Source organism: Benincasa hispida, chromosome 10 (genome assembly GCF_027475165.1).
Source record: "Benincasa hispida cultivar pf3 chromosome 10, pf3_genome.v1.1, whole genome shotgun sequence".
Taxonomy (NCBI): domain Eukaryota; kingdom Viridiplantae; phylum Streptophyta; class Magnoliopsida; order Cucurbitales; family Cucurbitaceae; genus Benincasa; species Benincasa hispida.
In genome coordinates, this window is record NC_143487.1 from 19,201,631 (window position 1) to 19,270,881 (window position 69,251).

The 69,251-nt window shown below is 38.3% G+C and overlaps 1 protein-coding gene and 1 pseudogene across 2 annotated transcripts; one reads left to right on the top strand and one right to left on the bottom strand.

Annotated features, from left to right (window-relative positions):
* Window positions 1–951: 951 nt before the first annotated feature.
* LOC120088131 (mitogen-activated protein kinase 20-like) lies at window positions 952–6,625 on the top strand. Of its 2 annotated transcripts, none has more exons than XM_039045217.2 (10): window positions 952–1,823; window positions 2,357–2,765; window positions 3,059–3,186; window positions 3,289–3,348; window positions 3,924–4,073; window positions 4,217–4,372; window positions 4,546–4,757; window positions 4,863–4,964; window positions 5,469–5,638; window positions 5,726–6,625. In XM_039045217.2, exons 1-10 carry the CDS (start codon window positions 1,800–1,802, stop codon window positions 6,175–6,177), a joined length of 1,863 nt encoding a protein of 620 aa, XP_038901145.1. In that variant the 5' UTR covers window positions 952–1,799; the 3' UTR covers window positions 6,178–6,625. The 2 variants fall into 2 exon arrangements, with proteins under 2 accessions (XP_038901145.1, XP_038901146.1); XM_039045218.2 differs by having other exon boundaries at window positions 1,167–1,823; window positions 5,729–6,625.
* Window positions 6,626–29,269: 22,644 nt separating this feature from the next.
* LOC120088962 (secreted RxLR effector protein 161 pseudogene) lies at window positions 29,270–29,785 on the bottom strand (annotated as a pseudogene).
* Window positions 29,786–69,251: the final 39,466 nt, after the last annotated feature.

The window sequence follows — 69,251 nt, forward strand, 5'->3', positions numbered from 1 at the left end:
TAACTGCCATATTTATCGTCACTATTATCGTTTTGACCCTTAAATGTAACAGTACGATAATGACAACAGTAAATATGATAGATTCACAATTCTCATGTTTTGTAATAGTACAATAATGGTAACGCTGACGATATCGACTAGTAAATCTCACATATTTTTTAAATTTAATTGAATTGATCATCTCCCACGCTTAAATTGAATTGCATTTTTTGATTATAAATTTGGAAGTGTGCTCCACATTTTATTTCGTCATCAACACAAGTAAACAAATCAAATGACTTCTTGAAATTTATTACATTTTTCACAAATAAATGTGACTTTATTTTAAAATAATTGATAATTATTCTCTTACATTTGTGGATAATTCTTTTAATTTAATTAATTGCAAGACGTTATTGTTATTGGCATTGTTGATGAAATTAATTAGAGAATATGAAGAAATAATATATAGTTTTTTGTTGGTTAACAAAATATTTTGCTAGGAGTTGGGAGTAGAGAAAGTGTATGACAGCTGAACGTTCAAAGTGGGCCCAGAATGAAGGACTGAGCAACGACTATTATTTAGAAATAGAACACGTGTCACAATGACGTGGCAATAACGCGGGCCCACTTCCCCAACCCCATCTGCACCTAAATCTGGGAACATCCACAGGTACCTCAATGGAATCGCACTATAGAATCTCCCTTCTCACTCAAAAATTAAAAAGAAAAATAAATAATAAAAAGAAAAGAAAAGAAAAGAAAACACCCATTCTTCCCAAATAACCCCACTTTCTCCTCATATTACTATCATGCCCTCCCATTTCCTTTTCCCCTTTCAACATGCATGGTGCGTGCCTTTCGTAATATTGAAATTAACGGGAACAAAATAATAATAATAATAAAAGATTACTTACAAAATACTCTATTTTTAAATATATTTATAATACATAACATTTCAAAATTATCATTAAAAATGTGTGATACATTTAGAAAAAAAAATCGAGAACTAAAATGGTGTGATAATAATATGAAACATAAAGGTTTAAGTGTAGTTTTAATTTTTTTTAAAAAAAATTTTCTGAAAAAAGTGTAATTTTTTAAAATTAAATTTAGTCCTTACAAAATTAATTATTTTTTTTCGAAATTGAAAAATTTAAAATTAAAGAGGAAAAAAGAAAAAAATCGGCCAGCCTCCATATATCCTCCATTACTGCTAGATTTATTCCTCTCTACACCTCCGGATTTTCCTCCTCCCATTTCCTTTCTGGATTTCCTCTCTCTTTCTTCTTTCTCTCTTCCCATTTTTTTTGTCGGTGCGGTGCAGATCTTGGAGCTTCCATTTCATCGGTCGATTCCGAGTTATTTCGCCGCTATAAGTTTTAAGGGAATTTGAGATTGAGGGGATTGAGTTTTTTTCTTTGGATTCAGATAGATTTGGGTATACGAGGTGGTGGAATTTGGAAGATAATTTTTGTTTTTCTAGATCTGTATTGACTATTTTCCGTCGACTGTTACAGGAGGTGTAGATTTCTAGGTGTCATTGGTATTCTGTGTGTAAAAATAGAAGGGGGGTCGTCGATTTGCTTTAGGTTTATTGGGTTTTGGTTTGATGGAGGATTGGGGAAGGTTGATGGAAAACTGGGCTTCTGGACTTGTGATCCGGTAGGTAGACGGGCAACAGCAGCACAAATGTGGCTGAGTTTTTGAGAACCAATCGGTTTCTGCTTGGTCCGTTAGTGACTGTATTTCCTTTTTCAAAATCTTTTGAAACTGTTCTTGCTTCAGAAATTTGGACTTCCCCCACCATTTTGCCCAGAATGCAGCAAGATCAAGGCAAAAAGGTGATTCTCTCTCTGGACTAGCTGATTGATGAAACTTGAAACCCCTTTTGTTTCTTGTTACGAGAAGGCTTTTGGTGTTTCAGTTTGTGGGTTTTTGCAAGATTTGTAGATTCTGAGAGAAGGATGAACTTTAGTTAGTTGTTTATTCATCTCTATGATTTCTGTTAAATCACATTTAGATGAAGTCATGATGTTTGTCCGAATTCAGATGTGCAATTGACATGTTAACTGGGTAAATATGATCTGTTTTAGCTGCTTTAATTGGGAATGTAATTGAACTTCTCATAATATCTTTAATTTCGTTGATTGATCACGGTCAAAATGAGCGAATTCGTTAATTGATTTGTACCATTCTGGATTCTGGCTTGGGGTTTGGTGTTTCATGGTGGAAAGTAACCGTTACAAATGTCCTGTTGTAGAAAACATGAGCTTTTCCCTTCTTTTCTGTGACTTTATTCATCATGGCTAGACTATAGTGTATATTGCATTTTCCAAACAGTGGGGTATTCTTATCTAATCAGTTTATGCAACAGAATTCAACCGAAGTGGAGTTCTTTTCTGATTATGGCGATGCCAGTAGATACAAAATTCAGGAAGTAATCGGGAAAGGAAGCTATGGGGTTGTCTGTTCTGCAATTGACACGCGCACCGGTGACAAGGTTGCAATAAAGAAGATACATAATATTTTTGAGCATATATCTGACGCGGTTAGAATTCTTCGTGAGATAAAGCTGCTTAGACTTCTTCGCCATCCTGATATTGTTGAAATTAAACACATTATGCTGCCACCTTCAAGGAGGGATTTCAAAGACATCTACGTTGTTTTTGAGCTGATGGAATCGGATCTCCACCAAGTTATTAAAGCAAACGACGATCTGACTCGAGAACATTATCAGTTTTTCCTTTACCAACTTCTTCGTGCATTAAAATATATCCATACAGGTGCTTGTCATGCTTTGATTTGTTTGGTACTTTACTATATGGGTTGACTTTCTAAAATCTTAGCATAACTGAAAATGGGCGGGCTTACTGTATGTAAGATACCATTATAATGTTGTTTTGATCTTACTGTCTTAAGCTAATTGCTTTCATCTTCTTTATATGTTTCTTTACTTCGTTTCCTTCCATGATTGACCTTTTTTTTCTTTTTACCATGACACTCGAGAACTGTGACTGTTTTAAGGTTTCATAAGATCTTATGGTGGTCACATCTGACTCAAAGCTTCATTTTGCAGCTAATGTCTACCATCGTGATTTAAAACCAAAGAATATATTAGCAAATGCAAATTGTAAACTTAAAATTTGTGATTTTGGATTGGCAAGAGTTGCGTTCAGTGACACACCAACAACAATTTTCTGGACGGTATGTCATTTTATCAAAGATTTACCACACTTTTAATATAATTTATTTTGTCCTGGTTTGAATAATAAAACTAAAAGGCTTTTGTATTTGATTGAAACATAGGATTATGTTGCTACAAGATGGTATCGAGCTCCAGAGTTATGTGGTTCATTTTTCTCCAAGGTATGCTTCATCTAAAGTTTCTTTTCTGTAATTGACTAGACAAGACTGCCAAGACTGCCACTTGCCTAGTGGATATTTTGCATGTGTGAATGTTGCTTGATTTACTTCATTTGTGTATGGTCATTGCTATGGAAGAGTTTGTATGAAAGTCCGTAACATGCTATGCTAATATAATCGTGTAATATCCTTTGGGAGTGGAAATTAACATTTTTGTAGCTTCTTTGATGAAATATATATACCAAGACAGCTGTGGGTTGGAACTCTGTATTGTAATTAGTATGTGGGTTATTTCTTAGAAGACGGCCGTGGGATTGGTAATGTTTGGATATTCTCCTTTTGAGTACAGGTGTTGTACATAGAATTGCAGTTCATTTATGAAAAGTGAGACCACTATTCAATGTTTTTCTTGTTAAATGTTCAAATATTTATTAATTTATTACTGGCGACTTGGTTTCTGTCTTTAAACTCTTTTATTCTTCTTCCTGAGGATTAGCATCACTTCTATCATTTTTATTTTTGGAGTTAATTTGACGTTTATTCTTCTTTAGAACTCATCATTTGTTATTTATTTACAGTATACACCTGCAATTGATATATGGAGTATTGGCTGCATATTTGCTGAAGTATTAATGGGGAAGCCACTTTTTCCTGGTAAAAATGTTGTTCATCAGCTCGATTTGATGACGGATCTCCTTGGAACTCCTTCATTAGATACAATCTCCAGGGTAGGCAAAATATTCAATTCTCAGCACTATATTGTCAAAGATTCCTTGGTTTTTATCCAAAATATCTTTTCTTCCATATCCATTCACGATTATAGTTGTGCAATGATGTTCTGTAGTTAACAATGTTCTTCTATTGAATTTAGGTACGTAATGACAAGGCCAGAAGATATTTAACTACTATGAGGAAAAAGCAGCCGGTGCCATTTTCTCAAAAGTTCCCAAATGCAGATCCTTTAGCGCTGAGGCTATTAGAAAGATTGCTTGCTTTCGATCCAAAAGATAGACCAACTGCGGAAGAGGTATTGCATTTTCCTATAAAGTTCATCATCGTTTTACTTCTATTGTACTTTCTCTCATAATGCCAACGCATGAGCTTTTACCTTGCTGGACGTTCTTGAATACGCTTATTTGGAAAGTGATTTTTATGGTTATATTGGGGAAAGTTGAAACATTAGCCCGGTTTTCCTGTCAGGCACTGGCTGATCCATACTTCAAGGGATTGGCAAAAATTGAGAGGGAACCTTCCTGTCAGCCAATCACAAAGATGGAATTTGAATTTGAGAGGCGTAGGGTCACGAAAGAAGACATTCAAGAGCTAATCTTCCGGGAGATACTAGAATATCATCCTCAACTACTAAAAGACTACATGAATGGGACTGAGAGAACAAATTTTCTATATCCAAGGTTCAAATGATCATAATAATTATTTTTTCTTTGGGGGGGTTCCCTCTAAAGTACTTCTTACTTAGTATTCACGCAACTAATGATTTATTGCAAATGTATGTGCAGTGCTGTGGACCAATTTAGAAAGCAGTTTGCACATCTGGAGGAAAATGGTGGTAAAAGTGCGCCAGTAATTCCTCTTGATAGAAAGCATGTATCGCTTCCAAGGTAAAATATGATCTCAAGAGAATTTTTTGCACGCCCCCTTAGTGAAAAAAAAACAAAGCATTTCATCAACATAGCACAATACCTTTGATGCTGTTGGGAATATCTATATCGATTAGCTAGTATTAAAAATTCAGGATGTGTGGTTTTGTATGGATCATGTGTTCTATAAATGCAAACATAAAACGAAATGCTGAATGGACGTTATACCCTGGTGGGTGATGGATCTCAACAAGTACCATCCTAAACACGTGCCATCACAATTCATTTGAATACCCTTCACTAATGTATTAGTCTTATTCCAACCACACCGTGCTAAACACATGCCATCCCTTTTTGTACCGTGATTTGGTTGATGTTTTATTTCTGGAAAGAGTGTGCTTTTGCTGCTCAGACTTCATTGACTTCTGGATTATTGTTTTGTAACAATTATAATGTACAACATGGTTGTTTGTGTTTCCTTTGTTTGATCATTGATGTACATACATGGACGTTTGATAAAACCAGGTCAACAGTTGTACACTCGAACCCAGTCTATTCTAAGGACCAAGTAAACAATATACCCCTCCAAGATGGGAAGATCTCCGAAGAGGCATACGGCAAGAATTCTCGAGATAGTGAAGGCCGGCTAACAAATATATCGAGGAACATGCAGGCTCAACAAAAAATCCCTTTTGGTACGTGTGCAACTTTTCTTGTCTTTATATGTTTGACATTACCAACATCAGATTTGATTTACTGATTCCTCGACCGTTTCACTTCAGCAGCTAAGCCTGGAAGAGTGGTTGGACCAGTTATAGCAGACGAGAATGGGAGGCTAGTGAAGGAACCATATGATCCAAGAACGTTGATCAGAGGTGCCATTCTTCCTCCCGCATATCACTACCACCAAAAACCCATTGCTGGAAATCAAGAAAGATCTGCAGCAGAAACGAAACTTGATATTTCTTTAAGGGCTGCTAAGCAATCATCCCAATGTGGCATGGCTTCCAAATTAGGATCAGATATAGCCATCAGCATCGACTCAAACCCCTTTTACATGACCCGTGCTGGAGTGAACAAGGTCGAACTCAAGGACCAAATATCCATCGATGCAAACTTTCTACAGGCCAAAGCCGCCCAATATGGTGGACTTAGTGCAACAACAGCCACCGCTACATCGGTTGCTCACAGAAAGGTGGTTGCCGGTCAATTTAGCATGACGAAGATGTACTAATAAAATGTATAAGTTGATCAGTGACGGATGCTTTGGCAAGTAATCCTTCCTCAATACAGATGCAAAAGCCATGGATGGATGAAACAAGAACTCAGAGGAAGGTGGCCGTCGGCTCGGCTGCTTTGTGTGTAATAGAGATGGAAGAGAGAGGTTAGTGGCCTCACTCATGAAATTAGATTTATCAGGTTATATTAAATGCACAGTTAGCCTGTAATAAGAAAAAACTGTATCTTAGAAACAAAAAAAGATTATAAAAAAAATGTACACAGTACATGGAAACTGTGAGTAGTAAGCCCCCAGTCTCTTGCTTTGTCTATAGCCTCCCCCTTCAAAGCAGGAAGTGACACCTTATCTAAATCCCAATACAGAAACAAAGTTATTGATGTCTGATTTTATGAATTCATGTTCTATTTCTGATTCAGCAATAAGAAATTATCTCATTCTAGTATCTTGGTTGATTGTGATTGCATCAGCAAGTGCAAGTTCTAAATGTTTGTTCGTTCCATGAGATGGAGATGAGATTTTTATGGGATCTCTATTTTCATGGTTTACAAAAGTAAAGTGGATGAAATTACTTGATTAATCAATGAATTAAAATTACTTATTGGGCCTGTTTGTTCAAGTTGAGCTGAAGCCTTTCTTGACTGATTTGTGAAGGGTACGAGTGTTGGCAATACGGAGTTGTGTTTACCCTAAGGGAATCGTACTAAATCAATGGTTATCTAAAAGGTGGATTCCATTTGATTATTATGTTTGATGTTGTTTATTTGTATTCTGACCGACACTTAAGAGATGATCTTATCATTGATGAGTAAAGGATATTTTATCCAATTACATTAAAAAATTATGTTGATGTTACTGTTATGATTACTGTTAGGAGCCGTTTGAATTGAAGTTTTTTCAATGTTCAGGAATTAAAGTACTGAAAATCAAGGATGACTGTTTGGTTGTGCATGAGAAAACAATGTCTGGAAATAGCATGTGTGGGAATTAAAGATAACTAAGGGAAAATGGTGGTAGGAAGGGGAAGAAGTGAAAACCCATACTTCTCAATGGGTATGTAATTCCTTCACTTTGTGGTTAAAAGATGCCTAGGAAATGTCTTTTTCAAGATAAATAAACAAAGTCTACCAACCAAACATAGACTTTGTAGACTTTGTAAGCCCATTTCCATTCCCACCCTCTTTTCCCTCCAACCAAACAATCCCTTATAGTATGAGAATTATGACATTGTCATATTTATGGTAACCGTTTGAAGTGTAGTGGTAACAAATTTATAGTTCTAAATAAACATAATAAAAAACAATCCAATTACCTTTAAGATTGTGATCCATTATGATAACATCAATTTTTATTAAGAATTGATAAACGGGACCTTACAAATAATTTACATGTGGTAAGAGAGACTCATTGCATATATCTGAACTACCATGCTTTGGTCATATGGGTGAAAAACGTTCTATTGAATTTCGTGAATTTACTGGTGGACGAGGAGTCTAATTCTAAATAATAAGACTGAAATGGTCCCAACTTATTAATGGTAATGATTTTGGCAGGCTTAATTAGAAAAGTAAAGACTGTCTTATTCACTAAATTATATTCAATGTTTGGTTCACCTTTGATTTTTAGTTAATTTCCAATCACGTCCTTAATTTTCTTTTACCAATGCTTAAAATTTATATTAAGGGCCTATTTTGATTCACTTGAGATTTTTTTTTCAAAAAACTAATTTTTATCTAAATACTTTTGATAAAAACTGATTAAATACATTTGAAAAACTATTTCGAATGGTTGTCAAACACTCTAATTTCTTCTAAAATAACTTATTTTTTAAATTGAACACTTAAAAATATATATTTCCACACACACCCTAAATTATTATATGAGATTTAGAAGAAATGGATTTTGTTGATTTGCAGGTTGGATTCTCTTTATGAAGTCATCATATTGTATATCATATATCACATCTCAAAATTCATTAATAAAAAAAAATTCATGAATTATCTGAACTTGACAAAGGCATATCAATTTTTACCTAAAACTTAGATAACTGTTGCAATTTCTAACTTCAACTTCAAAAAATGTTATACATACTATATTATGGTAGGTTTTCGTTTGAGAAATTACTAAACAAAAGTAATTTTATGTGCATCTAATTAATTATAATGCATATATTTGGTAATAGTTATTTTTGTCCATTAATCATTTTAATTTTGTACAAAACTTGATTGAGAAAATTAAAAGGATATTGTCCTTTTAGAAACTATTTAGGAAAATATTGTTGTTGGTTTTTTTAAATAGGTTGAATTTTGAATGCTCGACCTTTTCGTTATTTTTGTACGTCGAACTTTAAACCCTCGACTTTGCCCTAACATTATTATTGAGTCTGTTTAATATTCCGGAGACCTTCATCATAATTATTTGATGTGGAGAGAACGAAAGACCTTCCTCATAACACTCATAATTATTTGATGTGTTAAAAATAATTTTGTATTAGGAGAGAACGAAAGAGGGAAGAGTAAGAAAGAGAGCGAGATCAGAGAGAACGAGATATTGAGAGAGAGTGAGAGCGGGAGCGGAGAGAACGAAAGAGGGAAGAGTAAGAGAGAGAATGGGATATTGAGAGAGAGCGAGAGCGGAGAGAGTGAGAAATTGAGAGAGAGTGAGAACGGAGAGAGCGAAATCTAAGAGAGCGAGAAATCGAGAGAGAGCGAGAGCGGAGAGAGCGAGATTTTGAGAGAGAGCGAGAGTTTCCAATTTTTTTCTTTTTAACTTGGGAGTTTCCAGCTTGATATGTTATCTTATTCTTTCTAACCCATTTAGAAACACACTCATTTGGATAAATCTTTTAGAATTTAACTGCTATTGCTCGTAGATGAGGCCATTTCATCTTTTTGGTTCATCATATTCTTATGCTTTTTGATTGTTGCTTGACATCATAAAGATATTATTATTATTTATAATTAAAAAAAAAAAACTCCATCAAAATCTTGACCTCACTACTGTGATTAAAATTTCTGTTCTTTATATCAATAATACAGTCTTATTTATAGACTTGCATGTGAAGGTTTTGAGTGTTGATTTGATTTATTATGTCCCCAAATTATTATCTAAAATATGTAAATTTGAATATTGAAGTTTTTTTTACCTAACTTTTTAGATTTAGACTATCTGATGTTACTATTTATGTCAATGACATTTAAAAGCTTCTATATCAAAATAATTACTATTCATAATATATAAAAGAATAAATTAAAAAAATAATATCTCATAAAAATAAAAAAAATTAAAATTAAATATCTCATTTATATAAAAATAATAACAAAAATCAATGTGTCCTACAAGGTGGACGTCGCTGATTTCGAGCTGGTTGTCGTCATCGATTTCGAACTTGAGGTTGCTCGGGTTCTTTTTGATGTTGCTCTGGTACCTTTGCAGGCGCTTCATAATATAAATATTCATTATGCTCTCCACGACCCCGACCATGTCCATGCACGTATGAAGACGAAGGACCAGCCTCTGAGTCATAATGTCTTGAACCAAATGCTGGCATCATCGAACTAGCATAATCAGTTTGACTCTACGTCTGCATCATAGGGGGTAACTCTTCCACATCATGTACAACCTCATCAAACTTATCCTCTTCCCGAATAGGTCCTCTACGTTTAGGAACTGGTAGAGGCACAATAGGTATATCGTACATATAATGAATTTCCTCCATATAGCTTTGGTTGTCACTACATATAGCAAGAACCTGGTTCGGATCATTCACAATCTCATGGAGTCTATAGTTGTTCGATCTCTGTGAATTATAAAATAATTAGACAATATTTAGTGTTCAATCTCTGCCCTTCTAGGGGGAAGTGAAGTTGGTAAGTTGAATACATCTTGGTTCTACTCTAATAGTGCTTGAATCAAGACAGGTAATGCAGGTTGGTCTTCTTTCTTTCTCCCTTCCTCCGTGCCATCAAGGTCTTCAAACTCAAGATGCTGGTAATCTACCAAGAAGCAAATATCTTCCTCATTCCACTTTTTACTTAGCATTTTAAAGGAAATTTCAGCCTTAGTGAGGGAGGGATCCCCTTTTAACATGATAGGTGCTCCATTCGACCAAAAAGCTATTGTTAATGAAGGCCAGTGGATTCCCATGAACTCAGTGGTACATAGCCAGGGCATTCCAAGAACTAAATTCATCCTTCCTAACTCTATAGCCAAGAAATCAGCCTTCACCATTAAATTTGGAAGTGTGAGCTCTACCCCCTTGCAAATACCCTTTCCCTTAATTTCACTTCCATTTCCTATCACCACCCGAAACCTCTTCTGTTGTTCCAATGGTAATTCCAGCTCCCTAACCGTTTCTTGATGGATAAAGTTGTGAGTAGCTCCCGAATCAATGAGGACTACCACTTCCTTGTCCCTGTTTTTTCCCTTGAGTTTCATTGTTCCCTTTGCTGAAAAACCAAGTAGGGAGTTCAACGATAGTTCCACCTTTTCTTGTACTTCACCATACTTCAATTCCACCGGTCCTTCTCCTTTGATTAACTTCTTTTCCTCCATTTCCTCCTCTTCATTGGCTATAAATAGCATGAGTTGTCTATTTTCTTTGAACTTACAGCAGTGTTCCGGGGCATACTTTTCATTACAATGGAAACAAAGTCTTTTATCAAGTCGTTCTTTGAATTCGAGGCCACTTAGTCTCTTCATTAGGACCTCCTTCTTGATGGGAAGATTCTATTTTGCAGGAATGGGAACTAACGGCTTCATGGGTAATGCGATTTGTTTCATGGTTGATTTGTCCATAGGCTTTCCCTGACTTTTATTACTAGATTCCCCTCTGTTCATTTGGCCCATCTTCTGGTTTTAGCCCATTGCGGTCCAACTCTTTCAAGGCCAGCTTGAGTGCGATGTTCTGGTCATTCACCAATTGGGCTTCCTTCATAAATTCGTCAAGATTTTTGGGATTCCAGCTAACCACTTCAGCTTGCAGCTCTGATTCTAACCCGTTCAAGAATGCATCCTTCAGTACTTCCTCTGATAAGTCCGGCAATGTAGCAGAATAGTTGACGAATTTTTTTACATATTCTTGGTATGAACCCTCTTGTCGAATTTTCAATAACCTCGCACATAAGCTTCCTTCTCCAACCCTCCGGTAGTGTTCAAATAACCTATGCTTCAGCTCTTCCCATGTAGTAATGGCCCTCCGGTTGTTACTCCATCGGAACCAATCAACTTCATCATGGGCAAAGCTAATCACAACCACCTTCACCTTCTCAGCATCAGAGAGCTCATGAATTTCAAAGAAATGCTCTGCTCGATAGACCCACGATTCCGGGTTGTCACCTGCAAACAAGGGCATTTCCAAACGTTTATACTTACCTCTGTCCAAGCTGCCTCTGCTGGGAATATGAGAAGATTCGACTTCCTCTGTCTTTCCTTTCGACTTGAGATTGCTTCCTTCAGTTCGCATTGATTCTTCGTTCTTTCGAGCCATGTTATTCTCTCTAACCTCCTTGGTCAGCTTCTCCAAGTTCTTGCACAGGCCGACAAAGAGATCCTTCAGCCCTACCATTTCCTTCTCCGTAGCCTCCATCCTCTCTTCTAATTATTTTTGGGCCATGGTGCGCGTTTTCCTCAGGGTTGCGGCTCTGATACCAAATTGTTAAGCCCAGATTCTTCCTACCCTTCTCCCAGATCGAAAGAACAAGTAAATAAAATCAAAGAAAGAAATAATGGCAATCAACACTTCTTCCAATCTTTATTTATTTACCGAAAATCAATCCTCTCAACCCAGAATTACAGATGAAAAGAAATATAACCAAACCGGAGAGAAAACTAAAATACTCAGTGGGAAAAATTCGAAAACTAAGAACAGTAGCTTCCAACCTTCAATTCGAGAGGTGCTGGATCCATTCCTGGAAAGACGAACTTCTTTGCACACAAAATATTTTCTCTGTCTTCTTTCTCTTTCTCTTCCAATTTATTTAATCCCCTTGTAGTCCCACCCCCCAACGGATCCTCAACAGAATTGCCCTTTTTTCCCATATTCTCATACTTCACTATCTCTCTAACTAACTCTTGTGGTGTTTTTACCTTTTTGTCCCTCCTTTTGTATGTGAATATAATGGGAGGCTTTAAACAAGCATGCTCCATCCCACGAATACCGCCCTGTATCATGGAGGTTAGTTAACAGTGGCAGGAACATCAAGTGAACAAAATGAATTGATTTATCTGAAAACAGACTTCCACCCATCATTATGCTCGCGCATATCTTATGACGGTTTCCTCGTCTGCATCATCTGTGAGCTCACAAAATTGTGTTCCTAACCATATTAAACTTAACCTCGATCCTTTAATCTTGTCGGCAGGTGGGGTCGCACCGAGGTACAGTTGACAAACTTCTAACCAGTCATCGTACATCACTTTGGTGACCGACTCACCGTCAACAGGTAACCCCAACAACACTTCTATGTCTTATAGAGTGATAGTGCACTCTCCAACAGAAATATGGAATGTATGCATCTCGGGCCTCCATCTCTCGACCAAGGCTGTGATCAGATGCCAGTCCAACTGAATAAATCCTAATATGGCAACCTCATAGAATCCAGATGTGCGCAGTAGCGGTAGTATTCGAGGGTGGAGCGGGATAGTGCACTAGAGAACTACCTCTCGACGCCTGCAAGATATTTCTCCAGTAGTATGATCTCGCCATACAACAAACGATCAATGAATGGACTGGTTGTACAAAACATCGGGATCAACAGGTCTTGGGTTTAAAGCCATGATCTGAAAAAAAAAATGTTTATTTCTCAATTAAGAAAATGTACAACTTAATTAGAAGAATAATGTACAACTTAATTAAACGAATAATGTAAAAGTTAATTAAAAGAATAATGTAAAAGTTAATTAAAAGAATAATGTACAACTTAATTAAAAGAATAATGTACAAGTTAATTTTTAATGTACAAGTTAATTAAAAGAATAATGTACAAATTAATTATTAATGTACAAGTTAATTAAAAGAATAATGTACAACTTAATTAAAATAAAAGAATAATGTACAAGTTAATTAAAATAATAATGTACAAGTTAAATAAAAGAAAAATGTACAACTTTATAATAAAAAAAATTGAATATACAATAAATTTATTTACTTTCCATAGATAGAGTGAGATTGTAATCATTACTTTCCATATATACATGACCAATGAGAAAAAAAGCTAGTAATCATTAATGGAAAAATAACAACAATAACAGAGAGAGCGAGATATTGAGAGAGAGCGAGATCTTAGGAGAGAGCGAGATTGAGAGAGTGAAATCTTAGGAGAGAGCGATAGTCTTCACTTTATTTGAACTTTCCATAGAAATATATATAAAAAAAGAGATAGTCTTCACTAATGAGAAAAAAGAGCTAATAATCATACTATAATTGAATAATCATTAGACTATAATTGAATATATTAGATTATTATACTATATTACATTCTCGCTCTCTAAATCTCGCTCTCTCCAACATTCTCGCTCTGAATCTCGCTTCCTCCTAAAATCTCGCTCAACATCTCGCTCTTTCCTACTATCTCGCTTTGAATCTCGCTCTCTCCTTAATATGCTTCAGCCTACTTATGTTCCTTGTCGAGGTTGAAGTTTCGACATGTGTCTTCAACCTTCGGCAACTTAATATACAAAATTAGTGAGATTTCTGTCCCTTGTCGAGGGTGGATGTGTGTCGAAACTTCAACCTTCGACAATCTAAGCGAGATTCGCGAGATTTCCCTTGTCGAGGGTTGAAGTTTCAGCCTATGTATTGTTTCCAAGTTTTTCTTTGTTTGTCGAGTTCTCAACGTTTGACCTCCACATTAGTCGGGTTCTCAACGTTCGACCTCTAGCCTCGAACTCCCAAAATAACAATATTTCTCTAATAAGTTTTGAAAACAACAATATTAATATTAAAAGTCCGGTTTTTGTTTCATATCTAAATACTAAAATTTACACATAAAAAGAGAGAGAGAGAAATCCACGTCATATTTAATGAAAATTTAATTATATTACTAATTAAGATAAAGAATTTAGGCTGAATACATATTTGATAGAATTTGAACTTATATTCCAATTAGTTACTAATTAAGGTTATAATTTGATTTACTTATGAAAAATTATAATTTAAATTGATACATTCTAAAAAGTAATTTAAATTAAACAATTATTAGTTTGATGTTTTAATTGAAATAACTCCCAAACTCACTAGTATGAATTAGTCTTTTTTTCAATATTTTTTAAAATTTAAAATTGAATTATTTCAAAATATTGTAAATTTGAGGAACACAATGGATATAGAGAAAATATAATATAATAATAAATATAATATAATATAATATAATAATTAAAATTATGAAAATTTAGTTAAAATTTGAAGTGGATTTCTCACCAATGTATGTGCTTTTAAGATCCATCAAATGTCATTATTTACAGGCAAAGTGACAATTAGAATGTGGTCTTATATGGACACCGAGCATGAATAACTACAAGGCACATGAGCAACAAGAAGATTGACACATGACTTTTAGGACACTAAGCAATGGGCATCTATTTATTTATATAATATTTATAATACATTTAAAATACTCCTTCTTAGATGCCAATATACATATGAAATATGCCTTGTTAAAACCTTACTAGGAAAAATTCAATGGAAAAAAAACCCTAATGAAGGAAAAAGAGTACATATTTCATATAATATATACTCCTAAAAGAATACAATATATTTACTCCCGCTCGTGAAAACATCACTTAAGATCTCTGAGTCGTTGCATTCCAATGTTGTGCACCAATTTTTCAAAAGTTGCGGTTGATAATGCCTTTATAAATAAGTCTACCAGGTTATCCTTCGAACAAATTTGTTGTATAGTAATGTCGTCATTTTCTTCAAGATTATGAGTGTAGAAAAGCTTCAGTGAGATATACTTTGTTCTACCTCCTTTAATATATCATTCTTTGAGTTGGGTTATGCAAGTTATGTTGTCTTTGTAAAATATTGGAAGATTTTTATTAGAAGACAAGCCACATGTTTCAAGAATGTGTTGAGTCATTGATCTTAGCCATACACATTCTCGACTAGCCTCATGTATTGCAAGAATTTCAGCATGATTTAAGGAAGTAGTTGTTATGGTCTGTCCCATCGATTACCATGATATAGCAATTCTTCTACAAGATAACCTGTTTGAGATCTAGCTTTGTGTGGATTAGATAAATATCCAGAATATGCATAACTAGGTAAAAATTTGATTTATTTGAATAAAACAAACTCATATAGATTGTTTCTCGGAGATAATGAAGTATATGCTTAATTATGTTCCAATGTTTTTTGTAGGAGAAGAACTATATCTATCTAATAAATTTACTGAAAATGCAATATATGGTCTTGTATTATTAGCTAATAAATATTTGACTCATGACCATAAGCTAATTGTAATGGTGAGTATTTATAATAAGCTACTGGCGTAATGCGTATAAGTGATGTTGCATGCAAAATAGCATATCCCCATACAGATAAAGGAAGCTTAGCTTTCATAAGTAGTGGTCTTGCAATTAATTGCAAACATCTTATGAATGATTTTGTTAAACCATTTTGTAAATAAACATGAGCTACAGAATGTTCAACATTTATCCTATATACAATAATTATAAAAAACTTGGGATGTAAATTCACTAACATTATCAAGATGAATGGTCTTAATTGTATAATCAGGAAATTGTGCTCTTAACTTAATTATTTGAACAAGTAATCTTGCAAATGCAAGATTTCGATTTGATAATAAGCACATGTGTGACTATCTACTTGATGAATTTATTAATACTATAAAATATCTAAACGGTCCACATTGTGGGTTAATAGATCCATATATATCACCATGAATTCGTTCTAAAAATGAAAGTGATTCAGTTCCCACTTTAGCTGGTGATCATTTAATTATTAATTTGCCTTGAGAGCAAACATCACATGATAATTCATTAGATTGAAGAATCTTCTTGCTCTTCAATGAGTGTTCACTTGAGTTCTCAATAATTCTTCTCATTATTATAGACCCTGGTTGGCCCAATCATCATGCCAAATAGCAAATATATCTGGATTTATGAACTTCGGGTTCATTGTTGTATATGTTTCAATTACTCGTATGTAAGTATAAAACAGTCAAGAAGATAAAGCATGAAACTTTTCCAATATACGTTTTTCATTTGAGACAATAGAGGTAATATATAGATATTCCATATTATTTTTATTATCGGTCTCAATATGATAACCACTTCGACGTATATCTTTAAAACTTAGAAGATTTCTCTTTGATTGACTAAGAACAATGCATTATCAAATATAAGTTTTGTTCCTCTAGGCAAAGTAATGTTTATTTCTCCAAAACCTTTGATCAAGTTTGCAGAACCTGATATTGTATTTACTTTTGCTTTCAGCATTATCATTTTGGAAAAGTATTTTCTATTTGTAAGTATTGTGTGTGTAGTTACACTGTCTGCTAGATATAGATCTTCTTTGCTCATTTTTTAATCACCCAACAAATGAGAATGATTCATGTTTCTTCATTAAAAGAAAATAATTATAATAAGAAAAACAACACTTAAAATATACAAAAGTTATTAAGAAAAACCATGTTGATAGATAAAAGAAAACAAAAACATTAAGTTTAGATATTCTCAAAGTCAAAAGAAACACTTGAAGTTCCATCAACTATGCCAATCTTCTCTTCAGGAGATCTAAAGAAGTTTTCCAAATCCAAATTTATCCTGGTATGCAAAATTTGCTTCCACATTTTTCTGTTTTTTCTTCAGAGAGGCTTGATAGAGTAAACTAAGTTTTTTGACGTACGATAGGTATGTGACCAATGCCCAGTCATTCCGATGGGAAGCATTTATTTCCAACACTCTTTGACTCTTATCTTGTGGAGCTTTTCCTTTGTGATCATCATTTTGTGTGGTTATTTTGAAATTTGAATGATCAGAACGACCACCACAAAAATAATAATCATTTCTTCCTCTGCCACGACCTCAACCTCGACCATGATTATTAACATTGACAGCATCCACTTCAGGAAATGGTGTTGTTTCAGTTGGTAGAGATTCGTGGTTCTTCATCAATAACTCGTTATTTTTTTCGGCCACAAGAAGTCATAATTTTAGTTCAGAATATTGTTTAAAACCTTTTTAGTTCAGAATATTGTTTAAAACCTTTCTCTCGGTATTGTTGCTGCAAGAGCATATTCGAGACATGAAATGTAGAAAATGTCTTCTCTAACATACCAACATCAATAATTTTCTCTCCGTATAACAAAAATTTTGAATTGATTTTAAATAATTCGGAATTGTAATCACTTACTGATTTAAAATCTTGTAGCCTCAAATGCATCAACTCATAACGAGCTTTAGGAAGAATAACTATTTTTTTATGATCATACTGTTGAATGAGAAATTTTGGATCAATCACAAATTTCCAAGTCATTTACTAAATTAATGATAAAATTCCAAAATATTAAATTTTGGAACAATTAGGAATTGACATGTGTCCCGAATTGAAGTTGAAGATAAATTTCGATGACGCCATGTGGTTTCATCATGGTCTTTGAATCGAATAAGATTAATGTGACCCAATTTGATATACTTATTTGGGTTAAATCCAGTCGAGCCCAAAAATAGGCTTAATTTGGCCAAAAAGCCAAAGTAGGTCTAAGACTAACTATTTGGGCTTAGGGGCCAGGCCCGTGGACCAGCCAAGCCCAAGCCCACGAAGCCCACTAAAGAACTCTATAAGTAGAGGAGAAATCCCAGAGAGAAGGGGAAACAATTGGAAGACTCCTAGACTCTTGAAGCTGCACACTCTTTGAAGATACAAGTCTCCTGAAGATACAAAGACTCTTCCAAGACTTCGACTTCAAGAACGTCATGTACTCTGCTCCTTTAAGTCAAGCACACACATTCAACTGAGAGAGAATCAGAGGATCAAGTACTAGAGATCAAACCACATCGCATCAAATCAACATCAACACCAACTCAAGTTCACTCCACGAAATAAGTTTCTCCAGAAACCTCGTGCGTACAAATTGGCATGCCCAGTGAGACCTCCCTACCTCTCATATATCTCTCAACATCCAAACAAATCAATGACACCAAAGAAAGATGCATCTAAGGTAACTGCTGCAAATGACTCCTACACGAGACCTATCACCTATAGTCGTTCAAAGGAGTGATGCAGAAGCAAAAACAAGGTTCTGTCATCGAGCACAACATCTTGAGGTAGATGATAGAATCTTCTAAAGGCGGGATTTTCATCAAGGAGAATCCACTGTTTGATGCCTTTACTTATACCCCCAATAAGTCAAAAAAGGAATCATACCTAGATGTGATTTCTGTCATGATGACGGACGTAACAGCTTAAGCGGCCATGGCAGAATGGAAAGAAAGATAAGTTTTCTGATGAAGACCGTTGAGGAGAGAGATCATGAGATCACTGCCTTGAGAGAACATATGCAGTCTCGAGAAGTTATTAAATTATGTCAAGCTTCTATTGTCAAAGCAAATGATAAAGGGAAGATCGTGTTGCAAGAGAATCAATCGCAACAATCAGCTTTTGTTGCTTCTCTGCCAATTCAACAGCTACAGGATATGATCATGACCTTCATAAGGGCTTAGTATAGAGGCCCATCTCAGACCTCTTTTATGTATTCCAAGTCGTACACCCAGAGAATCGATAGCTTGCGAATTCCTGTTGGATATCAACCCTCGAAGTTGTTGGGATTGGTATCTTAAATCTCCTTGTAATCTCATAGTTTGTAAACTTTGTATAAACATATTTTTGTTAATAAAATAAGTGTTGTTTTATAAGCATATACTCAATCTAATAAACTAAGATCCTATATTGTTTTATATAATTTAAACAAGTATGTAGAGACATACAAGTGGATCTTATTTAAATAATAACCTAAACAGATGTAGTAGATGGATAAGGCTGGGTACCTTATCCTGGTGACACTATGGATACGGCTCGCTTTGTAGGTGTTACAAGTCTTCTAAAGTGCTACAAATGATCTGATCCTGATCATTTATTTAAAGACATGTGAGCGAGAGTATCCTATACAAAGAGTTTGAATAAGATCGGACTACGAAATGATTAATCTCTTTATATAACGTCATTAATAATAGAGACTTACATTTCACTAGGATGACCATAGGTGACATGACCTGAATCCAAGGTGAGTTGTGAACTCATGATCATGAAGGCGGTCCTTTGATCTGTATGGGTGAGAGTGACCAGATTGCCAATTCAATAAGCCTATAATTTTGGGGATTCGTTTGACTGGGGAGCTGGGAACACAGCTATCTTTGCTCTTAAGTTAGAACAATTAGGGTTTCATCCTTTCCCGATGCAGGGGCAAGTAGATAAATTGCTCATGATAGCTTGTAAAAATACAAGTTATCTTTGCTCTTAAGTTAGAACAATTAGGGTTTTTAATGATAATCTCTCCTCTTTTTTAATATAAACGCATGGATTTACCTAAACAATAGCAATTTCATGTAAAAGAAGTTTATCACTGAATATCGCGGCGCTAACGCACTGTTTTGCAGGATTTCAATGCAAGAACTGACATTAACGCATTAGACAAGTGTCGCAGGAAAGACGCTAACGCATGAGCCATGCATCGGAGGGAGTTTAACGCATAGAAGATTCATTGCTCTGGACTGATTGTGTCACATCACCACTTGCAAGCATGGGCACCTGTAACAGGCGGTGTCTGAAAAACTTCCAGCAACAGGTGGCATCTGAAAAGCTTCCAGTGGTCAGGCGGCCAACCAGGACATGGAGTTTAATGCTGACCAGGGCATGGACTTAAATGCTGCCCATCCTCCAAGTGGACGAGACCAACGCCTATAAATACTTGAAGACCCTCCAGAGTTAAAAAGTTCAGACATTAGAAGCTTCCTACTCTCTGTAAAATTGTCGACTTAGTTTAGTTTGTAGAAGGTGTGCCGAGGTGTAAGACGATCGAAGGAGCTTAGAACCATCACCACCGCCAGCCAGGGAGTGGAGAAAGTTATTCTTGAAGAAGATACTTTGTCCACTGCTCATACAAGTGATTGTACAAAACAAGATTGAGCCAAAGAACTACTAAGAGATTGTATTCTTTGGCTTGACTCAGTTTCCCTCTTAATATCATTTTCATTTCATTTCGATTGAATATAGTTCTTTGTAAAGACTCATTGATCCTTTATAAAATTCATATATTTGATCCATCACTTTTGCTATTGTTCATCTCCTGTTATGTTGAACGCATTAGTACTTCATGCATAATTCTGTTCCAACGCCTAAACCAACTTGACAACTTGGTGAAATCTTCTTAAACTTAGTTGTTCGAAAGAATAGCTAAGCTGCATTAAGTAGAATGCCTAGTACAACTAGAGATAGACTTACTGGTGTTTCTTGCATTCTAAGTTAGACGCATGCACCCTAGAGATAGGCTTGTATGTTATTCGCATTGAGAAGTGTTGAATAAGGTCTAACGCATGAATAGAAAGATAAGCAAACTATCCCGTTTCATCCACATTACATAAGTTGTGTGCAATTATCTTTAACCGGCGTGCCCACTTACTTAAACTCCATTTTCACATGATCCATCGTTTTTCACTCAACTCTTTTGTATTGTCTTGCACAGGCATAGCATGTTAGTGTAAATAATATATCTTTCGCATTTATTTAGGAAAAACCTCCTACTGCAAGTATGACGCATAATCTGTGTTTAGTGAAACTGAATCCTTGTGATCGACCCTAGACTTGCCAGGAACCTAGATTAGATTTATACTCGGGTTTAATCTAGGAAAACTTGAACGTCATTATAAGGAGTTGTGTGCTCTCTGTGCATAATACTAACGCCCTAACGCGTTGCATTTATTTAAACGCATCAAGGCATAACGCAACACTTATACTAAGACTTTATTCTTCCAATCTGTTTTACTCTATACACTCCTAACGCACCTCACGTTAGCGAACGAACAGCTCCCTTAAGGACTGATTTTGGGGCTTGAACATAGTGGCCATACCCTCTTCTGGCTTGAGGGACTTGGTCATAGTTGGACTATGACTTATTGTTCATTAGAAGGATTAGTGGTACTTAAGGAGTTAGATGTAACTGCAGGGACAAAACGATAATTTTGACCCAGCTGTACTTACGAGCAATTTGTGAAGGGCCATCGCATTGTTGATTGGTTATATCCAATGGAAAAAAAATTTATCTATAGTGCGAATAGTGCAGTTGTCGATCTTTAGTGGAATGACCGAAAATTAACGGATGTTGAGTAATTTAATTAAAGAGTTTAATTAATTATCCAAGTACCGTTGGAGCTTCAATCTACAGGTCCATAAGGTCCCCTCTATAGTTCAACAGAGATTTAATTGAAAATTATTTTTGGATTAATTTGAAGTGTTCAAATTAATTGAGGGAATTAATTATATATGATATAATTAATTATATATGTGATATAATTAATATATTGTATTTGATGCATTATAATAGAAGGTAATATGAGAGGAATTTGAATATGATTCAAATACTAATTATATAAATGAGATTCATATAATTAAATTTAATATAAATATGATTTATATTAAATACCGTAAATAAGTTGAAAGGAATTAAATATTTGGACATGATCCAAATATCAATTATATGAATGATATTCATATAAGTGAATTTACTATAAATGTGATTTATATTAAATGCCATGTATAGTTAAGAGAAAATGCATCTATAGGTTCTATTGTATTTTATATAATATGTAACTATAGATTATGTGTTATATGGGATATAACATATAATTTATATACATATAATAAGGTTGTCATTATATGTATAATTATTATTAAATTAATATTAATTAATTAATAACTCCCTCCCTCTATTTTCTCTCAACCAAATACATGACGAAAAGGGTCAGAGAGAGAATGATAATGATAATTCATCTTCCTCCATGAAACACCGAGAGAAGAGTTCTCTCTGGAACAAATGAAAAGAGAAGAAAAATTTCTTTTCCTCCCTCTCTTCCTCTTCATCTCATTCCCTTTTCCAAAATCCTAAGGTAGAGCACACACCTCCTGCCATTCTCAATCCTAAGGAGAATACAAGAGGCTCCGTTTTGTGATGTCTCTTTTGGATTCTTGAAGAATAGTCTTCAAAGGTAAGGGTTTCTAAAACCCTAAGTTTTCCTTTATTAATGCTTGCTATAGTTTATGTAAATGCATATCTTATTCTTGATTTACTGTAAAACTTATATTCAATAGAAAATGGATTTGGGACAATCTTGCTTCTGCTCAAGGTTCTCTCCTCAATAGAGTTCCTTTAGAAGTTCCAGCAATTCAACGGAGAGTGCAACCCAAAATAACATATTGCCCACTTTGTGGAAACATGCAAGAATGTAGGAATAAGGGGAGACCTGTTAATTAAGCACTTTGTCAGAACCCTCAAAGGAAACACTTTCGATTGGTACATTGACTTGGAGCCTAAGACAATTGAAAACTGAGAGCAACTTGAAAGGGAATTCCCGAACCGCTTCTATAGCACTAGACACACTGTCAGCATGATGGAGTTTACGAACGCCAAGCAATAGAAAGGGGATCTAGTCATCGACTACATCAATCGATGGAGAGTTCTGAGTCTGGATTGCAAAGACCGACTAACCAAACTATCTACTATAGAAATGTGCACCCAAGGTATGCATTGGGGACTTCTCTATATTCTACAGGGAATAAAGCCCCGTACTTTTGAAGAATTGGCGACACACGCCCATGACATGGAACTGAGCATCGCTAATAGGGGAACAAAGGATTTCTTGATCCCTGAGGTGAAGAAGGATAAGAAAGAGATAAAGAGCGTTGAGAAGATTGTGAAAGGCGCCAGAAAGGAATCGATGCTCATTAATGCAATCCTGCTGAAGTTTTCCTCGAAAGGGAAGGAGAAAAATATTGAAAAGAAGGACGATGGAGGTGAAAGACTTCGTCTAACTTTGAAGAGAGGTAGGAAAAAGTTTATCCATTTTGACTCTGATGTTGCGGATATGTTTGAGCAACTACTGGAAAAGCAGCTTATCCTTTAACATCCTGATTTTATTTTGTAAATAAGTTTTTTTTTTTTTTTTTTTTTTTTTTTTTTTTTTTATGTTGGCTACTTAAATAAATTAATGAGATTTATATTTTTGGGCTAAGCTAAAATATGATTTAATTATTTGGAATTAATTGAGTTTTATTTTGGCTTATATTTTGGGAGATTTGATTATATGTGGAGATAATTAAATGTGTATATTAGATTCTTTTTTTAAAAGAAAAAGGAATATATATATATAAGTATATATATTTTTTGGGAGATAATTAAGGAATTTGTTTTTTTTAAGGGAAAAGGAAGAGTTTAAATTGGTTATATATATTTATGGAAAGGGTTAAAGGAATGAAAAAAAAAAGGAAAAAGAAAAGAAAAGAAAAAGTTAATTCTCTCTCTCTCCTCAACCCACAAGCACGCCAAACCCTTCTTTCTCTCTTCTTCTTTTTCTTTTCCTTCCAGCCACCGTCGTCCGCCTTCCAGTCGCCAACCTTGCCGTTTCAGTGCTGCCGCAAGCAACGTCGCTGTGATCCCCTAGCCAGCGCCGCTGCAAGCAGCCTCACCTCGCCGGATCTCCTCGCTAGCGCCGCCGCCGTGATCTCCTTCCCGCGAGTAGCGCCGCCTCCTTACCGTTTCATTTGCCGCCACTTTTTTTTTTTTTTTAGATTGGGTAAGAATTGGATTATTTTGGGCAAGTTTGGTGTTTTTTTTTTTTTAAATGCCTCTTGGTGTTGGAAACAATTTTAGTTGTTACCCATTGTGTTTACTTTCAGAATTAGGATTTTTGGAGATTTCGAGGCGTTGCTAACAAAGAAAAGACCATTCTCTTCATCGGAGAGTTTTAGTTTGGGTAAGTTTTGTGTAAGTTGGTTGGTTATTCTTTTGGATTGAGAGTAATAGTGGAAAAAGTAAGTTATTGATTTTGGATTTAATTCTTGATCAGATTGGCTAATTGAATCAAGTTTTGGAATTTGTCTTGGATCAAGCCACAACTTTGGATTGATTCAAGTTTTCCAAAGGTTTTAAGGAATTATTTGCATGGACTTTTGTGACCAAGTTGAGGTAAATGATACTATTACCTATGCTTTCGTGCCAGGCGATCTAGATTAGACCTATCAAGTTACTTGGTGAACTCTAGAGCATGATTTTGTTTGGCATTATGTTTTGCTAGTTGCATGGTATTTACAAGTATTATGAGCATGTTAAAATTCCAAATCAGTACTGATATTATGTATATGATGCATGGATAGACCAGTAGAGCGAGTTATTGTCTTGCCTTGACTTGTGTTATTATTATATTTGACGGGTGTGCCTATGGGCCGCTAGACATGCGTGAGCCGACAGGTTTACGTTCATGTTACTTTTATTTTCATGTTTCATGTTTTTACAGTGTGCCTACAGGCTGCTAGACATGCGTAAACCGATAGGTTAACGTTCATGTTATTATCATGTTTGACGGTGTACCTACGGATCGTTAGACATGTATGAGTCGATTGGTTCACATTTATGTTATTATTATGTTTGACGGTGTGCCTACGAGCCGCTAGACATGCGTGGGTCGATGGGTTCACGTTCATATTATTATCATGTTTGACGGTGTGCCTACGGAATGCTAGACATCAGGAGATAGACTTTGCTATCGAGTTGGAGCCAGGCACAACTCCTATCTTGAAAGCATACGGAATGACCCCGGTAGAATTGAAGAAACTCAAAGTTTAACTGCAAGAGTTGTTGGATAAGGGTTTCATACACCCTAATGTGTCCCCTTCGGGTGCGCCAGTGCTGTTTATGAAAAAGAAAGATGGTTCATTACGACTCTACATTGACTACAAGGAACTAAACATGGTGACTATAAAAACCAAGTATCCGCTTCTCAGGATTGATGACTTGTTTGACTAGTTGCAAGGAGCTACAGTGTTTTCTAAGATTGATCTTCGGTCGGGGTATCATCAGTTGAGGATAAAGGACAGTGATATTTCCAAGACAACTTTTTGTTCGAGGTATGGGCATTATGAGTTCGTCGTGATGTCATTTGGGTTGACAAACACTCTTGTAGTATTCATGGACCTGATGAACAGGGTGTTTAAGGAATTTCTTGACACCTTCGTGATAGTCTTCATAGATGACATTTTGATTTACTCCAAGACAGAGGCAGATCACGAGGAACATTTACGAAAGGTTCTAGAGACCTTGAGGGCGCAACGGTTATATGCTAAGTTTTCCAAATGTGAGTTCTGGTTAAAGCAGGTGTCCTTTCTAGAGCATGTGGTGTCCAAGGAAGGTGTATCTGTTGATCCTGCAAAGATCGAGGCAGTCACAAGTTGGTCTCGTCCTACCACAGTTGGAGAGGTATGTAGTTTCTTGAGGTTGGCGGGCTATTACCGTCGTTTTGTGAAGGACTTTTCCCATATAGCCACCCCTCTGACCCGGATGACCAGAAAAGGAGCTTCCTTTATTTGGATTAAGGCTTGTGAGGATAGTTTCTAAGGTCTCAAGATAAGGTTGGTTACTACCCTAGTTCTCACCGTACCAGATGGAACGGGTGGTTTTGTTATCTACAGTGACGCCTCCAAGAGAGGGTTAGGTGCGTGTTGATGTAGCAAGGTAAGGTAGTTGTTTATGCCTCTCGCCAGTTAAAGAACCATAAACTGAATTATCCTACACATGATTTGGAGTTGGCAGCTGTTGTTTTTGCTTTAAAAATCTGGAGGCACTACTTGTATGGCGAGAAGATATAGATCTTCACCAACCACGAGAGTTTAGAATACTTCTTCACTCAGAAGGAGCTAAACATGAGGCAGCGTAGATGGTTGAAGCCAGTGAAGGATTATGATTGCGAGATTTTGTACCACCCAGGAAAGGCAAATGTAGTGGCAGATGCTTTAAGTAGGAAGGTAGCCCATTCAACAACGCTTATCACTAGATAGAGTCTTTTTTGTAAGGACCTTGAGCGGGCCGAGATAGCAGTGGTGGTAGGAGAGGTATCTGCGCAGTTAGCCCAATTGTTGGTACAACCAAGTTTAAGGCAAAGGATCATTGTTGCTCAATGCAGTGATCCTTACTTAGTTGAAGTAGCACAAAAGGTGAAGACAGGACAGGGTGGTGAGTTCTCCTTGTCAGCAGATAATGGTCTTACTTTTCGAAGACATTTATGTGTACCAGCAGATAGTGACCTCAAGAACGATCTGTTATGGGAAGCTCATAACTCCCCATTTTCAATACATCTTAGCAATACCAAAATGTACCAGGACCTAAAACGTTGCTACTGGTGGAATAACATGAAAATGGAGATAGTAGAGTTTGTTAGTAAGTGCTTGGTGTGCCAGCAGGTAAAGGCCCCAAGACAAAAGCCAGCAGGCTTGTTGCAACCTTTGAACGTACCAGAATGGAAGTGGGAGCATGTCTCGATGGACTTCATTGTAGGTTTTCCGCGAACAGCGAAGGGTGGGCCCAGTTGTATATGAAAGAAGTGGTAAGATTGCACAGGGTACTAGTGTCCATCGTGTCTAATAGGAACCCTCGATTTACCTCCAGCTTTTGGAAGAGCCTTCAGGAAATATTGGGTACACGTTTGGATTTTAGTACGGCTTTTTACCCACAAACTGATGGTCAAACTGAGCGTTTAAACCAGACACTGAAGGATATGTTACGTGCTTGTGCACTAGAGTTTGTAGGGAGTTGGGACTCTCACCTGCATTTGCTAGAGTTTGCCTATAATAATAGTTATCAGGTAACCATTGGCATGTCACCGTTTGAGGCCCTTTATGGGAAGAGTTGTAGGTCACCCGTATGCTGGGATGAGGTTGGTAAGTGGAAATTACTAGGACCTGAGTTAGTGTAAACCACGAACAAGGCAATATAGAAGATTAGGGCCCGAACATTGACGGCTCAAAGCAGGCAGAAGAGTTACGCTGATGTTATGCGTAAGGACCTGAAGTTTGAGGTAGGTGGAAAGGTGTTGAGGTTTGGCAAGAGGGGTAAGTTGAACCCTCGTTCCATTGGGCCATTTGAGATCTTGGAGCGGGTTGGCCCTGTAGCATACCGGCTGGCCTTGCCCCCATTTCTTTCTGCAGTCCACAATGTTTTTCATGTTTCCATGTTAAGGAAGTACGTAGCAAACTCATCTCATGTTGTAGATTATGAGCCTTTGCATTTAAATGAGAACCTGAGCTACGAAGAAGAGCCTATTCGAATCCTGGCCAGAGAAGTGAAAGTTTTGCGCAACAAAGAGATAGCTTTGGTGAAGGTTCTTTGGCAGAATCACCAGTTTGAGGAAGCAATGTGGGAGCGCCAGGACGACATGAGGATGCATTATCCCGAGCTTTTTCAGGATTAGAACTTTCGAGGACGAAATTTTCTTAAGGGGGTACAATGTAACATCCTTATTTTATTTTGTAAATAAGTTTTTTTTTTTTTTTTTATGTTGGCTACTTGGATAATTATATGAGATTTATGTTTTTGGGCTAAGCTAAAATATGATTTAATTATTTGTAATTAATTGAGTTTTATTTTGGCTTATATTTTGGGAGATTTGATTATCTATGGAGATAATTAAATGTGTATATTAGATTCTTTTTTTTAAAGGAAAAGGAATATATATATATATATATAAGTATATATATTTTTTAGGAGATAATTAAGGAATTTGTTTTTTTAAGGGAAAAGGAAGAGTTTAAATTGGTTATTTATATTTATGGAAAGGGTTAAAGGAATGAAAAAAAAAAAGGAAAAAGAAAAGAAAAAAAAGTTAATTCTCTCTCTATCCTCAACCCACATGCACACCAAGCCCTTCTTCTTTTTTTTTTCCTTCCAGCTTTAGTCGTCGTCCGCCTTCCAGCCGCCAGCCTTGCCGTTCCAGCGCCGCCGCAAGCAACGTCGTCGTGGTCCCCTCGCCAGTGCCGATGCAAGTAGCCTCACCTCACCGGATCTCCTCGCCAGCGCCGCCGCCATGAGTCCCAACCATAGCTGTGAGCTCCTCGCCGCGAGCAACGCCGCCTCCTTGCCGTTCCGTTCGCCGCCACTTTTCTTTTTAAGATTGGGCAAGGTTTGATGTTTTTTTTTTTTTTTTTTTTTTTTTTTTTTTTTTTTTTTAAATTTAAAAAGTGCCTCTTGGTGATGAAAACAATTTTAGTTGTTACCCATTGTCTCGACTTTTAGGATTTGGATTTTTGGAGATTTCGAGGCGTTGCTAACAAAGAAAAGACCATTCTCTTCATCGTGGAGTTTTAGTTTGGGTAAGTTGGTTGGTTATTCTTTTGGATTGAGAGTAATAGTGGGAAAAGTAAGTTATTGATTTTGGATTTAATTCTTGATTAGATTGGCTAATTGAATCAAGTTTTGGAATTTGTCTTGGATCAAGCCACAACTTTGGGTGACACATTGTTTCATGTTGTAGACTCGAAGACCACCGGAAAGCTACTAGTTTGATGTCCTTTGATTCATGGAAATGGTGTGATAATGTTGATGCTGTATCAATGTTTCTATTGAAAAAAGAAAAGAAAAAAAGAAACACAGATTTACGTGGAAACCTTAGATCAGGGAGAAAAACGAAGATAGGGGAATTTTTATTCTTTTAATTTTTCTGATACACAGTATTCAACACAGGACAAGTATAAATAACCAAACAGAGAGAAACCCTAGGCAGTAGATACTGAGAAAAAGACTAAAATGCCCTTAGGGCTAAAGCACCATTTCAACACTCCCCCCTCAAGTTGGGGCATAAATATCAATGAGGCCTAACTTGCTAATACACGTGTCAAACATCTGTCTAGGTAAGCCCTTAATTAGAACATCTGCAATTTGTTGGCTGGATGGAACATAGGGAACACACATACTATCGTTGTCAAGTTTCTCTTTTATGAAATGTCGGTCAATCTCAACATATTTGGTTCTGTCATACTGAACAGGGTTATTAACAATATTGATAGTAGCCTTGTTGTCATATTAGAGTCTCAATTGGTCAAGACTCTCTTGAGAAGATCTACTAATACATTCTTCAACCAAATTTCCTCACAGATACCCAAGCTCATAGCTCTGTATTCAGCTTTGGCACTACTTCTAGCCACGACACCCTGTTTCTTACTCCTCCATGTAACGAAGTTTCCGCATACTAAGGTACAATACCCCGAGGTTGATTTATTGTCATTAGCGGAACCAGCCCAGTCTGAGTCAGTGTAGGATTCTATGCATCTTCTATCATTTTTCCTGAACATCAAGCCCTTCCCAGGTGTTGACTTTAGATATCTTTGAATCCGGTTAATAGCTTCCATGTGTCTTTCACACGGGGCTTGCATAAACTCGTTTACCAAACTCACAGCATATGAAATATCAGGTCTAGTGTGTGAGAGATATATCAGCTTCCTTACAAGACGTTGATATCTCTCCTTGTTCACTGGTACGTCGTCTGCTGAGTTTACCAGATTATTGTTGACCTCAACTGGAGTATCTGCAGATTTACATCCAGTCATCCCAGTCTCTTGTTGAAGGTCTAATGGATATTTTCTCTGAGACACTGAGATCCCTTCCTTTTATCTTGCTACCTCCATGCCTAGGAAGTATATCAAGGAACCAAGATCTTTAATTTCAAACTCCTCTACCATTTTATGTTTCAGCTTGTCAATTTCTACAAAATCATTCCCTGACAGAATAATATCGTCAATATATACGATTAACACTGTTACTTTTCCTGATGTTGACTTTTTAGTGAACAGGGTGTGATCAGAGTGACCTTGAATGTACCCCTGGTTTTAACAAAGGTAGTAAACCGATCGAACCAGACTCTAGGGGACTGTTTCAGACCATACAAAGACTTCTTTAGCTTGCACACCTGACTCCCAAACTGTGCTTCAAACCCTGGAGGAGGGGTCATATAAACCTCTTCTTCCAACTCACCATTTAGAAACACATTTTTTACATTCAAATGATATAGAGGTCAGTCTAGGTTTACAGCAACAGAGAGAAGAACCCGAATAGTGTTGAGTTTTGCCACTAGCGAGAAAGTTTCTGAGTAGTCCACCTCATATGTTTGAGTGAACTAATCTGGCCTTATATCTATCGAGAGTTCCATTAGATTTGTACTTGACCGTGAACACCTATTTGCACCCGACGGTTTTGTGACCTATAGGAAGAACAACTAGATCCCATGTTTTGTTGGTCTTGAGTGCCCGCATTTCTTCCATGACTACAGCTCGCCATTTAGGAATTTCCAGAGCCTTGTACACATTTCCCGGAATAGTCACAGTGTCCAGACTAATGGTGAAGGCCTTGAATCTTGTTGACAAGCTACTATAAAATAAGAAGCTTTTCATAGAGTACTTGGTGTAGGACCTTGTTCCCTTTCGCAGGATAATTGGTAAGTCTAGGGTGGCATCAATTTCACTAGTCTTGTTACCTTTTTCCTCTGTATTCATCCGCTGCACATTTTCAGTCTTCTAAACATCATCAGGGGGAAATTCATTACTCTCATCCTCCCTAATTTTGTCAAGAGCCGCTGCATTGTCAGTGTTCACTGCATTACTTTCAATAGAGTTTTTATTATGAAGAATATGGTTACCTTGAGTTGTCTCTGGTTCAGAATCTTGAACACTTTCCGGTGGAGCAGCAGGGGAAACTATTTCCTTTCGTAGATTCTTCTGATAGTAGGTTATCCAAGGAACTTGTTTTGTAGGAAGGATAGGATTGTTCGGAATGGGAGGGCCAGGATTAGTGTCAGGAATTGGTTCAAGAAACAAGTCTACAGGAATTGAATAAATGGATGACGTGTTAATCTTTTCACTCGAAGTCTCTCCCTGAAGAGAACTAACGGGAAAAAAAGGTTTATCTCTTGAAAGGTAGCATCCATGGTGATAAAGTACTTTTGAGAAAATGACTGATAACATTTGTAGCCCCATTGATGGAGCGGATACCCAACAAAGACACATTTTTTAGCCCTAGGAGCGAATTTACTATGGGAACCATGATTATGAACAAACACCGTACAACCAAACACCTGAAGAGGGACATCTGGGAAAAGCTGGGTAGAAGAGAAGGATTCTTTGAAATGGGCTAAGGGAGTCTGGAACTTGAGAACACGGGAAGGCATTCGATTAATGAGATGGGCTACAGTGAGTACAACATCGCCCCATAGGTACGAGGGTATGGATACATGAATCATGAGTGCCCGAGTAACCTCAATAAGGTGACGATTTTTCCATTCGGCCACCCCATTTTGTTGTGGGGTATAGGCACAAGAGTCCTGGTGGATGATACCTTTAGAATTTAAAAACTCACGGAGGGAATGATTAACGAACTCACGGCCATTGTCACTCCGAAGGATAGCAATTTTGGTATTGAATTGGGTTTCGACCGTGGTGTAGAATTGCTGAAAGACTGTAGTCACTTCAGACTTATCCGTAAGAATGAACACCCATGTAAGACGAGTGTGATCATCTATGAAGGTGACAAACTACCGTTTACCCGATGCAGTTGTGATATTAGATGAGCCCCACACATCACTATGTATCAGGTAGAAAGGTTGGGAAGGTTTATAAGGTGAGAAGTAAAAGACACCCGAGGTTGTTTTGCACGAATACACACATCGCAAGATACAGATGAAATATTAACATTACGAAATAAATGGGGAAATAAATACTTCATATAATGAAAATTCAGATGTCCAAGACGAAAATGCCATAACAGGAAATCAGTTTCAGAAATAATAAGGGAAGATAGTAAACAAGTGCTAGATAAACTCCTAGATGAAGCATCCTCCGAGAGGAAATAGAGCCCCCTATTGTGCCGGACAGTGCCAATCGTCTTCCCCGAGCTCAGGTCCTGAAACAAAACATTATCCGGTGAGAAAACGACATGATAATTCAAATCTCTGGTTATTTTACTGACAGATAGCAGATTATAAGATATCTTTGGCACATGCAGGACATTCTATAAAATCAACCCTTGAATAGGAGATAAGTGACCTTTTCCAGCAATGGAAGCAAAGGACCCATCTGAAATTCGTATTCTCTCGTTTCCCGTACTTAGATAATACGAGAGGAATTGATCAGATGATCCAATTAGGTGGTCCGTTGCTCCTGAGTCAAGGATCCACGATTCATCCCCTTCGACCAAGAAGCTAAAGGATTGAGAAGTACCTGATTGCGCGACATTGTTGGTTCCAACCATGCTTGACTCTACGTGGTTAGTGGTTGATGATGTACCATCCCCTGTTTCACTGACAAGGGCCCGACTGGTTTTTGACTTATCATTCGCAGACCATCGCTTGCCATTCGGTGGGCGACCGTGTAACTTCCAGCATTGATCTTTGGTGTGCCACGGTTTCTTACAGTGCTCACAGATTGGTGGGGATTTTCCGTTTTGTTTGTCGCTCTCTGGTTCTGAAGACGGCTCCAAACGCAGTAGAATCTAAGTGGTTGTTGCTAGTGCCATTCATACTTCTAGTTCTGTCCTCTTCCAACCGCCTCCTCAATCTTTGAGTACTGAACTCTGTCAAGAGGACAATTCCACACGACTTGTCCTCTTCCAACCGCCTCCTCAATCTTTGAGTACTGAACTCTGTCAAGAGGACAATTCCACACGACTTTACAGCACAAGTCCATTTGTTGCCACAGTAGGGAAAATTTATTGAAATAAGACGTTACGTCAAGAGTCCCTTGTTTGCACTCATGAATATGTTTCCTCAAGGTATAAAGACGTGAGGCATTTTTCCTCTGTGAATAGAGCTTTTGAACAACTTCCCAAATATCCCGAGCGGAGGCTGAATACAGAAGTGGCTTCTCGATCTGGGGTTCCATGCTGTTTATCAGAATTGAGCGAAGAAGAGAGTCCTCTTCTTTTCATATACATTCCTGGGGATCACCGGGATTGGTTTGGTATTTCTCCAGTTAGATATCTAAACTTGTGACGTCCCTCAAGGACCATTCTTATCGATTGGGACCAAGAAAAGTAATTCTCGCTGTTAAGTTTCTCACTTATAGACATCACTGCAGAGTTTCCCACAGAACCAGACATAATATTTCCAACAGGTAAATTAGAGTAAGCACTTACCGGTGTTTCTGAGCATAAAGAGAAGTCTGAATGTGGATGAAAACCAGTTGTAGGATTTGTCGTGGATCTAAGGGCTGATATTTGTTGCTGTAAGTTGGCCAACTACTGTTCAAAACCAATGGTTCCACTAGAATTTGCCATAGGTTGGTTTTGTCCATAAATTGCTGGAAAGGTAGCTTCATTTTGGCTCGAGGGCGGACCAAAAAAAGGGATGGAAACTGACTGACCATACTGGTTCAGCTGGACCCGGTTCATGTTGAACCAGTTGGTTCGGCTGGACCAGCTGAGAAGCTTGGGTCATCCATGGACGATCTGGACATATGCTAGGGCTGGTGGCTGACTTGAAAACGCAGGCTAGAGATTGGTTGAAGACCGCCAGTCACGGACGGTGATGTTGGGCTGTGCAAAAACTCCCGAGGGTGATGGTTTCCTCTACATCGGTGGGATCTGAGGCAGAATATAGTGGAAATCGATTGGTCCGTGCGTCGATCGCTGGTGCCGAACTCCAGATGGGTCGATCGGATCTGAGGCAAAAACTCCAGATGGGTCGATCGCTGGTCTGACGGGATTCGTGTATTCGGTTGGTCCATGCATCGTGGAGAAGCTCGGATCTGTATGCCGATCAGGTTTGAGAACTTCGGTGGTTTGATCTGCAAAGGTAGTCCATTGGCTACAGATTTGAGGATCGGGTCGGGTCTGGTTGAAGGTTGGATTAGACATGGATTTGAGGAGTTGAGGAAAAGCGGCGTGAAAATAATGCTCAACGGCTTCTCTTATGGCTGCAGTAACTTCAGCGTTCATGGATCCCTTCGTTTCAATGGAGGTTTCTGTTGGAGTCTCTGGTTTGTTCTCATCAATGACGGCCAGGGCTTCGTCGCCATGCTTTGATACCATATTGAAAAAAGAAGCGAAGAAAAGAAACACGGATTTATGTGGAAACCCTAGATAAGGGAGGAAAACCATGATAGGAGAATTTTTATTCTTTTAATTTTTATGATACACAGTACTCAACACAGGATAGATATAAATAACCAAACAGAGAGAAATCCTAGATAGTAGACATTGAAAAAAAGACTAAAATGCCTTTATGGCTAAAACACCATTTCAACCGTTTCAAGTTCTATCGGGATGGGATTAAGAAAGTTGAAGTAGACTTTAATCTATTTTCCGAAGCTAAATCTCACTTCGCAGATGCGAAGTTTTATTTGAAGAGTGAGAATGTGGTGAGGTAATGCCAATAGAGACCTTGCTATCAAGGGAAGCGGCTGAATCCAGGTCTCAGTCATAAGTAAATACAGGGAAAGAAGCGAGCGATAAGGCACGAGCCTCCAACTCAAAAGGAAATGAGACATCCACCAGCATTGAAGAGACAACTATTTTAAAGGATGAAAAGGCTCTAAGTCCTCCGATTTTAAGCTATGTCCTTTTGTCGAGACGCAAGAAGGGCGAGTCACCTTTTATGAAATGCTCAAAAGGTTTGCAGATTGGCAATATTGAAATATTAAAGGAGAATTTCGTTACACCACTCACGTCGATAATTAAACAGGAAATCCACAAACTAAGGGGGGACTTGATAAAGCTGAATCTGCCCGAAAAGCGAACAGAAGACGGATTTGAACTTAAAGCTTACAAATTGCTGGCAAAGGCGGGTTATGACTTCACAACTCAAACTGAGTTTAAGAGCTTGAAGATTTATGAGTGACTCGAGCTTTCTTCGACCCAGAAGAAGCATTTTCAAGAAGAACATACCATACCCGCATCGAGGAAAGGGCTTGAATATAAATCGTTAGAGCTAGTTCGCATAACTAAATAGGTGAAAGAAAATGTGGTCGACAAAACCCATATCACTGCAAAAGAAGCCGATAATGCAAGAGAAAAGGACGACAAAAATAAAAGAAACTCATTTTTTGATCGTATCAGACTATTTATTGCATACATGTTGGTTTTTGAGAGATTAAACATGATGGAAGCAGAGAGACAGAGTCTATGAACAACCCCTTGATCTATCTGACACTCAGCCTTTCGAAGGTTGAACTTGCTTGATGAAAAAGAAGAGGGGATCGTTCATTAGTCTCCGGTGGTGGCGCGGCCATCAACCTTCAAAAGATTAGGTATGGTTTCAAAGAAAACCAAAGGAAAACCCCGTGCACCTGTATTTCTATCACAATAAATGTGAAGGTGATGAGGATCATTTCAGCAGACATGTCTCTGGTGAGATAAAGGGTAAAGGAGAAGCTCGCAATGACATCCCCAACATAGCCATAAGAAAGAGGGAGCGATACCGCAACCATCAGGATAGTGAAAGGCCATCAGGCAAGAAATCATCTTGTGATGCTAGAAGTGATAGAGACATTCGTAGTATCGTGCCTTTACGAATGAAGAGAAAGACCTTCATCACTTTAAACACAAGCTAAGGTTTGCTGAAGGTAAAAAGGCATGATGTTGTCTTCACCAACCATCAAAATGGAAGTCTAGAGTAGGAGGAAGGTGAAACTTCATGTCACCACATTACCATCACTAAAAATCCTAAGATGATATAACCTAAGAGGAAGTGGAAAATGCTCCATTAGGTCTGGAGGATGGTGGTCAGTCCACGATAGACGAGCTCAAAAAAGTGAATCTGGGCACAGTGGCAAAATCGCGCCCGACTTTCATCAACGCATTTCTCTCTGAAGACGAAGAAGGCAAATATATGAGTTTGCTCATCGAATACAGGGACGTGTTCGCTTGGTCATATAAAGAAAATTTGGGGCTTGATCTGAAGGTAGCAGTACACCATTTCACAATTAGACAAAGGTGCAGACCTGTTAAGCAAGCTCGGCAACGCTTTTGACTAGAACTTATTCTCAATGTGGATAGCTAACATCGTCCTGGTTAGAAAAAAGAACGGACAACTTTATGTTTGTATGGACTTTCGTGATCTAAACAGTGTGTGTCTGAAAGATGATTTTCATTGCCCATCACGAAGATCATGGTTGATGTTACAACAGGACATAACCAAATACGAATTGCTCTTGATGATGAGGAAATGACGACCTTTCAAACCCCAAAAGGAATATATTGCTACAAGGTAATGCCCTTCAGATTGAAGAATGTTGGCGCTACTTACCAATGCACCATGCAAAAGGAGTTTGACGACATGTTGTACAAACACGTAGAATGTTATGTGGATGATCTTGTGGTCAAGTCCGAGAAATGACAAGATCATTTGGAGGACCTAAAAGACATGTTCGATCGCTTGCAAAAATACCAGTTGAGGATGAATCCTCTTAAGTACGCGTTCGGTGTAACATTAGAGAAATTTCTTGGTTTCATTATAAGGCAGCGAGGGATCGAGATAGATCAATCCAAGATCGATGCCATTCAAAAGATGTCGAAGCCAAAGAATTTACATGAGTTAAGAAGTCTTCTGGGGCGTCTGGCTTACATCCGGAGGTTTATTTCCAACTTGGTTGATTGATGTCAGCTTTCCAAATACTGGTAAGAAAAGGAGAAAAATTCGAATGGGACGAGGCCTGCCAGAATGCTTTCAACAGCGTAAAGAGGTACTTCCTTAGTCATCCTATCCTAGGTGCTCCTGTTGCAGGCAAGCCATTGATATTATACATCGCCGCACAAGAAAGATCGTTGGGGGTATTATTGGCACAAGAGGGAGAGAAGGGAAAAGGGAGGGCCTTCTACTACCTAAGTAGGACATTAAATGGAGCTGAAATTAATTATTCTCCTATTGAGAAAACGTGCCTTGCACTCTTCTTTGCTATCTACAACTTGAGACACTACATGTAGGCCTTTATAGTTCGTTTAATTGTGAAAGTCGACCCCATCAAGTACGTTCTATCTAAGCCAATCATCTTAAAGCGTTTAGCTAAATGGACAATCATGCTTCAACAACACGATATTGTTTATGTGTCGCAAAAGGCGATTAAAGAACAAGCATTGGCCGACTTCTTGGCGGATCACCCAATCGCATCAGATTGGAAGTTAAGTGAAGACTTGCTCGATTACGAAGCTCTCTTCACAGAAATCACAGGGCCATTGATCATGTTCTTCGATGGTGCGGCCCGGAGAAATGGTTCGGGGGCAGGTATCGTCCTCATTTCACTAGAGAAACATGTGCTGCCTTATAGCTTTACATTTGCTGGGTTGTACGCACAATGTGGCCGAATACTAAGCCTTGATAATCGGCCTCAAAATGGCTTTGGAGATTAGAGTGTCATACATAGAGATTTTTGGTGACTCGAAGTTGATAATCAATTAGCTCCAACTCCAATACGATGTGAAGCATGATGACTTAAAACCTTATGTCTTTTATGCTAGACAGTTGATGGAGAAATTCAAAAACGTTGCATTGGAGCATGTTCCCAGGATAGAAAATAAGAAGGAAAATGCTTTGGCGAACTTGGCTACTGCTTTAACGATTCTAGACGATGTGTATCTTAGTATATCACTTTGTTGAAGGTGGGTTATACCTCCGACTGAGACCACATGTGAAGAGATGAATGTAATATCAGTTTGCTTAATTGATGAGGAAGACTGGCGGCAACCCATCATAGATTACCTTGAGCATGAGAGGTTTTCAGACAATCCTTGCCACAAAACCCATCATAGATTACCTTGAGCTTCATTTATTACAAAGGGGTTTTATACCGCCGCTCTCTTGAGGGACTCTTCCTTCGATGCCTTGGAAAAGAGGAATCAACGAAGGCTATGGAAAAAGAACATTCGGGCTTATGCGACGTACATCAATCTGGACAAAGCTACAGTTCCAGCTAAAAAGGATAGGTTACTACTGGCTGGGGATGATCCAAGATTCGATGGAGTACCAAAGAAGTGTGAGGCTTGTCAATACCATGCGAACTTCATTCATCAACCGCCCGAGCCTCTGCATCTGACTATAGCTTCATGGCCTTTTGAAGCATGAAGGCTTGATCTTATTGGCCCTATAACACCTAAGTCATCAGCAGGACATTCTTACATCCTCGCAGCCACTGATTACTTTTCAAGGAGCTATCGTCTTGAGGGAAGCTAAGAAAGAAAACATGTTAGACTTTATTCGCACTCATATCATCTATCGATACGGTATCCCCCATCGAATTGTGACAAATAATGGAAGGCAGTTCTCTAATAGCTTGATGGATAGGTTGTGTGAGAAGTTCAAGTTCAAGCAATTCAAGTCGTCCATGTACAACACTGCTGCAAACGAGTTGGCAGAGGCATTCAACAAAACATTGTGCAACCTATTGAAGAAGATCATCTCTAAATCAAAGAGAGATTAGCAAGAGAATATTGGTAAGGCATTGTGGCCTTATCGAACCAGTCATCGTGCCCCTACAGGGGTCACTCCATACTCTCTTGTTTATGAGGTAGAGGTTGTCCTTCCTTTGGAAAGAGAAATTCCATCACTAAGAATAGCGGTACAAGAGGGATTGACTACGAAAGAAAATGCCAAGCTATATCTTTAGGAATTTGAAGCACTTGATGAAAATGACAGAAGCTCAACAAGTATTGAAGTATTATCAAGGTGAATGTCTAAAGCCTTTGACAAGCACATAAAGCGTCAATCTTTTCAAGTCGGTGATCTAGTGCTTGCTATAAGAAGACCCATTACCACGACAAGACATATGGGAAATAAGTGAAGGAAATCGGACATGAGGATTTCCATGAGTAGCGAAATGATCGTTCCAAATTTCATTCGTATATGAACATTAACAATTATAATCATGAAAATGGAAAACATACAGGATATGCACAATACAAAATTACAACATGCTTTTCTATAAGATCAAGGGATAAAATTAATATACCTTTGAAGACTCATCTTCAAACACCCTCGATCATGAATGCTCGTGCAATCAGCAAGACAACAACCCCGAACGCTCGAACACTATGACTGTAATACAGCATGATTACAACGATCACGAACACAACGATCTTTAAGATCACGAACACAACGAACTCAACGAACGACCTCCAATGAATACCTTGTATTCTCAGTGTGAGAATCCATAAGTGTGGGCTCTGTGTGGACTTGGTTAGAGGATGAGATCGGAGGAAGAATAATCGTGTAAATGATTGAGCAAGTGGGAGATGACAAGGTCTATCGTATAGACGATGCCCAATCATTTAGAAGAAGCTCCGCGATTATTTAGCAAAAGCTCCGTGATCGTTTAGCTATTGGCCAACTGAGTGACTATCGTGTAGAGTCACTTCACGATCGTATAGTCTCTTCTTTAACTATCGTTTAGTGAATCTCATTCACTTGATAGCCAACTGTGAGAAATTTCCGAGAATAGGAACTCTGAAAAATCTACTATTTAATTTAGGAAAATATTTTTCCTTTTATCTCACGGTTACCATGAAACTACAAATAACCTCCCACTCAATTGGTTATTAGAGAAAAAAAGATAATTATCCAATAATTAATATGATTATAAATATATATGATAACCAACTTACCATACTATATTTATAACCTTTAGTTTTAAATAGAGATATCCAATTTCTCCACAGGGATGGAGATTCCTCGATTAAACGAGGAATAGGGGAGGGAGTGGGGGAAAAAATTCCCATGATCTAAACGAGGACGGGTCCCCGCCCCCGACCTCGGCCCCGTCTGGTTCCCCATCCCCGCCCCGATTAGCTTTTACATATTTATTTAGTATAGTTATCTAATGTTATGTTATTATTATTATTATTATTATTATATAAATATTACCTTTCAATTTTAAATTTGATTATTTATTGGGAAAGATAATGAATATGTTTAAATTGAATGTTTAAATTTAGATTATATATGTGAATAATTTGATTTATATTTATTTCTTTCTACTAAAAAATTAATTAGCTTTTTTAGGCCAAAATTTGAGTAATTTATCTTTAAATTCAAATTTTCATATAAAACTAACCATAATAAATAATTTAGTGATAAAGTTAATTATTTAATTAAAATTTTCTTACATTAGTGATTTAAATTAATTGGCATTTTACAAAAAAAAAGGTAACGGGGAAAAATGCCCCTCGGGGAACTCGATCCCCGCGAATTCCCCACGGGGAATCCTCACCCCGATCCTCGTGGGGAATTTCACAGAGATGGGGAATGAAATGGGGAGCAGGGACGGGGATGGAGAATGGCACCCCTGGCCTCGTCCCACCCCATGGATATCTCTACATATAAACCATAGCTCTTTTATATTTCATGGTACTTAATGTAAATCTCATTTACATTAATCCTCCACTTGATGTATTTCATACATCACACCGATCATATCATATATAATCGAATTACCGCTTGTCAATTTGAACATTTCAAATCAACACCAAGAGTTGATTCTCAACTTGAATCCATTGAGCTACCAAGCGGACCTTATGAACCTATAGCTCGAAGATCCAACGATACGTGAATAACTGACTAAACTTTTTAGTCATGGGATCCACCATCCGTTAACTTCTAGGCACTCCACTAAAGACTGATAGCTGAACTCTCTTTACTACAGATATATTATGTGTCCATATCAACCAATCAATAGTGTGATAACCCTTACAGATCGCTCGTAAGTATAGCTGCGCCAATAACCGCTATGTCCCTGTAGTTACATCTAACTTCTGAAGTACCACTGATTCCTCTAATGAACATAATTCATAGTCCTATTATGACTTAGTCCTCTCTTCCAAAGAGAAGTTGTGGCCACTATGTTCAAGCCCCGGAATCAGCCCTTAAGAGAGCAATCTATCTACTTACCCCTGCTTCAGGGAAGGAGTGAATTCCATCTTATGTAATTGAGTTTCCAGCTCCCAAATCAGACAAGTCTCCAAAAAGGTAGGCAAGTTGAGTTGGCAATCTAGCCACTCTCACCCATACTAATCAAAGGACCACTCTTAAAGGTAGAAGTTCCCAAAACACTCAGGATTGAGGTCATGTCACCTATGGTCATTTAGGTGAGATGTAAGTCTCCAGTATCAACGACGTTATATATAGAGACAAATCATCTCATGGTTCGGTCTTATACAAACTCTTTATATAGGACACCCCCGTTCGCATGTCTCCACATGAATGGTCCGGTCTTATACAATCTGTAGTAGTTCACAACCCTTGCAAACCTCTAAAAAGCGGGTCGTATCCATAGTGTCACAAGGATTAGTTATCCCTCCTTAATCCTTATACTACATACCTATTTAGGTTATCACTTAAGGCATGATATACTTGTATATCTCATATACATGCTTAAGTTTACACACAATAACCATGGAGCTTTGTTTATTGGATATGAGTAAATGCCAAATAAAATAACTCTTATTTTATTTATAACAATGTGTATAGATTACAAACTACGAGACTCAGGGAGAATTAGAACACCAATCCCAACAATAAGTTCACACCTAAATGGGATGGACCCTACATCGTCAAAGAGGTCTATACGAGTGGAGCATGATCAAGACGGATTAAGAGTTAGCCCAATCAACGGTAAGTTTCTTAAAAATATTTATGCTTAGTGAATGTAAAATTTAAAAAGATTACGAACTACGTCATGACTTGATCCTTTTCTTCAAGGGTACATAGGCAATTTAAAGAAATTTAAGTTCAGTCCATCAAAAAGGGTACCACAATCACCTTACGTATGGCGCCACACGACAAAATGAAGATGTTCATCTCTACTAAGGGGCAGCACAACAAATTGAAGATGTTCATCCTTACTGGGGGCAATGCAATAAATTGAAGATGTGTATCATCTGCATGATGCTACACAGGTTCGATGTGTACGATAAAGTTATCACTAGAAAATTCAATTATCTTTTCACTCACTTAAATAAAGAAACAGTGTTAGGCGTTGCTTACTTCAAGTTCAAAGCATCACTCGTCTATAGTGCGACTCTTCATCTCTAGCTAAAGATGTTCTTTAAGATCAAGTTTAGAAGTTTTGCGAATGCTTCTTTAAATTCAGGTTTGGAGGCTTCACCGATGCTTCTTAAAATTCAACTTTGAAGGATTTATCAATACTTCATCAAATTTAAAGCTTAGAGGCTTCGTCGATGCTCCCCCATCTTCAAGTTCAGAGGTTTTGTCAATGCTTCTCCATCTCCAAGTTCAAAAGATTCGTTGATGCTTCTCTATCTTCAAGTTTAAAGGTTTCATGATGCTTCTCCATCTTCAAATTCAAAGGCTTCGTCGGTGCCCCTCCATCTTCAAGCTTAGAGGCTTCATTGATGCCCCTTCATCTTCAAGTTTAGAAGTTTTGTCTATTTTTCCTCCATCTTCAAGTTCAAAGGTTTCATCGATGCTTCTCCATCTTCAAGTTCAGAGGCTTCGTCAATGCTCTTCCATCATCAAGTTCAGAGGTTTCATCGATGCTCATGTAGAGGCTTTGCAATGTCATCTTCATGCTTAAAGTCGCTAAGCTTAATGTGGAAGATTCCTCGGTGCTTCGTCAAACTCAAATGTGGAGATTCGTCGATGCTTCGCCAAACTAAAGTACAGAGGATTCGTCAATATTTCAAGCTTAAGTGTGGAGAATTCGTTGATGTTTCGTCAAGCTCAGATGCCAAAGATTTTTTCGATGCTTCGTTAAACTTAAATGCGTAGTTTCATCGATGTTTCCTCAAATTCAACTACAAAGGATTCGTCGATTCTTTGTCAAGCTCAACTGCGAAGGTTCGTCGATGTTCCTCCATCTTCAAGTTTAGAGTTTCTTCGATGCTCCTTCATCTTCAAGTTCAAAGTTTTCATTGATGCTCCTCCATCTTCAAGTTCAGGGGCTCCGTCGATGCTCCTCCATCTTCAAATTCAGAGGCTTCTTCAATGCTCTTCCATCTTCAAGTTTGGAAGCTGATGATGGGTAGAAATGCACGTCATTATGGGCCTTTTATTTAGAATTATGAGGGCTGTTAAGTAGAATATACAACGATTATGTTAAGAATTCATGAGAAAACGAGTTTGCATCGATTAGCAGTAAGAATCTCGGCCCACTATTATGCGTTATTATGCATTCAATTGTCTATTTTTGTAGCTAACCCAGGAAGCGGACGTATACGCGGAAGCTGGGCTATCGCAAAGACGACCGCATGTAGGGAATCTCTCCATCGCAAAGGCGAACGTATGGATGTTGCGGCCATCGACCGCATGCATCCATCGCATAGAAGTTGCGATCGTCAAACGAATGCAGTCATGGCATAGAAGTTGCGGCTACATAATGATAACCATAATAGAGGGATGAATGCAAGGTTGGTGGAATGCAACATGAACGCATACCTTGGGAGTATCAAAAGATGATGTTGACATTTCACCTACCACGCCATTAGCAGCAGATATTCAAAAAAGGACCATTGCGCCGCGAATGTCAGATTTAGAGCAAGTTCATTAATGTTGTCGGCGATCAAGCTCTATAAATAGAAGCTGATGAGAAGAATTTCATTTGATCCAAGTCTTTACCTTTGGGTGGATCCTTATGATCCAGACGAAAGCGTAAGAAGAAAGTTTTAGAGTTCTTCATCTCCTTCATCCATTCCGAGTGACGATCGAAGCCTTTGCCAAAGCTAAAGCTCGAGAGAGTCTACTCCACCGTCCCTCCATGGCACCACTGGTAGCCTTGACACACATCTGTTGGAAGTAAGATATTGCTTCCAACTGGTCCTTCCATTTCTCTTCTTTCCTTATATTGCATTGTATTACATTTTGGCTTAAGGAATTAATACATTTTGTGATCAATGCATTTCTATATTTTCCTTCGACTCCATCTCCATCTTTATTTACTTAGCATCCTTACCTTTCATTGCATCACTTAGTGAGATTGTTAGAGTATTGCATACTTAATCATGCGGCATAGGAATATGAAACATGTAGCAAACCACCGGGAGGTGTGCGTTGCGTGAGTATGTGAGAAAACCTTATTTGCTTAGTGTGAAGTTGTAGCAACGCTTGTCTATAAGCGAACGCAATGCTTTTCTATGAGTAAAATCAGCAAGAATTAACTGCCTGGGAGGGTATGTGGTTGGTCGCATTAAGTAGTGTAAGCAAGTGTTCACTAGAGATAGGAATAATCTCACATCAGCCAGGTTTATGCGATTACCTTGTCTTATGAGCGCATCATTCATCATTTAGGCATACTTGGGAGAGTAGTCTAAAAACCAAATCTAAGACTCGAGAAAGCGAATTGGTACATATAAGCAAAAATGGGGAACTTAGAGATAATCTCTGTTTGCTATTACACAGCGTATGCTCCCTACAGATAGGATATTGCATGCGTCCAGAAGTAGGATACAATGGTATGTGGTCACACTTATGTGTGAGAGCATGTGAGTGGGTTATGGAGGCTTAGAAATAGGCTTCTCGGTACTATTGCATATACATCGCATGCGCCCTAGAATTAGGCACAAGTGTGTGTAGCATGATCGCATAGCTTGCGTTGGCTGGGGTTGCCCTTGCGGTCAAAGCTTAGGGTTGCGATGAAGAAATATTCACCATTTTATCTATTTTTCCATGCATTGTAATATGCGTCAACAATTGTCGTGTCTCTGCCTCTCATTCATACTTCTATTGTTTTGTATGTTAGTTAGGAGTAGGAGTAGTTTATAGCTTACAACCCCCATCATTCTTTTATTTATCTGCTGCAAACACATCACCGCATAACATTTAGCTACAAGTCCCTAAGTTCGAGCTCGGATCACCCGAGAAACTTGCGTTTGCGTTATACTTGGCGAGAGCGTAAGAAAACTTGTGACAGGAACGCATGGTCATCGCATATAAGAATAACGCATATTTTCATTCCAATGCATGACCACCGATGCATGAGAACCAATGCATAACCTAAGACATGCATCGCATATTGCGTTCCTCTTAATTTTTGTCATCAAGTTTTTGGCGCCGTTACAGGAGACTTGGCAGCTAATTGTTTGCTGAGTTTTGTGTTTTTGCAGGCTCCCTTCTTACCTTGGGAGTATTGTAGCTTGCGTGACCAAGTTGCAACAATATTGAAGTGTAGGTGATGGGCCGAAAGGCAGTATTGACCCTAAGATGGAAGGGCAATCAGTCACATGAGCTGAAGGTAATTCTAAGCTCATGGTGGCCAACATGCACCTAACAATTGCCGGAAATTCTAATGGTCAGGGCAAGCTTTTTGACCTAAGCAGGTGAGAGCAATCTTCTACATGGAAGACTCATTGCGGTGACATCACTCCAATTTCTCCAAGGACATTTTATACTCTATCTTTACCTTGCTTTCTTAGTTTAGTTTATTTTAATTGTTATTTTGGATATGTGACTGCTTTTTTGGGTATGGTACGTTTTCTTCTTGTAGGTGCGACAAAATTCTCCTCGGTGTGCATTACAACGGAATAATCCTCCCCATCATTCAACGCATGGCTTCGATCACATGAGTTCCAAGGCATGGTCGCAAGTGTGTTTTACGTAAGGATCTTTTCTTGTTATCTTTTATGCATTATCCTTTTGAAATTATCTTTTTTCGATTCCTTCCCTTAACGATGCATCTTCAAATTTTGACAGTCAAAGTTTTATTTTGTGCAAACCTTTGCTCAAACATTTGTTATCGCATTCCTTTTGATTTTGTTTTTAGCATTGTGGTGAGAACGCTGCCAACCTCTAAGTTTGTTGGTGGCAGTGATAACGGGCAGAAATGCACGTTATCATAGTGCTAAGTTCTTAAATAATGTTGGATTGCGTTGATGAAATATGTTAGTTTACGTTCATTAAGCATCAATTTCATAATATTGCGGTCGCATGCGTTCATCGCATTAGAACAGTTGATTTTTGTATTTTTGTGCAGAATATGCGTTGACGCAATGCAAGAATTGCGATCATAGGAAATTATTGGTCGAATGAAAATTCACCGCAAGGCTTTGCGATGGTTGTGTTCGTAAACATTCGTCCGTGAAGGATCGCCGCAACTTGGTCAGTGCAACATGGTGGGCGCATCTGGGTGAAAGGCTAATTAATCACGATGAGACAGAAAGCTGATAACAGTCGAATCCGAATTAAGTTAACAGTCGATAACGATCACAAGTACGATTAGCATTTCAGTGACAAATATTTGGCGCATCAGTCAGGAATTAAAGTCGTCCCATCTGTACAATCATGAGAGAGAAGCCGCCGTTCACCTTGGATGTCTATAAATACCAAGGGCAGCCTTCAGAGAAGGGGTTGATTGGTTCACCATTCTTTAGTTCGAAGTTTATATGCACGTCTTTGTTCATAGTTTTCTTTCATTTTAAGGCGGATGCAAGGGAGGAGGTTATGCCGGCAGATCATTTCGATAAGCTTGGGAGAACGCCAGAAGCTTCAAGGACAGAGAGAGGGCTAATGCCTGCGGAAGCAGGAATATCTTTAGAACCGAATAGAGAATTCAGTGTAAAAGTCTCGGTCAGAAAGGAATTGCTATCAGGCTCTCTACCTTTAACTTCCATTGTTATTTTGTACTCAATCTCATTCATAAAAATGGAATTTCCTTCTCTATATCTGTTCACTCTATGTTATTTACGCGTGAGTAGCTAAACCAGTTGAATGGGTTAAGAAGCATTTAGCTAGCACAACTAGGTAATCTTCATGCTATGCGATTTTCTTGTATTATGTATGCTTCATTCGTCCATTAGAGATACTCGGGAGGGTAGTCTAAGGACAGGATCTAGAATTGGGAAGGTCAGGTTAGAATCTAGGCTCGAAAGAACCAGGTTAGAACGCATAATCAAAAGATATGAGCTTAGGAATGAGCACGATTTGTTATCAATGCATCGCAAGCATCCTAGAGATAGGATATGATTGTATGCGGTCACCGCATTTTGCATCATCGCATAGGACAAGAGTATAGACTTAGGGATAAACTCTATGGACACTTTTGCATTCAACACATGCGTCCTAGATTTAGGAGCATCGCATAGGCATGGTTGTAACATGATCGCATAATCTGACGCATTCCCAAGTAACGCTAGCCAAAGATCTTCTTAACCCGTTCATCGCATACTCATTGCATCTATCACACAACTGACTTTTCTCAAATTCGCTGCATTTGTTTATTTTCTCATCAACGCAATCAACAACAAACCAACAATTTATTTACGTGGTTACCACAAAGTTTTCATCAAAATTACCAACGCAACCTATTTTCACAAGTCCTTGTGTTCGACCTTGGACATACCAGAAAACTCAGTGGAATTTACACTTGGATTCCGCTGAGAAAACTTGAGTGCATAACGCAATTTTATCAATGCATATCATCCACATTTCCACTTCATAAAAACAAAACATCAAGTTTTTGGCACCGTTGCCGGGGATTTCGGCAAAATAGTTTGCTAACAGTAATTTTTCTAATTTCTTTGCAGACTCTCAATCTTTTCGAATTATGACCCAGAGATTGAGAGGACATTTAGACGGAGATTGAGAGACCGCTAACAGCAACCACAGTCAGACAAAGAAGAGATGGCGAAACAGCCTGGAAATGAAGCAACAAATGATAACAATGTCATGGTGAATCCAATTCTATTGGCAAACGATCGCAATAGACCCATTAAGGACTATGCATCGCCAAACCTCTATGATTTCTCCCCAGGAATCATGAGGCTTTCTCTCGATGAAAGCCAATTCGAAATGAAGCCAGTGATGCTGCAGAAGATCCAGATTGCAGGTCAATTCAGAAGAAGGCATGGCGAGGACCCGCACGCCCACCTTCAAAGCTTTGTTAAAATCTGCAATACTTTTGTGCTCCCGAACATCTCTGCTGAAGAAGTTCGACTAACTTTGTTCCTATTTTCTCTCTGTGATCAGGCTAGGAAATGGGCGTATTCTCTCGAGCCGGGAGAGATCACTTCTTGAGAATAAGTCGTGGAAAAGTTTATGAATAAGTATTTTCCACCTACTGAGAACGCCAAACGAAGGAAACTTATCACAAATTTTGAACAAGACATGGACGAATCGTTCAACGATTCTTGGGCGAGGTTTAAGAGGTTGGTCCGGGACTTTCCACACAATAGGTTGCCAGACTGCCTTCAAATGGAGATTTTCTATCATGGTTTGAATCCCACTTCGCAGACTGCTGCCAATGCGGCAACTGTTGGTGGTCTGCTTGATAAAACATATGACGAGGCGAAGAATATCTTGGATCGCATCTCTAAGAACCATGAAGATATGAGAGAGAGTGACCAGAGATTGAGACTCAAAGACACTGACGCAAATAATGGTGCTATTGCTTCACTACAAAACCAAATGACCGCAATGATGAATTTAATCCAAGGAATTGTGATCAGCAGCCCAACACCACAAACTGGGCAAATCAACGCAATCAGTCAAAACACCAAAAGGTGTTCGACTTATGGTGATAGGCATGTGATGGAAGATTGCCCGCAAAATCCACAATCTGTATACTTTGTAAAAAATAATCCCTTTTCGAATACCTACAACCTCGGATGGAGAAACCACCCCAATTTTTCTTGGAAGAATCAACAACAAATTTCCAACCTATGGCGCAGAAAAAAGGGCCACCAGGATTCTTCCCATGCAATAACAGTCAAACAAGCAATCAAGCAAGTAGCTCACAACCACTGCAATCCTCTTCTTTGGGGAGCCTATTAAAGCAATACATAGAGAAAAACGAAATCGTGCTTCAAAGTCAGGCTACGTCCATCCACAATCTCGAATTACATATGGGCCAGATTGCTAGTGAGTTGAAGAGTAGACCGCAAGGGGCTTTTTCGAGTTCAACAGAACTTCCACGTAACCCGGGGAAATCAGATAAAGAGCAATGTCAGGTTGGGACATTGCAAAGTGGGAAGACTGTGGAGGGAGAAAAGAAGAAGCTTAGTCGAACAACTTCCATTGCGGCTGAGCCTAAGATTGCGGTGACGTAAGAAGAAGAAAGAGAAAAAGAAGATGTAGAACCGGAGGTGCGTCGACTTCAAAGCCAACTGAAACGGGAATCATGAAAGTTCAGTTACCCTTTTCCCCCAAAGACTAAGGAAGAAAAAGAACGAAGAGGTACAGTAGCAATGCTTTCTATCTATGTTAAAGCAATTACATGTTAATATTTCTTTCAGTGAAGCAATTGAGGAAATGCCCGCCTATGCAAAGTTTCTGAAGAATATGGTAACTAAGAAGAGAGTTGGAAAATTTGCCATGGTGGCATTAACACAAAGTTCAAAATCCATAATTCCACCAAAGATGAGCGGTCTTGGGAGCTTCACTATACCATGCTCCATAGGAGGACTATACATCGGGCAAGCCCTGTGTGACTTGGGAGCCATCATAAATTTGATGCCTCTGTCAATCTTTAGACAGCTAAATGTGGGGCAACTTGTGCCCACAACAGTGACTCTCCAACTGACCTATAGATCTCTGGTGCATCCAGAGGGAAAGGTGAAGGATGTGCTGATAACCAGTGACAAATTTATCCTGCCAGCTGACTTCATCATTTTAGACTACGAGGCTGACAAAGATGTGCCCATCATTCTGGGGCGACCTTTTCTATCAGCGGGTCGTACTCAAATTGATGTGCATAAAGGGGAAATCACTTTGAGTATCAACGGACAAAAGCTCAAGTTTAATATAATTCGTACCATGAACTTTCTGGACGAAGAAGACCTGCATGACTCTAATGATGACCAAAATTCGATTGAAGAAGATAATGAAGAAGAGGATGTCAGCGCATCCGTTGTTGCCTACAATGCGATCATAACAAAAACAAGCAAGGAAGAAGGAATGATCGCAAAGCAATAAGTAGAGCCAACAAAAAAAGAAGAAAGAAAAACAACGCAACCTTCCCTAGTAGAACCACCAACAATGGAATTGAAAACCTTGCCAACCCATTAAAGTACGCATTTTTAGGGCAGAATGAGAAGCTGCCAGTTATCATTTTCTCTGCGCTCAATGAAGACCAGGAGAATGCCTTGACGAGTATTTTAAGGAAGCATGTGCGAGCAATTGGCTGGAAGCTCGCCGACATTATAGGAATTAGCCCTGCGTACTACATGCACTGCATTCGTCTTGAAGATGACCACAAAGCAACAATTAAACATCAACGTAGACTCAACTCTGCGATGAAGGAGGTCGTCAAGAAGGAAATCATTAAATGGCTAGATGCGGGTATTATCTATCCTATAGCAGATAGCACGTGGGTCAGCCCCGTGCAGTGTGTGCTAAAGAAGGGCGGCATAACGGTAGTCCCGAATGAAAACAACGAGTTAATATCGCAAAGAACCATCACTGGATGGAGCATTTGCATGGACTACCGCAAGCTGAATACAACCACAAAGAAAGATCATTTCTCTCTACCATTCATTGACCAAATGCTAGACCGACTAGCAGGGAATGACTTCTACCACTTCCTGGATGGTTATGCCGGAAACAATCAAATTATTATAGCTCCAGAAGATCAAGACTAGACCACATTCACCTACCCATTATTGACATTTGATTTTCGCCGCATGCCGTTTGGCCTCTGCAATGCGCCAAGCACGTTTCAAAGGTGCATGATGGCCATCTTTTCAGATTATCTCGAGGACTCCATGGAAATCTTAATGGACGACTTCTCTGTTTATGGGAACACATACAAAGTCTGTCTAGCTTTTCAGAAGATACTGGAGAGATGCAAAGAGACAAATCTGATGCTCAACTGGGAAAAATGCCATTTCATGGTGAATGAGGGTAGAGTGTTGGGACACAAGGTTTCCCGGGATGGGTTGGAGGTGGACAAAGCAAAAATCAAAGCAATTGAAAAACTTACACCTCCAACTAGCGTGAAGGTTGTACGAAGTTTCTTGGGGCACACTAGATTCTACAGACGATTTGTCAAAGACTTTTCTAAAATAGCACGACCACCTCTCATTCATACTTCTACTGTTTTGTTTGTTAGTTATGAGTAGGAGTAGTTTATAGCTTACAACCCCAATCATCCTTTTATTTATTTGCTACAAACACATCATCGCATAGCATTTAGCTACAAGTTCATGAGTTCGACCTCGGATCACTCAAGAAACTTGCGTTCACGTTATACTTGGCGAGAGCGTAAGAAAACTTGTGACATGAGCATGGTCATCGCATATAAGAGTAACGCATATTTTCATTGTGAACCTCGAATCCTAATTTCTCTACTTGAGTATGTTCCCTATTAAGATCAATGTGATGAGTAGGTTGATGTGGAAACTAGTGGGGAATGGTAGAGAAAAGAGTGGAAAATTTGAAGAAAAGAGGAAATTTGGAAGCTTGACTTTTAGGAATTTAGTGTGATGATGCATTGGAAGGATGGTATTGATGCGTTGGAAGGATTGTTGGTGAAGAGGTGCGGCTGAAGAAGGAAAAAGGAGATGATGCGTTGGAAGGCATCGAGCAGCCTCGGCCAGCACCCATGCAATGCGTCGAGTGACCACACCCATGCATTGAGCCCATGCCGAGCGGCCATGCCCATGCGTTGAGCCCATGCCGAGCGGCTATGCCCTTGCACCAAAGCACCCGGCCAAGCATCAAAGGGTCGCGCACAGCCCATGCGAGCGAGCGATGGCCAGCCTATGGCGCATGCCCATGCGTCGAGCGGCCAACCTATGCAGCACGCCTATGTGTTGGTGGCCAGCACCATGCGCCCATGCCAAGCAAGCTGTGCAATACTACCTAGTGAGCCATGCGTCGAGAATGAACGGTCACCCTATGCGTTGGTGATGGTTATCTCTTTGCGATGGCTAAGTTAAATTGTAATGATAAAGAATTGGCTTGCTACGCGTTGATGATAGGCTATGCATTGAGTATGGATTATGCGTTGAACATCCAAGAGTTGGACGCATACAAAGGATGAGATCACCTAGAAAACGTCATCAAACTATGTTTCTTCTTGGGAGAAAAGCCTTAAGCCTTTAGAATTTGAGGTGGTGGCATCAGATTGGAAGCTCATGCGTTGGCTACATAGAAAGTAGACACTTAGATTGCGTTGATCAAAGAATTGCATCGATGGGGTGAGGAGGAGACATTTGGACATGTAGCCAAGTAGGAGGTGTAGACTTTGGAGAAGGTTTGGATGCCTATAAATAAGGCCAAAAGACTTCATTTTCATATCAGAGTGGGAAAGTTGAGCAAACCTTGTGTTGAGCCCAAAATCCATGCGTTGATCATAGAATTTCAAAGAGGACGCATTGCACAGTGAAGTCTGAAAAACAACATCAACTTAGGACGAGGAGTTCTCCCAATTTACTCGTGCGTTTGACGTGATTCAAAAGTCACCGGAAAGCTTCGGAAGTTTAGTTTTCAGGGTAGGGCTGCCGAGGAAAAACTCAAAGGGATCGGGCTGGAAACTGAGAAAAATACAGAAGGGTCAGACTATCGAATGAGTTTGAGCCAGTCTTGGAGATTCTGTGATTTCAGCCAAACCACGAGGAGTTCTGAGCTCATATTTTAGGGTAAGATTCCTCAGACATTTTAGAATAGTTTTTAGAAGAAAGTATCTCAAAATAAAGTTTAAAACTATGAGTAATCTGAGCTGTAAATTGAATCTGAATTCTAGGGGTGAAAAAGGGAGCCCGAGGTAGAAAAGGAATTACTAGAGTGAAAAGTTCCTAAGCGATCAAGGTGAGTGGCTAAAACGTTTAACTAAAAAATTTGCTTAAAATGTTTGATTACAATGTTTTATAGAAAGCATGTTTTAAAGAAGATCATTCTCATGGCAACTTGTTTTACAAAGTGATTTCCAAGAAAACCATGAGTTATGTTTTAAATGCATGCATGTGTGAGAAATTGTTGAAAACCTATTTATATGTGTTAAATATACTCAGCATGCGTTAGTACCTTTAAACCCATGTTTTTATATGTATTATACTTTACATGCTTTAAAGAGAAAGTCATTTATGATTAGTTTTACTTAAAACGTGATACTGAATGACGTTTGAGAAGTTATCCGCCCAACTAGATATTGATGGACATTTGAGAAGGTATCTATGGGTACTGAAGGATGTTTGAGAAGGTACCAAACCAACCAGATACTGAAGGACGTTTGAGAAGGTATCTGAGCAGAAGTACCTAAGGTATAACGGTACTTAGTATGGTCACGTGCACGTAGGTAGTTAGAGTCAGAGATTAAGAAAAAGAGTTCTCTCTTGACTAGCGGTTGGTGTTGGGATTATTTTTACCCACAGTGGGGTTATTCTCAACTGAGAAATAGTTTTACTGTTTGATGATTAAAACAGCTTTATATGTTTTATGCTTGGAAAATGTTTATACTGCGGTACAAGTACTATAGAAGCTTATATTTCAGTTAAACTCTTTATTGACATTTTTGCATGAGAGTCAATTATCTTTCTTAAGTCACTCACTGGGTGCAAGCTCACCCCGTTTTCAAATGTCCCCCCCCCCCCCCCCCACAGGTAATGGTCAAATCTTCTGAGGATAGCTCTGCATTTGCTCTGCCACTAAAGGATAAAGAATTGTAACCCGTCTGTTTGGTGGTTACTGTTATATTGTACACATGTTACTGTTGTTCATATAGGGACTAGGGTTTTTGGGTTTGGGACTTATGAATCTAGTGTTGTAATGACTCTAAACATGTTACGTTTATGATTAGTAAATTTTTGGCCTAAAAGATATTCCGCTGTATATGAGTTATATTTTGGTATCAGAGTTATTCCGCAAGAGTTATTAGGCAGTAAGTGTCAGCCAAAGGGTTGATAACTATTGCAGTCACGCCTTTTCCTAGGCTTAGAGGTTAGTTTGGCGCGGGGTGTGACATTCATTCCAACGCATGACCACCCATGCATGAGAATCAATGCATAACCTAAGACATGTATTGCATATTGCGTTCCTCTTAATTTTCGTCATAAAAAACTTCACCACTTCCTCTTCGAAGTCAAGTTTGGATGCTTTGCTCCCTCTTCAAAATATTGATGCAGCTTTCTTCCTTCTTCAAATTATTGGTACAGCTTTGCTTCCTTCAAAAAAATGTTGGTAAGGTTTCACTCCTTCTCCAAAATGCTAGTGCAGCTTCACTCCCACCCCAAGTGTTGGTGTAATTTTTCTCCCTCTCTAAAAATGTTGGTACAACTCTGCCTTCTATGCAAAATCAAGTTTGGTCCACCTGGCTCCACCTCATATGCAAGATCAACTTCAATCTGCCTTGTTCCACCTCATATGCAAGATTAAGTTCGGTCCTCATGGCTCCGCCTCATACGCAAGATCAAGTTCCAGCTGTCTGGCTCTACCCCAACTACATAGTCAAATCCGATCTGCCAAGTTTCCCTTCATCTGTGAGATCAAGTCCACAGGTTTTACATCTGGTCTACCAAGTTTTTCCTTATATGCAAGATCAGGTCACGTACTAAGACCGAAGCCAATAGGGGGCGGAGCTCAGAGCCGTTAGAACACTAAGTTAGAAATCGATGAAATGCTTAAGATCGAGGCTGGGACCGAAAGTATCCTCAAGCCGCTTACTAAGATCAAAGTCCATAGGGGGTAGAGATCAGAGTCCTTAGAGCACCGAGTTGGAAATCGACAGACTGCTCAAGTCAAAGACTGAGGCTGGGACCGACGCAGTCCTCAGGTCGAATACTAAGATCGAAGCCAACAGAGGGAGGAGATTAGAGCCGTCAGAGCACTGAGTTGGAAACTGACGAAATGCTTAAGTCAAAGACTGAGGCTGGCACCGACAGAATCCTCAGGCCACTTATTAAGATCGAAGCCAATAGAGTATTAAAGTCTTCAAGGACTTAAGGTGGAATCTTCAAGTCATAGACTAAGATCGAGCTTGACAAAACTCAAAACCACCTCCCGTTCTGTTCATAGCAGCAAAAAAAAAACAGGGGGGGCCAAGTTAGTAAGCTTGACAAAGAAATCCTCCAAGATTAAAAGAAAAAAGAAGGAGTGAGAAGTAAATGATAAAAAAATGAGGTTTAAGTGTAAAAGATGAGGGGTGTAAAAAAATGGAAAAGGAAAAGAAAAAGAAAAAGAAAAAGAAAAAGAAAAAAAGGAAGAAAACAAGAAAAGAAAAGAAAAAAAAAAAGAGAGAGAGAGAGAAATGTTTAGAAGAAGAGGAGGATGAGGATCCTGTAGGGGTTTGGGATCCTATTTATAAAGGTTCTGCCAAATTCCGTGACAAATTAGGAAATTCAAATTAAATAAAGATTTGATTTAAATTATTATATTTTATTAGATTTCCTAACTCGATTTTATCATAATTTCAAATTAATTTTCTTAAAAAAAATCAAATTAAGGTCCTATTTAGTTTGATTTTATTAGATTTCATCCTTAAATTTAAGATTTAGACATATTCCAAATTTTATTCAAAAAAATCAAATTTAAATTGTGGATAACATCTCAAATTAAAATTCGGTCATATTCCAAATTTTATCTCATATACAAATCAAATTTAGCTTTTATCCTCCATCCAAATCAAATTGAGGGTAACATCTCAAATTTATCTCAAAATAAATTTTGGTCATATTCCAGATTTTATCGCGAATTCAAATCAAGTTTAACTTTTATCCTATTTCCAAATCAAATAGTGATAAAATCTCATATTAAAATTTGGCCATATTTCAAATTTTATTAAAAAAAACAAGAAAATCAAATTGTTCAACTTTGACATTAAATTGTATATAAAATCTCAAATTAAAATTTGGACATATTCCTCCCAAATCTAAATCATCCAAATTTAAACTTTTATCCTCAAGTCAAATTAAATTGAGAATAAATAAAATCTCAATTTGATGTAAAATTCAAATTTGGGCATCTTCCAAATTTTATATCAAATTCATCCAAATTTATGTTCTTATCCCTATTTTCAAATTACATTAGGGTAAAATCTCATATTAAAATTTGATCATATTCCAAATTTTACCCCAAATTTGAGTTAAATTTATATACTAAATTCATAGTTTGACTGACACATCAATTGAGATCAAATTCAATAACAAATATATTGGAGTTTCGATTCCAACTTTATAGTTTTCAAGATTCATCAACCCATATATGTGACTAAATCTCGGAAACGGGACATTTGTTGAATAAGAAATTTTGGACTAATCACAAATTACCGCGTCGTTTACTAAATTAATGACGAAATTCCAAAATATTAAATTTAGGGTCAATTAGGAATTGACACGTGTCCCAAATTGAAGTTGAAGACAAATTCCTATGACGCCACGTGGTTTCTGAAGGAAATCTAAACAGCGATCTCCATGAGCGAAAGCAAGATCTTTCCATGCCCGTTGTGAGAGAATAAATGCATTCACAAACATATAAGAATAGCTATACATTACAAAGAAAATTACAGCATGCTATCTTAACTAACTACAATAGGAATTGAGAGACATACCTTAAAGAACTCTTCTTCTGAAAATCTCTCGCTCTTGTGAGCAATCGCATAACAATATCTCGCTCTCGTGAGTAATCGTCTAGCCAACCTCTCCCTATCGTTACAATCACGAACAGTCTACTCCTCGAACAACAACCCTTCGACAACCTTGGTATTCTCAGAGTGAGAATCCAGGAGGTGTGGGCTCTGTGTGAATTTGGTAGAGAGAAGGAAGAAGAAAACAATTGAACTACACGATCAAGTAAGTGGGTGAAAGGTTTTGCTTATCGCATAGACTAAGAGTACTTGATCGTTTAGTAATATCTCACTCTCGTGAGAATCGTCTAACCGATCGTTTAGTCTCTCACTCAATCCTTTACAAGATCGTCTAGCAAATCTCACTCATTTGTTTACACGATCGTCTAGCAAATCTCGCTCGATCGTTCAGACGATCGTTTAGTCTCTCACTAGAGGGCTATCGTATAGTCTCTCATTAGCAAATGATTAGTAATGCTATAATGAAAACGATCATCCATAAAATGATAATATTTTTCATTTTATTCTTCAGTTATTAAAACTGAAATTAACCTCCCACTTGCACAGTTAATTGAGAAAAGAAATAACCAACAAACAATTATCTTATAGTTGTTTTTATATAATAAATATAATAACTAACTTATTATATTATATTTATAACCTATAGTTTTAATATCACAGCATATGTAATATTCAAACCATAGTTCTTTTCTCATTTCTTTAATATAAATCATATTTATATTAATTCCTCCAATTAATATATCTAATACATCAAATCAATTATATCACATATAATTGAACCAATTTAATTATATCATATATAATCGAATTTCCTCTTGTTAATTTGAACACTTCAAACTAACCCAAAAAATGATTCTCAACTTGAATCCATTGAGCTACCAAGGGGACCTCATGGACCTGTAGTTTGAAGCTCCAACGGTTTTGAATAACTGACTAAACTCTTTAGTCATGAAATCCACCATCTGTTAACTATTGGTCACTCCACTAAAGACCGACAGCTACACTCTTCACAGTACAGATATATTTCTGTGTCCATATGACTAATCAACAATCCGATGACCCTTCACAAACAACTCGTAAGTATAACTAGGCCAATTTACCGTTTTTCCCCTATAGTTACGTCTAACTCCTTAAGTATCACTGATTTCTCTAATGAACAATAAATCATAGTCCTACTATGACTGAGTCATCTCTTCCAAAGAGAGAGTGTGACCACTATGTTCAAGACCCGAAATTAGCCCTTAAAGAAGCAATTTATCTACTTACCCCTGCTTCGAGGAAGGAGTGAATTTCATCTTGTATAGTTGAGTTCCCAGCTCCCCAATCAGACGAATCCCCAAAAAAGGTAGGTTTGTTGAGTTGACAATCTGGCCACGCTCATCCATATTAATCACAGAACCGCCCTCATAAACAGGTATTCCAACTCACTCGGGATTAAGATCATGTCACCTATGGTCAATTTAGTGAAATGTAAGTCTCAATTATCAATGACGTTATATAAAGAGGCAAATCATCTCATGGTCCGGTCTTATACAAAATCTTTGTATAGGATACCTCCGCTTGCATGTCTCCATATGAATGTGAAGGATATCTTAAAGAAGAGCATCCATGAGCACATTCGGATCTTTCCGATTTCACATGACCGAAATACAACATATACATTCTAACATCCAGTTATGCAAATATACAGTAATTAACGACATGCTTTGAACAATAAAATTACAAGGAAAAGAGTTCTCATACCAGTTGAAGACGCTCTTCAAGCTTTGGAATTCAAATGCAGCGGAAGAACCTCCACCCGTACTCTATCGCCCAGTAAATGTGTCGTCTGCAGCAGCACGATTAGTCACGAACAAGTGAACACAGCGGGGACGACACCACCAAAATAGAGCACTTGGTCTTCTCGAAGTGAGAATCCAAAGTGTGGTCTTTGGTGAGGTTGGTAGAGGTTGGAGAATGAACTAATCATGTAGATGATAAACAAGTAGGAGAGAAAAGGAAGCTATCGTATAGCTAAGTGCTTATCGTTTAGAAGAAGCTACACGATCGTGTAGGTTTTACTAAGCGATCATTTAGTAAAAGGAGGACGATCATTTAGGAAAACACGACACACTAAGCGATCGTTTAGGAAAGCTAAAGGATTGTTTAAGGACTATCGTGCGATCGTTTAGGCGCGAGGTGTGTGATCGTTTAGGCACTGAGCGACTATCATATAGGCTCTCGACCTATGCAATCGTTTACGTTTCCACACCAAGGCCAAATTTTTCGAACTTTTGTAAAATGAAACTAATTTTCATTTTATTCTTTGGTTACCATAACCGAAGGGGCGGCTCCCACTAACGCACGTCCGAGAGGAATTTTAGGCCAATTATCATATAATTAACCAATTAAATAATTAATAAATATAATCATATTATATTCTTATCCTATAGATTGATATCACATATCTACTACAGTAATTTATCCTCTATATGATATAAATAATATTTATATCTATTTTTCGACAAAATAATGTATCTCATACATTTAGTCAATTATATCATATATAATTAACCAGTCCAATTATATCATATATAATCGAACTCTCTCTTGTCAATTTGAACATTTCAAATGACCAAAATACTGATTCTCGACTTTATCCAAGTTACCCAGGGGACTTAATGAACCTGTGGCTCGAAGCTCCAACGATCCGTAAATAGTTGATTAAATTCTTTAGCCACGAGATCCACCATCCATCGAGCATTCCACTAAAGACCAACAGATGAACTCTTCTTACCATAGATATATTTTTGTGTCCATCGGATATAACCAATCATGAGTACGATGATCCTTCACAAATGCTTGTAAGTACAGTTGAGCCAATTTACCATTTTTCCCCTGTAGTTACATCGCACTCCTTAAGTACCACTGATTCCTCTAATGAATAATACAACATAGTCTAACTATGTGTGAACACCTCTCGGGCCAAGAGAATGTGTGTGGTGCCACATTGTTCAAGCCTTGGAATCAACTCTTAAGGAAGCTATCTATCTACTTGCCCCTGCCTCGAGGAAGACGTGAATTCCATATTGTGTAGCTGAGTTCCCAGCTCTCAAATCAGACGAATACCAAAACTAGTATGTTTGAATCGACCTGGCCACTCGCACCCATACAAATCAAAGAACTGCCCTCAATGACAGGATTTCCCAACTTACTCAGGATTGAGGTCATGTTACCTATGGTCATCCTAGTGAAGTGAACTCTCTGTCATGAATGGTGTGATATATAACGAGACATTAACATTTCATGGTCAGGCCTTATACAAACTCTTTGTATAGGACGCCCCCGCTCACATTTTCCCAACACGAATGATCGGGATCAGACCATCTATGACAAGTCACAACATTTGTGACCATTCCACTATTGGGATTGATGCCCTAAAGTCTCGTGTACTATAGTTTGTAAATAGTTTGTACGAACGCTTGTGTTGTTAATATATGATTTTTACTTCACATCTTGTATTTTTGCTCAGTTACTTGTTTTATTTGCTTTACCACAAACCAATAAACATAAAATTTCTGGTTATCTGTATGTGACTCAAGCATGTATGTGGTGACATACAAGTGGATCATGTCTTGAGTGATAACCAAAATGGTCTGTAGTATATGGATATAGGAGGGAAACCTTATCCTGGTAATGCTACGGATGCAGCCCACTTTGTGGAATGGTCACAAGTGTTGTGACTTGTCACAGATGGTCTAATCCTGATCATTCGTGTTGGGGACATGCGAGCGGGGGCATCCTATACAAAGAGTTTGTATAAAACCTGACCACGAAGTGTTAACGTCTCGTTATATAACACCGTTCATGATAGAGACTTCACTTCACTAGGATGACCATAGGTAACATGACCTCAATCTTGAGTGAGTTGGGAACTCCTGCCATTGAGGGCAGTCCTTTGATTTGTATGGGTGCGAGTGCTAGATCGCCGATTCAAACCTACAATTTTGGGGATTCGTCTGATTTGGGAGCTGTGAACTCAGCTACACAAGATGGAATTCACTCCTTCCCCGAGGCATGGGTAAGTAGATAGATAACTCCCTTAAGGGCTAATTCCGGAGCTTGAACAATATGGCACCATGCACCTTCTCTTAGCCCGAGAGGTGTTCACACACAGTTGGACTATGTTGTATTATTCATTAGAGGAATCAGTGGTACTTAAGGAGTAAGATGTAACTACAATGGCATAACCGTAATTTGGCCCAGCTATACTTACGAGCATCTGTGAAGGGTCATCGTATTCATGATTGGTTATATCCGATGGACACAAAAATATATCTGTGGTAAGAAGAGTTCAGCTGTTGGTCTTTAATGGAATGCCTGACAGTTAACGGATGGTGGATCTCGTGGCTAAAGAGATTAATCAACTATTCACGGACCGTTGAAACTTCGAGCCACAGGTTCATTAGGTCCCCTGGGTAGCTAGGATAAAGTCAAGAACTAGTGTTTAGGTTAATTTGAAATGTTCAAATTGACAAGTGGAGTTCGATTGTATATGATACAATTGGACAAGTTAATTATATATGATATAATTGGCTAAATATATGAGATACATTATTTTCAAGGAAATAAAATATAAATATGATTTATATCAAGTAGAGGAGAAAATACTATAATAGATATGTGATATCAAACTATAGGATAAAAATATAATATGATTATATTTATTAATTAATTAATTGGTTAATTATATGATAATTAAGCCAATTTTCACGTTCGGACGTGGGTTAGTGGACAGCGTTGGTTATTGTAACCGATGAGTTAAAATGAAAATTCTTTTCATTTTTGAGTCATTCCATCATCGCCCAAAAAGATTTCGTAAAGCGCGCGTTGGAGAATTCTAAGCGATCGCTTAAGAAAATCGAGAGACTAAACGATAACTCTTCTCCGCCTAAACGATCGTCCACCTCGTGCTAAATGTTCACACACTGTCGCCTAAACGATCGGATAGCTTCTCTAAACGATCGTATAGTGTGTCGATTTTACTAAACGATCGTGTACCTTTTCCTAAACGATCGTTTAGTAAATCCTACACGATTGTGTAGCTCCTCCTAAACGATAAGCATTTCTGCTATGCGATAGCGTTTTCTTCCCTCCCACTTACTTATCGCCTACACAATTCGTGTTCCTCCTTCCTCTACCAAATTCACCAAAGCCCACCCTTTGGGTTTTCACTCCGAGAATACCCGGGGCTCTTTAGTGATGGTTTTGTCCCCGCGGTGTTCATGTTCGTGCGATTTTTCGTGTTGTGCTGTTGTCGTTGACGCTGTCGTTGGTAGATCGCTTGGAGGTTTTCTGCTGCATTGGAGTTCCGAAGTGTGAAGACTATCTTCAACTGGTATGGAACGTTTTCCCTTATTATTTATCTTGTTCTTAGCATGCCATTAATTAAGATTTGTTTGCATAACTATATGTTTTAAATGTATAATATGTATTTCGGTCACTGTGAGATCGAAGCGATCCGAACGCGCTCATGGAATTCTTAGATATGAGATCCTTCATCCATAAAGCGGGCCGCATCCGTAGCATTACCAGGATAAGGTTTCCCTCCTTTATCCATATACTATAGACTATTTTGGTTATCACTCAAAACATGATCCACTTGTCTGTCACCATCTACATGTTTAAGTTACATACAGATATCTAGGGATTTTATGTTTATTAGTTTGTGGTAAAGCAAATAAAACATGCAACTGAGCAAAAAACAAGATGTGAAGTAAATATCATATATTATACAACATAAGTATTCATACAAACTGTTTACAAACTACAGGATACGAGACTTTAGGGCATCAACCCCAACAATCTCCCACTTGTCCTAAAGCGAAGTGAGGTGTACAAAAAAACTAGTACAAAACAATAAATTAGGGCATAAAAGCCCAATACAAGAAAATCTCCCACTTGCCCTAGTCCAGCCGCGGGCGATCCTGTGAACCCATGCTCTATAGGTGACCCTGAAACACTATAGCCATGAGAGCCTTCGAGTCAGCAACATTATGCTCCAAAGCGATCTTCATGACGATCACGTCCCCTCAATGTATTATCTCACAAATCAGATGATACTTTTTCTCTATGTGTTTGCCGCACCGTGACTCATCGACTCCTTGGAGTTTGCCACTGCCCCACTATTATCACAATACAGGGTAAAGAGCCTAGACATATCTGGAACAATTTTCAGTTTTGTCAAGAACTTCCTGAGCCAGACGGCCTCCTTAGCAACTTCGTAAGCTGCTACATACTCCGCCTCCATGGTGGAGTCGGCGATGCACCCCTACTTAGTGCTTCGCCATACTACAACACCTCCGTTAAGAGTAAAGACTGACCCTGATGTGGACTTGCAAGAGTCCTTATCAGTTTGAAAGTCAGAATCTGTGCATCCAATAAGGATCAAATCCCTAGAACCATACACAAGCATGTAGTCCCTCGTTTTCCGAAGATACTTGAGAATGTTCTTCACTGCGGTCCAGTGACCCTGGCCTGGGTTAGATCAATACCTACTGACTATGCCCATAGCGTAGCAGATGTCTGGACGAGTACAGAGCATCGCGTACATTAAACTGCCAACGGCAGACGCATATGGGACCCATCTCATCTCTTCAACCTCTTGATGCCTCTTAGGACACATGTTCTAAGAAAAAGTGACTCCATGCCTAAACGACAGTAGGCCCCTCTTGGAGTCCTACATCGAGTACTTGAGCAACATCTTGTCAATGTACGATGCCTGAGACAGTGTTAGCACTTTGTTCTTACAATCCTAAAAGATCTGTATACAAGAACAAACTGAACCTCTCCTAAATCTTTCATTTGGAATTGGATCGCTAGCCAATTCTTAACTACAGTCAGTAAACCTACATCATTCCCAATGAGTAGGATATCGTCTATGTACAACATTAAGAAGACTAATGAAGCATTAGTGATCTTATTGTAGACACAAGGTTCATCAACGTTTTGGTCAAAGCCATACAACTTGATCGCAGTATCAAACCGTATGTTCCAAGATCGAGACGCCTGTTTCAGTCCATAAATGGACCGATTCAGTTTGCGAACTTTTTGCTCTTGACCTTGGGCTACGAATCCCTCGGGTTGCACCACATAAATGGTCTCTTCTAGATTGTTATTCAGAAAGGCTGTCTTGATGTCCATTTGCCAGATCTCATAATTATAATAAGCTGCAATGGACAGGAGGATACGAATTGACTTTAACATGGCAACAGGTGAAAAAGTCTCCTCATAGTCGACTCCCTCTATCTGGGTATAACCCTTTGCCACAAGTCGAGCCTTGAAGGTTTGTACCTTCCCATCAATACCCCGTTACGCTTGTAGATCCATTCACAACCTATAGGTCTTACCCCATTAGGCTGATCTACAAGATCCCATACTGAGTTGAAGTACATCGACTCCATCTCGAGATCTATGGCCTTGACCCATTCATCCCGATCAACATCCTTCATTGCCTTCTGATAAGACAATGGATCCTCAACATCGCCATCTGATACCATAACAAGGATTTCCGTAAAACCCAGATAGCTAACGGGCAGGTTCGCAACCATCCCACTACGTCGAGGTTCCCTCAACTCTTGAGGTGGAACCGACCTACTAGATGAACTCCCATCAACAACTCTTGCTAATGTAGTAGGCTCTTCAACAACTCTTCTTGAAGTTTCAGCAGTTTCATTGGAAAGGTCACACAACACGACTTTACTTCGTGGACTATGCTCCCTTATATGATCCTCCTCCAAGAAAGTAGCGTTCATTGAAAAAAAACACCCTCTTTTCCGTCGGATCATAAAATAACCCCCTCGTGTACCTTTGGGAAAGCCTACAAAGAGGCATAACCTTGATCGTGGTTCCAATTTCTTGGGATTAGCTCAAGCACATGTGCAGGGCAACCCCAAATGCGTAAATGACGTAAACTAGCTTTACGCCCGTTCCACAACTCCAGAGGTGTTATCGCAACACTCTTGGAGGGAACACGGTTCAGTATAATATCACAATCTCCACTGCGAAACCCCAAAACGAGTTCGATAAGGAAGCATAACTCATCATGGAAAACGATTCCATGTTCTATCAAATAGTCCTGGAATGTCGAGTCCAAAAAATCTCCACCTCGATCCGATCGAAGTATTTTAATTCGTCTATCCAATGCGTTTTCAACTTTAGCCTTGAACTCTTTGAACTTTTCATAGGATTCAGACTTTCGTTGCATAAGAAAAACATACTCGTACCTAGAGTAATCATTAGTAAAACTGATAAAATACTCATAACTGCCTCGGGCTCGCACATTCATAGAACCACAAAGGTCAGAATATATTAACTCAAGAGGCTCTTTGACTCTATAACCTTTTCGAGTAAAAGATCGTTTAATCATCTTACCCTCAAGGCAAGACTCGTACATTGATAAAGAATTTCCTTCTAACTCATTTAGAAGTCCATTCTTCACCAATCTCTCAATCCTATTGAGATTGATGTGCCCTAAATGAAAATGCAAAGATGGCCATTTTCTTTTAGAGAAATACGTCGACGTTTTGATTGAGTTACGACAGTTCTAAACAATTCAGTATTATGTAGGGAATTAATGGCTAACGGCCTTAGCACATATAAATTCGATTCTAGATTTGCAGTATAAATAGAAACATCATCTTTATGAATAAACATTTTATCCACATTAAAAGGACAGTATATTTACATTGCAATAAACACTTTTTAGTTTGGGAACAATATATACATCATTCAAAACAAGAAACCTATTCTATAAAGCTAACTGGAGCCCTCCCACTGCCACAGCTGAGATGATGTACCCGGTGCCTACTCGATCATCAGCTTACCAGCCTTCAGCTGTCGCCAAGATCTAATCCCCTGAAAAGAAGAACAAACGTGGTTAATGGCGCCCGAATCAATTATCCTGGCAAAATCATCATTCTCTACTAAACAGGTTTCAAGTACAAGTAAATCACATTTACCTTTATCGGCCTTGGCCTTAGCCTTAGCTGCTTTCTTCTCTTTTAGATAGCGAGGACAATTCCTTTTCCAATGTTCATCTTGGTTGCAGTGGAAAAACTTTCTCTTTTCAATCGATGGACCCCTCCTTGAGGCGACAGGCGGTGGGTTAGAAAGCGCCTTCCCTTTTCCCTTACCACCCTCTTCTTCTTCCCCTTTGTAGAGTTAGAAGTAAAAGGTGCAGACTTCCTTCCTGAGGTCGAACCTCTATGGAACATTCTGGAGGATGAAACAACATTTGCCTCACCCTTCTTCTTCTCCTTACTTTTTAGTAAATATTGGTAGGTCTGCAACTCGTTGAGGAGAGTTGTAAGGTTATATTTCACTTTGTTAAGAATCACATTGCTAACAAAGTGTAGGAAGTTCTCCGACAATAAATGTAGGATTATGCTAATCTGGTTGCCCTCATCGATGGTAGACCCATTCAACTCCGCCACATTGAAGTGGACCATCATGTTAAGCACATGTTCACGAACAAAGGTGTCTTCTTCCATTTTGGAGTTGAATATATATTTAAGAGCCTCATGCATAAGTTATTCAGACGGTTGTCCAAACATCCCCCGCAAGGACTCCATGATCTCACACGCTGAGACCATAGGCTCATGTTTCTTGGCCAATACTTCAAAAAAAACTTGACAAGATGTAGGTTTGGGCCTTCGCATTCGCCCTTGTCCATCGCTCATATGCCTCCTGAACATTTCGAGGGGAATTTGGAGCTGGAATAAAAGGACAGGCCTCCATGAGAGTGAGCATGAGATCCTCGATGATTAGGATCGTCGTGATCATATGTTTCTATGTTGCAAAATTATCGCCAGTTAGTTTTTCAGCGCTTAACAAAGCCAACATGGTTGTTGCCATTTTGAAAAAGAGTTGTTGTTGAAAATACGAACAAACCTTTATTAGATTTTGCTAAACCACTTTTAAACCAATCAGTTTTGCAAAACAATTTCAAGTACCCTAAGTGAAAGACTTCTATTTTGCAATGATGCCCCGGTGAGGTAAGACAGACATCACCGGTGGGGTGATCAGTTGCCCTTCGCTGGGATGAAACATTCTCAACCATTAGGCAGAACCAACTCTTGAAACTGAACCTAACAGCCACCCTTTTTTGGTCCAGAACTGTTAACCTTTAACAATTCCGTGTAAATGTGACCCCTCACTTTCGGTGCCAGAGTCTCGTCTTAATGAGCCCACCGTAGGAAAAAAGTAGATTAGGACAAGAGACTAAGTTAACTTATCCTCTTACAGGAGATCAAATAAAGAAACGCGCAAAATTGCCATCTTTTAAGGGGACACTCCCAGGGTGCCTCGAGGCGATGCGCAGTAAGTTTATTCAACCTAACGAGGGAGACCGAGGGATATGTTATCGCACTTCCCGCTCTCACATACTCTAAAAACTCTCTCCATCCACCTTGATATTGACCTACCCAAACACCATCCGTTAGGGGGACACGCCAAAGGTGTCGCGAGGCCGATGGTAGATCTCATGATATGGACTAATTAGGAGAAACGTTAAAGGTTTAAGTGAAGCATCTTATGCCCCAAGTACCTCCCACTAAATGTTCTACCTAGGGGTTCATTAACCTAGACAATCCGACTACTGATTTTTAGTCTAAGTCGTCTTTTTAATTCCGCTCATAAACAACGTTTGTCTATGAAATATGAACAAGTTCAAGTAGTCACATTTAAACACTTTAATGGAATGTCTTTAACTTACATGCATGCATCAAATCTATCTAATTCACCTTTCCAGGTAAGTTCCCAAGTAGGGGTGTTACGTTTCCGTCAACTTAAATACCCCAACCTAGACAGAACCCACCTTAGACAAAAGGTCCCTTATAGATATATTTGCTACACTTTAACCTTTTATAAGCCAATTTAATCCTATTAAACTGATTAAAAGATTAAAGTCTTAGGGTTGCTAATCATATTAGAACCATGATCTTAGGTCTATGTGATCCAAGTTTTAAACATTTTAAAACTATGAATTAAACCTAAGTGAGCATGCATGTCTTACTTATTTCTTTTAGTTCTAATTTCTCTTTAACTTTTAAAAAGAAACAACTAAAAAACCATTGCACACAACAAGGTGTTTATTACATTTAGAAAGTAACCTATGTGTCATGCTTCATGCAATGTCCGGTCATTACTATACATAACTTTTATATAACGCATAACAACCAAGCAAACATGCTATCATTCACCCTTATACTATAACAATTATAATATAAAGATAATGCATGTCAATACTCTTTATGCATGCATAAATATAGCTCTTTTATTATATGATGCATGAGCATGCACTTACATAATTAAATCATGCTTCTCTTAATTTTAACAATTACAATAAAGAGATGATGCATGATCATTGCACAATCTAACAAAGAGCATCCATGAGCACATTCGGATCTTTCCGATTTCACCGAGACCGAAATACAACATATACATTCTAACATACAGTTATGCAAATATACAGTAATTAACGGCATGCTTTGAACAATAAAATTACAAGGAAAAGAGTTTTCATACCAATTGAAGATGCTCTTCAATCTTTGGAATTCAGATGCAGCGGAATAACCTCCACCCGTACTCTATCACCTAGTAAATGCGTCGGCTGTAGCAGCACGATCAGTCACAAACAAGTGAATGCAGTGGGGATGACACCAATAAAATGGAGCCCTTGGTATTCTTGGAGTGAGAATCCAAAGTGTGGTCTTTGGTGAGTTTGGTAGAGGTTGGAGAATGAACTAATTGTATAGACGATAAGCAAGTGGAAGAGAAAAGGAAGCTATCATATTGCTAAGTGCTTATCATTTAGAAGAAGCTACACGATCGTATAGGTTTTACTAAGCGATCGTTTAGTAAAAGGTGGACGATCGTTTAGAAAAACATGGCACGCTATGCGATCGTTTAGGAAAGCTAAGTGATCATTTAAGGACTAGCGTGCGATCGTTTAGGCGCTAAGCGACTATCGTATAGGCTCCCGACTTATGCGATCGTTTATGTTTTCACACCGATGCCAAATTTTTTGAACTTTTGTAAAATGAAATAATTTTCATTTTATTCTTCGATTACCATAACCGAAGGGGCTGCTCCCACTAATGCACATCCGAGAGGAAGTTTAGGCCAATTATTATATAATAAACCAATTAAATAATTAATAAATATAATCATATTATATTTTTACTCTATAGTTTGATATCACATATCTATTATAGTAATTTCTCCTCCACATGATATAAATCATATTTATATCTAATTTCCTCAAAAATAATGTATCTCATACATTTAGCCAATTATATCATATATAATTAACCAGTCCAATTATATCATATATAATCGAACTCCCTCTTGTCAATTTGAACATTTCAAATTGACCTAAATACTGATTCTCGACTTTATCCAAGCTACACAAGGGACCTAATGGACCTGTGGCTCGAAGCTCCAACAGTCTGTGAATAGTTGACTAAACTCTTTAACCACGAGATCCACCATCCGTTAACTATCAGACATTCCACTAAAGACTAACAGTTGAACTCTTCTT

Excerpts from the sequence above, each read along its gene's own strand:
- LOC120088131 (XM_039045217.2), top strand. The coding sequence starts at position 1,800 with ATGCAGCAAGATCAAGGCAAAAAG. Across the intron at positions 3,187-3,288 it reads CAACAACAATTTTCTGGACG|GATTATGTTGCTACAAGATG; the intron begins GTATGTCATTTT and ends ATTGAAACATAG. Across the intron at positions 3,349-3,923 it reads GTGGTTCATTTTTCTCCAAG|TATACACCTGCAATTGATAT; the intron begins GTATGCTTCATC and ends ATTTATTTACAG.